Raw genomic sequence first — 54,762 nt, 5'->3', positions numbered from 1 at the left:
ATGACGGGAAGTGTCAGAGGGATGTAATTTTAATGGTTATCAAATGTCTAAATGTTTGCTGGGCAATTTTGACAACCACAGGACCTAGTAACGTTGCATGGTAAAAAAAAAAATCTGTTGTTAGTCTTTCGGCTGCTCCCGGCAAGGAAACACAGATTTACACAGAATGACCTTCCTAAGGCACTCTTGGGACAGAGTTGGATGGCGGTTTACTTGTTAGTAGGACTAATCAATTATTTATTTATTTTTTTTGGAGGGAGCATTAAGTCATGTGGCCTGGTGAGTTCAGACTGACCATATTTAAATTGTGAAAAAGTGGAGCAAGTGGAATACAGGAAGATTTCACACATGAATTGGCAACCACAGTGTTGAAATCAAAGCTAAATGTGATTACATGAAGTGTTGGAGTGTGCAACTTGGAACTGCCAATCAAACACTGAAAAGTAGTGGCCAAACATGTTGAGACAAAAAAAAAAATGTTTTTAATAATAACAAGAAGATAACAACAACGAGTACAACAATTAATATTAGTCTTTTATTCTTCAAAAAGATGTCTGCAGTACTCTGTGTCATTTGCTCCATTCATGCTTGCTTGAGTGCTTCCTGAAAATCTTGCACTGAATCTGAGGAATCTGTCACAGAAGCTTGCAACTGACTTGAAACTAGAATTTCCAAGTGTTTTGTGCTTTGGTGGATTTAAAAAATAAAAAAGTACTTTTCCGTCCATTAACTAAAACAGCTGATTCTAATTAGTACACCTCTTCAGCCAGATAGGCTTGAACTAAGTAGTAACATCATCTTTTTTGAGCACAGGGAGAAGTATAGTACCTGACATATAGTGTTTAAAAACTTCTGTCTACAGTACCTCTATGTACATTAAGGATACATATAAAAAATAACCTTAGCCCAGAAACAACACACATTGCTTCAAAACATGCTAATCCAAATCTGGTATAGGCACCTTTTAAGTAGCTCAAGATTATCATACAAGATTGAACGGTAGCCTGAAATCATGTGGAATAAGCAATGCTGAGGAAGTAAGCCTTAAAATGCCATTAGTAGTTAGACATAGTGTTACAGATGTTTTAGAAGGAAAGATATCAAGAGAGATAAGGCGTAACTAAAGTCTTTAGAGACCATGGTGGTCAAGCAGACAGGGGTTGTACAGAGCAGACCTAATGTGAAGGATTGAAGAGTGCCAGTAGGAGTATGGGGATCAGTTCTGAAAGGTGAGGTTATGCAGGGGACATTTTTTTAAATTAATACAGGGATTAGGATTTAAATTGTTGCCTATAGAAAATTCAGTTTATTATACAGGCAGCTGAATCTTGACTCATTGACATTTTTGGAGGAGCCTTTGTGGGAGACCAAATAGAAAGGAATTTCAGTAATCAGCGTTGGAGATTAACAAGCCATGTATGAAAATGGAGGTGCTTTGAAGGTTAAGGGATGGAGGGAGATGGACAATGCCAAGTAGATGGGAATAACACAACTTGACATTACTGTTACCATGAGTTTAAAAAGGTAAGTCAGTGTTAAAAATGATCACTGACTTAACTTCAGGGGGAAAAAAACAATAATGAACAAAAAACTATCAGACATCAATGCAACTTTATAACGATTATATAACAATTATACCAATGGAACTTTTACTATATAATTAACAAATGTATAACTAGTACATTCTTTTTACATTTATTTGTGTTTAAAAGGTTTTTTTTAGGCATTTTTAGTTATTTAAACACTGCGCTGTTGTGCTGCTGTAAGCATCCAGTGGCAACTCCAGCAGCAATTATAACAGCAAGACAGAGGGGGGCATCACTGACCAGTGAAATTACTTAAAACATCATATAGCTATATATATTTTTTTGTTTTGTTGTGCCAATCAAACAAGCTACACTGTATCAAAACCACAACTTATATAATACCCAATTATTACATAACATGCACAAATGCATTTTCCATAGAATCTGTGTTAGATTCTTTTTTTTTAATATTACAATGACGATGGTGATAATTGTAATAATAATAATAATAATAATTAGTTGTAGTAGTAATAGTAGTAGAAGTATTTGTATTAATACTACTAATACGTATTATTATAAGTATTATCATTATCAGTATTATCAGACCTTCAGTTAATGTGCACATTAAACATTAGAATAGGGAAAAAGATCTCTCTGTCTGTAACTATTGCATGATTTTTTATACCAGACAGGCTGGTTCAATTTCAGAAATGACTGATCTCCTGGCATCTTCACACACAATAGTGTCTAGAGGTTACATTAAGTAAAATTCCTTTTTTTTTTTTAATGGCCAAACTGGTTTAAGTTAAAAGAAAGTCGATAGTTACTCAAATAATCACAATTTACAGTAATGCCATAAAATTGTGTAAATAGGATGATTTAAAGGGCTCCTGGGTGAGAGGGAGTCTTAAAAATGCTATTACATTTAAAGAGTAGGTTTTGTCAAAGTTTGGGACCCAGTATAATAGGATTTCAAGGGGCCCAAAATTTCTAGCAGTGCCCCAGACTTTTTTTAACCATGGTGAGCATAAAAAGAGCTCAGAGTGTACAACACATAAAACCTCGAGGTAAATGGGCTGCAACAGCAGAAGACCACATCAGGTTTTACTCCTGCCGGCCAAGAACACTCCGAGGATATTGTTGGCACAGACTCACTAAAACCGCACCTCTGGAGAATGGAAAAAGATTTAAAAGTCAAATTAGGTTCGCCAGTAACCATTTGATTGTGAGCATTTATTTAAATATATACAAGTTCTGACTTTAAATTAATCATGAGACATATATGTTGTATGGGGCGGCACTGTGGTGTAGTGGTCTCGATTTCCATCTCTGTGTGCATGGAGTTTGCATGTTCTCCCTGTGCTTGGTGGGTTTCATCCAGGTACTCTAGACCAAGAGTGAGTGGGTAAGTATATACAGGAACAGTGCAAAAAGTAAATCAGTGATGTGCCAAACGAAAGTAGTAGGTGAGTATTTTCATGCATAGCACATTTATACACTTTAGTTACAAATAGCTTCACATGCCTTTACATGAAACACAAAACAATAAAATGTCTCATAAAACATAGCACAGTTGTATGTTAAATCATAACAGAATCTTCATTTACGATGTAAAACATGAATATGCCCTGTATGCCATGTCAGTACGTTGCCAGGGACCACTATTATGCTGGTTCCATCCATGCATATCGGAACTTCTATAGTCAAACTAGGGACTATGGAGGTCATCATGACCATTGTACTTATTCCCTTTTTGTATGACTAAAGTAGGACCTCTGGTCAACATTCACACACGATGGCTAATTTGGGAATGCCAATTAGCTTAATCTGCATGTCTTTGGACTGTGGGAGGAAGCCGGAGAACCCAAAGGAAACCCACAAGTGGAGAACATGCAAACACCATGCACACAGACGCGGTGTGGGAATCAATCCCAGGAACTAGAGGTACAAGGAGTAAGGGCTAAACTATGCTGGTAATAAAAATAATAATAATCAAAAGCCAGATTTTAAAATAGGTTTTAACACATTTTAATATCCTCACTGAAGCTGATAAAACAATGTCTCTTGGAGACTATAACGATATATAGGGACATGATCTTGGATAGACTTCCTTTAATTTTGTGGGACAAGCCAGTAAGACGTAAGAGGTTACAGGCGATAGCACATCTGAAATGTTCAGGAGTGTGTCTGTGTAATTCTTTATTCACAAATATCAGTTATTTAATTTTGACCAGTTCAGATGTCTAAATGTGGATATGTTGATACCTAATGTCTTATGTACAGTAACTTTTATATTAGTCCTTCAAACTGTAGTACATTTCCATAAGATCTGACTTTTTATGTTTTACACCTCATCACATATTACATAACAGCTTAAAATATAAGGAGCCCCTCACCATCGGTTTATAACTTATAATATCATTTAAAAAGATGTAAATCAAAGCAGGATATAACACTGATTATACAAGAGTGAGTTCTTCAGAGCAATCTGATTGGATGCGACACATTTTATGAATGATAATAATTGGAAGTATGTCGGATTGGTCAACCAATCAGAAAATTGTCTCCTTAGTAATTGATTCTAAATAGTTATAAATGGCCTCTGAGCCATCCATGTTCTTTTATTTACAGCTACAAAGTTGCTTCTAATACATGACTAAATCTCAAATTGCTCTCTAACGCCTGATCAAGTGCCCAACTTGGTAAGTGGGCCCTGGTGCACTAGCTTTCTATTTAATGTTATTAGAAATTAACCTCGTAACCAAGAAGTTAATTGAGCTACTATTGTAAAGCAGAATAAGTGGAAATATAAAGGAAAACTTACAAGATTTACAGAATTGTCCAACACCTGTTGATTAACAAGTTAATGGCAACTTTATGCAGCTAGTCCAGTGGCGGGAGGATATTTATTTTGACTAATACTATACTAACAACTCATTGATAAATGGTACTTGTGTAACCCTTGTACTGTTGTAACTGTTGTATACTGTAGCATATCCATATCACAGTTGAGGTCATGCTGCTGTGCAGAATCTCAGCACTCCCTCTCATTTGATTTTCCTTAATTATAACACCTGAGCATTGTAAATGAGTAATGAAAACTCATTTTCATGAGTTTTCATGAAAAAATGAAAGTATGTACAGTAAAGTAAATTGCTTCAGTCAAATAAGTATTATTTTCAATGTAAATACTATATATTTAATCATTTAAAAAAATGTGTTTATGTGTGCATTGAATGAGATGCCTGTCATTCACAGGAGACCATAGACACACATATTCACATATTCATTTACACTTAAAGGCAACCTATTGTAGGTAATCCATCAACCCGTGTTTTTTTTTAAATGTGGGGGAAAAAAAGACAGAAACCCTTAAGAAACCCATACAAACATGAGGACAACATACAAAACTTTGCACAGACAATAATCCAAGCTAATAATAGAATTGTGGACTAGAACTGTGAGATAGCAATGCTATCTTCTGCTACCCAGTGCCCAATCATTTTACATGATGAATTTAATATTATGTTGTTGTTTTTTACATGTACATGCCGATGTACCAAACTGTACCAGACTTTTATATGTCAGTGGGGTGATGTAAATCTTTTGTGCCTTTGATCCTTTTGATGTGTATCCTTTACCTGGGAATGTAAATGTGGAGCACCTTAAGATCCATATCAGCATTGATATCAGCATAAAAAACTCTGCACTGTTGCCTTGTACCTCCAGGGTCCGAGTTCCATTTCCGCCTCTGTGTGCATGGAGTTTGCATGTTTTCCCTGTGCTTGTGGGTTTCAAGACATGCAGATCAGCCTAATTGGCGTTCCTAAATTGTCTGTAGTGTGTGAATGAGCATGTCAGTGTGTTTTCGTGTGCGCACTGCAGTGAATTGGCTTCCAGGCAGTAATCGCCTCGTGCCCTAAGTCTCCTGGGACAGCCCCCAGGCCCTTTGCAACCCTGTACACAGGATAAAGTGAGTGTATATTATTCCCAAGTTATTGACACTGTCAATGTGTGAGAAGTGGAGTGTGAGTATTTCCTCATTTTCAAATCCTAGTATAACTCTAGTTACATATACACTTTTAACATTCAACCACATTCAACATTTAATTCATACAGTTGTTTGTCAATCATAGTCAAAGATCATCAAATTTTACACTTTAAAATACATAATGAAACTGTAATACAGCTTACAAGATATTGGACACATTTTTACACAGCCTTGGTTTTTAGTATACAACAAGTGGGGCATCTGAGATTAGTTAGGATTACAAATGTTAGTGCAGGGCAGAATAGTGAAACTGACCATCCAGGGGCCCCGAGTGGAGGGGGACCTAAAGGGGCCTTGACTAAAAAGTTTGCAATAGACTGGAAAGGCAAGGAGACCAGATAGATAGATCACATTTGCATCATCACCAATCAAGGAACTTGAGAAATCAAAAAACTATTCAAAGACCCTTCAAAGGTGTGCATTGCGCAAAAATTACACCCGTTTTCTGAATGTGGATCTTCTGTGATATGAGTGGCTACCGCAAAGGTCAACATCGCTATGACGATTAACAAAAACATGTTGCGCAACCCAAATGAAGCACCTTACGTCTTTTTTTTCCCAAGCCCAGTGTGATCACCTAATGAATGGCATACAGTGTGTCTTATTTTATGTACAGTATGGCATGCCATAATTCCAGTCGAACATCAGCAAATGAATAGCCTACACGAGTCTGTGGCGTTTTGCAACACCCCCTCCTCCCCTGTTTGGTTTAGGTGGTTCGAGCTTATTTTCCTTGGCAACGTGACAGCTTTTTGTCCTCGTGCACGTTCAAACAACAAGAAGAAACACTATTTGGAATAGCGATGGCGTTTGGTCGCTTGCACGTTAGCGTTTTGGAGCGTCAATCCTGCCCTTTACGGAACACTTGGGAACACGCGGCGCTTTGTCATTGAAACGCTCGTCTGATTGTTTCCTCGTCGCTCCGATACGTCAGTGCTCCAGCATCCCGATCTCTCTCTCTCTCTCTCTGAAAGCGCGTTCATTCTGCTCTCACGTACCCGCTACCTGGGAATGTTACATGAGGATACAGCTGCAGCGGGATGCTCTTGGACTGATTTGTGTGTTAATACCAGTGACCCGCCGTCTGCGTCGCTCAAAAACGCGTCTGTCGTCGGAAACTTAAGGGCTATGCGCGCGTTTGCCCTTATCGTACTCTGACCGCGAATCGTTCTCTCGTTCGTGCCCACCGTTCGTTTCGTGCGCTAAACCAAAATGGACAGGTTGCATTCTTCCATGCGCAAGCGTCTCTACAGCCTGCCCCATCAAATCGGACACAAATCGGACGAGGGCGACGCGGACGCGCGGAGGAAGAGCGTTCTCATGAAGTCGCTGGCGCCTTCAGTCTCTCCAGAGGCCGCGAGCAGCGAGCCAGACGCGCTCAGTGCGCTCAGGGGCAACGCGAACGGCGACTGCCGGAGGTTTAAAGGGAGCCTGTCGTCCGTCACCAGCCGCCACGGAGCGGACGCAGAAGCGCACGAGCAGAAGCGACTCATCGCCGAGGAAGAAGACGACGACGACGACGGCGGCGGCGGCGGAGGAGATGGGAGTCCAGGGGCAGATGGAGCGGCAGAGGAGGGTGCGCGCGGCGGCGCTGCTGGTGGCGCGGAGAGGCAGCGCTCGGCCTCCGAGGAGAACGCGACTTTCATCAAGTTGGAGGACGACGAGCAGATAGCGCCCGACGACGAGCGCCTCTACCAGGCGGGCTTCGTGCACCGTCAGCTGGGAGCCATGCTTCAGCCCGGAGTCAACAAGTTCTCTCTTCGAATGTTCGGTAGCGAGAAGGCGGTGGAGCGCGAACAGGAGCGAGTCAAATCGGCCGGGTCGTGGATCATTCACCCGTACAGCGACTTCAGGTAAGCGTTCACCACAGGAGTGTGTTCCGAATCCACCACTCAGCCACTACCCCCTGTCTGTCTGTTCGTTCCTGCATAAATCAATATCGACAGATGTGTTCCAGGTATTTGCACTTTACACGAGTTTAACTTCTGACGGTTGGCTTATTTTGTTTTATACCACATACGGTATTTTCATTTCAACTTGTGGTTTGGAAACAAAAACCTCAGTGTGATTGGTAATTCCTGCCTACATAAATGACTGACTAGTAATGTTAGACCAAATCCCTAAAGCATCAGCAGATAGTGGCAGATTTGTTCAGATATATTAACGCCTTATAAGTAATAGGCCTATGTTGACAACAAAGTTACTATTTTTTGGCACAGGATGAAATAGCTTGGATAAGAGTTAAGCATTCATGATGTTTCCATTTGGACCAAGCGGAAAATGCTCATATCCCCATTCGCTCCCATGTTTTGTGGGCATGTTCGAGTAGAGATACTCCAACCATGGCTATGACTCCTATAAACAGTGCCATCAAAATGGGTAAGCAAAACCTTAGGTGTTTTTTAGGAGCAAAGAGGCCAACAGATTATGACAGCACAATTTATTTAATGGATCTGTCCTTGTGTGTATGGGGTAATTGTAACAGTCAGGTGATTGAAATGCACCTTAGCATGGTTCCAATAGACAACCAAACCAGGCCACCCAACTTGTGATACTGTGATTTATGCGCTGTTTAAGTATTATGGTTTTATTTTTGCAGGATATTTTAATATGCTTACAATTTAGCATCACACACGTGCTGATGGAAATAGAGTTGAATTCAAATGGGTTGAATATGATCTTATTTCTCTTACATTATTATTATTACATATACAAATGGCCTAGACAATACCCAGAAAGAAATCATTTAGTTGTAGGGACCTATACTGTAGACAATGTAAGGGATCACCTGGGAGGACGCATGAAGAGATCCTTCAGGTTGCTTTTTGTGACCTGTTTTCAAAGAATCTAAGTATCTTGCTGTATTGTCCTACTGATGTGTCTAAAAGGGACATTTCTTCCAAGCTTTTTTATTTAATACTATATTAGGAATAGAACTAATAAGTAACATTTTATGGACTTGTAATTGCTTAACTTTTAGCTTTAGTTATTTAAATGATAGCTATACCCTCATCCTACATGTTCGGGGTTTACAAAAATGCAGTTCCAGTCCTCTCACTCTGCTTCTGTGTCTCCCCCACATTCCTTATCTTATGTTGAGATAGATGTGCTTTTTGCAATCAAGTTCATTTACTTATTGCATTATCTAGGAAATGCACAAAATGACCTGAGCTATATATGGACTGTTGACAGGTTAAAACAACTAGAAAATGTGTTGTGTGTGAACAGGTTGTTGGATTTCACCTATGTGATAAACATGTGGTTGACAGAGCTGATGACTGGTGCTGGCAACAAGTGATGACAGTTTCCCAAGAGGGCTCATCAGAAGTGCTGGCATGGGGATTGGCAAAGACAATTAGGATCCATAAAATTCTCAGCAGTACTAGATAAAATTGAAGAGAGTAAAAGTGCATTTTTGGCAGATGAACAAGAGAAAGCTGATTATCGCAAAGGCTTTAGAGATGGATTCATCTCTAGGATTTATAATGTGTTTTTTCTTCTATGCATAACCATATTTCAGAGTCCTTAAATTCTACATTAATGCAAAAGCTTAGTTGTTTAGTTATGTGGTTGTCCAATTGAAAGTGATTATATCATAATGCTCTATTGTAATATACTCTTATATAGCCCAGTCATTTCTTTGGTTAATTAGATCTGCGCATTATGGAATATAGTCAATTTTAAGGCTAAACATGAAATCACTGGCCTTTTGTTACCAAAGATATTTAAATATATTTAAATGTAATAATCCCAGTTAATAAAATTTTGAATCACAGTGAAAGTCACACAGACTTAAAAAAAAAAATAGAGAAAGATTTTGTTCATGTCCAATAAACATAAAATAATTTCCAGTGATGGATTCCAGTTTGGGGGCACTGTGGCTTAGGGGTTAGCACTGTCGCCTTGTACCTTCAAGATCCAGGTTTGATTCTCAGCCAGGTTAATTTTTACATCACAGCCTGCCGTGAACAGTAGTGGAAAGGCAAAGCGTACAAGGTTGTTGCCCTGGTCTCCAGATTCCCCAGATCCCAATCCAATTGAGCATCCATGGGATGTGCCTGACAAGTCAGATCCATGAAGACCCCAACTTTCAACCCATACACCCAAAAGATGCTAACCTTCTGGTGCCAGACATCATAGAACACCATCAGAGGCCCTGTGGATCCATGCCCCAAGGGGCCAGACCTGCCCTGGTCGCACAAGGGAATCCTAAAACCTATATAGTACAAATTTAACTCTTTTTTTTTTTTTACTCATTTTTTTCCCCGGAAATAGCCATACAATAAAACACTACTGTTTCCATATATTTTGTGTTTGTTTGGGTATATAAATTGTGTAGACAAGCTTGCTAGACTTTGGACCCTTAGTCACTCACTGTTAACAAGCTACATATTTACATAGCCTGTGGAGGTGATGTAAGTGTTACCAGAAAATAAACGATCATCGCTAAGAAACGTGTGTGTTTTCTATGAGACTTTAACATTAATTTAACTGATGGTTCATCAGCTGATTCATGCAGGAGCAGAGGGAGGCCTGATTCATAGTTGATTGCTTTGAAGACTGTTTTAGTAACATGGCTTTCCCTTAAATTTTTATTTGAAAAAAATGCTGCAATTAAATGTTTAATATCTTTCTTATATTATGTATCACTCATGAACTTTCTAGTGTTTCTAGATCATTCTAGTGTAGGAACAATAATAAAAATTGTTGCATCGGTGGCACAGGAGCTTAGTGGTTAGCACCTTGCCACTTCAGGGTCTGGGTTCGATTCCTGGCTCGGGTTCATGTGCATTGAGTTTGCATGTTCTTCCTGTGCTTAGTGGGTTTCTTCCCACAGTTCAAAGACATGCAGATTAGGCTAAATGGTGTTTCCAAAGTGTCTATAGTGTGTGAATGAGTCTGTATACCCCCCTCGTGTCCTAAGTCCCTTGGAGTAGGCTCCAGTACACAAGATATAAATGATAAGTAAGTGAGTCAAGTGTAGCTTTCAAAAATGGAAACATCTCTACATTTCTGGCCAGAAGATCACATATACTTGTTATGAGCATCCATATAACATTATAAACATGCTTAGTGGAATCAAATCGTAAAAACAACAACAACAACTGTAGAACTCACGGCTATGTTTAATAGTAAATTAAGAGCATTGTTACATACACAATGCAAACTCAAGGGAGTGGGAGTAAACAGCTGTGTATCCTTAAGCAAACCACTTATCAATGAGACTAATCAGAAAAAGGGCTTCAATTTGCTAGGGAGCATAAAGAATGGACTGTGGAGCATTGGAAAAAGGCTTGTGTGTCTGATGAGTCAGATTTACCTTCTTTCAGAGCACTGTTGCAAAATAGTTTTAGGTGGGTGCAAACAAAATAAAATTAAACTTTTAATAACCGCATGTAAATAGCCATAAGAAGTGCTGGAAAAGCACAGAGTGTAAGCAATCACTTGACTGCTGCTTATTAGAAGATCAGGTCGATATGGTCCTCTTAAACATTTTTTCTTTCTTCGTCCGATCGCCTTGCGAAGGGGTATTTTAGCAAAGAAATTACAATTTTTTTTTTCATATTTAGCTGGCTTCCACGTCAATCACTATTTAATACATTAACTAACAATTTTCCTCAAATCACATGCTTTTCAAAAATGTACGTGCCTACATAGACACTCGTTTGTCCGGCACCCTGTGCACATGACCATAAATTAACATAATACAGTTTAGAATTGTTTTTGGTAAATAAATTATGTTAAGAAATACAGCGGAATATTGTGACTAAATTACTTTTTTATGAATTTTATTATTAAAATAAATAATTATTATGTTAAATAATTACATATTAAAGTAGTATTCTTCTCTGCCTAACTCTACCGGCCGCCACCGGCCGCCACTGTTCCAGAGTGATAGGTGCATTAGGGGAAGAAGAGAGGAGAATGAGGTGATGCATCTATCATGCATAGTAGCAACCGTACAAGACTGTGGGTGCAGTGTTATGACCTGGGGTTGCTTCAGTTGGACAGGTCTAGGATCAGCAACGTTATGTGCCTAAAATGAGGTCAGTTGACAGCCTGAATATGCTGAATGATCAGGTTTTTCCATCAATAGATTTTTTCTTCCCTGATGGCACGGGAATATTCGAAGATGACGAAGCCAGGCTTCTTCAAGCTCAAACCGTGAAAGAGTGGTTCAGGGAGCATGAGACCTCATTTTCACACAAGGACTGGCCACCACAGAGTCCAGACTTTAACCCCAATGAGAATCTTTGGGAAGTGCTGGAGAAGGTTTTATTCAGTAATCTGATGCTCCCATAATCAATACAAGAAGTTAATGCAACATTTAATAAATGTTGTGACATTGTATAAGCTTATCAAAATGATGTCATGGCCTTAATCAAAGCAAAAGGCAGTCCAAGGAAATAGTAGAGTCTGTGACCTATTTGGAGCTGGGCATGCAAGGTTTTCTATAACAAAACATGTAATTTGAAAACTGCTACAAATCCTTATTTTTGAAGTTTTAAATGGCAAAACAAAACCGTGAATGACCATATTACATAGCCCGCAAAGAGGCAATTGTATTGCTTCTTTGTGATTATTAAAGCGAAACTATAATCTAGGCAAAAAAGCAGAGTTTTGAAGAATTTTAAAGCCAAAGAAAAAAGATGTTTACTGTCATAGCAATTTCCCCAGCAGATCTAAATTTCTATGACAAGGACCTGTCATCAACTACCGAAGTGTGGAGATGCTGATCATGCATGGTAAAGAGAACATTTTGTATTTTTAAAGTTTCTCATGATCTTTAACAAGGTTTTTAATTAAACTTGTGCACAATAAGACTTTTCTTAGTTCCAATTTGCTGCCAGTATGACTCACAACAAAAGCACAATTAAAGCACAAGTTTGCATTGTCCTTAAATTAAAACATAATAAAAAAAATAATTCATTATCGACTCAAAGAAACTGTGCACAAAAATTTTGATAGTTTATAATACACCTAACATATAGTACCATGATGCCAAAAACAAATCATGTTCATTACATCATTTTAACTTTAAAACATGTGATTGTTTGCATGTATACATTACTTTTTCTGCACAACACTATACAATATCTTACTTTTATCACAACTGTTTGACTTTTATATGTAACTCAGTAGAGTATCATAGCACTGAGAACCCTTGGATCCTCCCACTGTACTAAAGAAGCCAAAAACACAGTTTTATTTTCATTGACCCCATTTTGTGCACAGGCTCATTGTCATGGTGGAATAGGTTTAGGCTAGATACCTTATTTTTACTTAAGGGAAATTTAAATCCTGTAGCATACATGACATGCTATACAGCTGCAATCTTCCATCTTTCATCCATCAATAACATTTATGTTGTGCACATCACATGATTTCGATGGTTTACCCAAAAGTGAAAGAGATTGTGTCTGTACATTTGTTTGGATGAAAATTCTTTAGTCATAAAATTTCGCACCAAGTTCTCATTTTATTGTAAGATCTTCTCCCTAGATTTTGTCTGCGCAATTACTGTTTAAGACGTTTTTTTTAGATTCACTGTTGAGACCATTAGCACCTCTGTCAAAATGCAAGTCAGAGGTAAATGTCAGTAGTAAATCCTTCGTAATCTGCAAACCGAGAATAATCTGACATCTGTAGTGACACTATGTATAGGCGCTTTGTTCTTTTAAGCCCTTTTAAGCAGCGTTGAATAGAAATCCTACTGTAAATGTTTGAAATGCGAACGCAGTAATCATAATAGCAATCACACATAATTATCCAATTGTTTCGTATTTCTTAAAAGGTTTCTGTAATGTTTCATCATTTTATTATAGATTGACTGTCCTGGTAGAATTAGAGTTTTGTACATTTTATATAGAGTAAATTTAATATTGTTAACCTTAAAATGAATACTGTTCACTAAGTGTTGTAAAAAAATAAAATAAAATAAATAAATAATTGCAAATTTAACTTAAAAATGCTGAGCATGAATCTGCACTAGTTTATCAAGTGTATCAACCATCTGTGATCAGTGTAGTAAGTACAACACTACACCACTGGACTAGAATTTATTATACAAACGTGTACCCATATGGAACATCACACTAAGCATTAGTAAATAAAAACTTCAAATGTGTGTATGAAGTAGAATTGACAGTCTCTTCTAATGTCATGATGACATGTTTATTTTACTATTATGTGTGGAGTCCAATGAGCATGCTGGACAACAGTATAGACATTAAATCTACAGTAGTCTTGTTTGTTTTTCACTTTGTAAATTGTAAACGGAGGAAACGAAATAGCTTAAAATCTTGCAGGCCTGTGTTCTAATTAAAGCTGGGTACAGCAATTATACTGTCTTCTGTATAACACTTTTACCCGGCAGCAGATGTTTTAATGATACAAGGGCAGTCTTGCATGTGGTGTTATGTTCGACTTAAATATGTTTCATTTACATCAAATATTGATCCAGTTACAGATGCCACAATAAGATATTTAAAACACTTTCTATATTTGAAAAATGGCTATAATAAGTATTTACATTTACAGTATTTACTGGATCTAAAAAATAGTCACTGGTGCATAGTTTTCCACCAGTGGCTTGAATAAACCAGCCCCTTATTTTGTTTATTTGTTCTCTCTCTGTCCAATACAGGTTCTACTGGGACCTGATCATGCTGCTTTTGATGGTAGGAAATCTGATCATTATCCCAGTGGGCATCACATTCTTCAAAGATGAACATACGCCAGCCTGGATTGTTTTCAACGTGGTCTCTGATACCTTCTTTTTAGTGGACCTAGTCCTGAACTTCCGGACTGGCATTGTGAAGGAGGACAGCACAGAGATTATCCTGGACCCACAACAGATAAAGGTGAAGTACCTGCGCAGCTGGTTTGCCGTGGACTTCATCTCCTCCATCCCTGTGGATTACATCTTCCTCATTGTTGAGACAAGGATTGACTCAGACTTTTACAAAACGGCCAGAGCTTTGAGGATTGTTCGCTTTACTAAGATTTTGAGTTTGCTCAGGCTACTGCGACTGTCCCGGCTCATCAGATACATTCATCAGTGGGAGGAGGTATGTCTGCGCTGCTGCCTAAATAACAAAACACTGTGCTTCTGTGCACTGTGTATTAAAACCTAGGGCAAACTCAAATAAACAGAAAGTTAGAAGGCTTCTCTAGAAGGATCTCTATAAAGTCCCTCTATTTTAGAAGGGTTTGCTTAGTAGAACCTATGCAGAAAGATAAAAAAAACTAACCAAAGATGAGTTCAGGACCCTTTTTATTATTTATATTTTTTAAAAGTTTATATTAGAAATGTTATGTTCGAACACCATTGTTTGTCAAATTGCTACTATGGAAAGGCTTTATACAAACTCGATGATGCCACTAGAGGCTAAGGGAGCTAAATAATCTGTGTTCGCTGAGTAGGAAGGAGGCATACCAGCCAATCATGGGTGTCTGTGACATCATGTATGTGGAAAAGGGTAAACAAAGCTGACATCTAGGTGTATCATGCAGCTGAGCAGCAGTTTAAAAAGATGTGCTTGCCTGCCTTCACATGTTAGTCTTTTCTGAGAGTTGGCTGTGGGTGGCAGTAGGAGTAAATCTGGAAAGATCCTACTCATTTAGGTACAGCAAGTCTGAAGAAACAAGACACTGCAGTACTTGCAATATTTTGCTTTTCACCATAGAGGTCAATCAACCCTTAAAAACCAACTAAAGGAAATCTATGTAAAAGGGACTGAAGGTAATGCATCACTGTCTGTGTGGAATTCACACACTGGCATACCAAATCTTTTTCTTTACAATACAGATCTCTCACAGACAAGCTAAGATATATAATATGTATATACATTGATTTATCCACTTTTTTTCTTTTCTTTTTTTAACCATTAAACCAGTTATGCCAGCATATACCAGTTAAGATGCTTTCAGACTCACAATATCTGACCCATTGGTTCCCCAGATTTTCCATATGACCTATGATCTGGCTAGTGCAATGGTGCGAATAGTGAACCTGATTGGTATGATGCTTTTGCTGTGCCACTGGGACGGCTGTCTGCAGTTCCTGGTGCCCATGCTTCAGGACTTTCCTGCTGACTGCTGGGTCTCCAAAAACAAAATGGTGGTAAGTAAAATAACATAAACTATCATTGAATGTATTGCAATTTTCTATCTTCTTTGTGTTGCAACTTTTCAACATACAACTAGGTTAATGTCGTTATATGCAGCTCATGTTGTGTGGATAATTACATGATGTCAAATCAGCTGTACTGTATTAGATAACTGGAAAAAATTGCTGTTTACCTTGTTAAATGCATATTAATTGACTAAAACCTTAATAGTAAATAAAATTATTACATATACATAACAGTAATTTGAGCTGACCAGACTAATGAAACTAATTATTAGATTACGTATTTATGTAATTATTCATTCATGCATTTACCATCAGTTTGTTTCCTGATATAGTAAAATCACTGTGCCATCAAATTTTAATCATTATTCTTCCTAAATTTTAACCATTTGTCATAATTTTTTTTTCTTCCACAGTAATATTTCTTGCATATAGTAGGTTGTTGTAGTATATTGTTTATTGATTGATAAACTATACTATTTGTTACAGTTTAAAGGGCCAAAAATTTATTTTATGTTAATTAATGGGTAATTAATTCTTGTGCCTGTACGTAACCTTATAGAATTGTAAAGATAGTACAAAAACAAGAAAAACTAGAATTCAGTTAATTGCTAATAATTTAAGACACTAACCAAGCTAAATTTTATAAATGTGTAGTTGTGGACTACAGTCGCTTCATATTTTAAGAATAATGATTTTAAAAGTAACAAGTAAAGGATAAATATACTTTCATAAAATTTTTTTAAAAATCATTACACTTTTTAGCTTGTGCCTTTAGGTAAATAAAGGTTGGGCCATAAGTTTCCATACATACAATACCAAAATAAGTATTTTTTATAAGTAACAATTTAATAATATAATATGCTATACATGGTTACGAACATTTTCTGCATAATATGTTAATTCTGCTTATTCTCTTTTTTTCTGGTTAACATCAATACAATTAAATATCTAAACTACTTAATGTACCTGTAAGGAATTTCAGAACTGTCATTTGTTCTGTACTTAAAATCATAGTATTTTTATATCCTTTCTACTCTTCTATTATACTTCTTAAAGCTTTATAAATCTCTTTATGAATATGTTTAATTTTATGAAAGTTTATTTACATGTACCCCTGATCATAACTCTTATCTTTAATGCTTTTTTCCTTTAGTTGATTCCTACTTCACTTTTTTATTTCATAGGGTTTGCTTCTGCGATTAGTCTTTTACATGCAAAATGATGTGCATACATTATATTTTATTCTTTGTGTACCTTATCTCAACTATGTGTTCTTCTCTCTCCCACCCCCTCATCTCTCTCTCTTTTTCTTTCGCTTGCTGTTTCTCCTCCTCCTCCGACCCCCTCTTTCCCTGCAGAATGATACTTGGGGTCAGCAGTACTCCTACGCGCTGTTTAAGGCTATGAGCCACATGCTGTGTATTGGATATGGCATGTACCCACCGGTGGGCATGACAGACGTGTGGCTGACCATTCTCAGCATGATTGTGGGTGCCACATGCTATGCCATGTTTGTGGGTCATGCCACTGCCCTTATTCAATCATTAGACTCATCTCGAAGGCAATATCAGGAAAAGGTTAGTGTGAGGTATATGTGGAAAATATTGAAATCTAATATATTGTGACACAAAAACATCACAATATTATTATATGGTTTTGCAATATGTATCATGTGGTCTTCTTACATAAGCAATCTTTTCTTTTTTGCAGTTAAGAAGTATTTGCCCCCTTCCTGACTTTTCTTTGATTGAGATCATCAAACTAAGTTTAATATTACACGAACATAATACGAGTAAATACAAACTACATTTTTTAAATTATGATTTCATTTATTGAGGGGAAAAAATAGTAAGAAAGGTGCACCCCCTTGCTACATCATGATATACAGTGGTGTGAAAAACTATTTTTTTGAAAACCTGATTTCTTATTCTTTTGCATGTTTGTCACAGTTAAATGTTTCTGATCATCAAACACATTTAACTATTAGTCAAAGACAACACAAGTAAACACAAAATGCAGTTTTTAAATAACGGTTTTTATTATTTAGGGAGAAAAAAAATCCAAACCTACATGGCCCTGTGTGAAAAAGTAATTGCCCTCTGAACCTAATAACTGGTTGGGCCACCCTTAGCAGCAATAACTGCAATCAAGCGTTTGCGATAACTTGCAACTGGTCTTTTACAGCGCTCTGGAGGAATTTTGGCCCACTCATCTTTGCAGAATTGTTGTAATTCAGCTTTATTTGAGGGTTTTCTAGCATAAACCGCCTTTTTAAGGTCATGCCACAACATCTCAATAGGATTCAGGTCAGGACTTTGACTAGGCCACTCCAAAGTCTTCATTTTGTTTTTCTTCAGCCATTCAGAGGTGGATTTGCTGGTGTGTTTTGGGTCATTGTCCTGCTGCAGCACCCAAGATCGCTTCAGCTTGAGTAGACGAACAGATGGCCGGAAATTCTCCTTCAGGATTTTTTGGTAGACAGTAGAATTCATGGTTTCATCTATCACAGCAAGCCTTCCAGGTCCTGAAGCAGCAAAACAACCCCAGACCATCACACTACCACCACTATATTTTACTGGTATGATGTTCTTTTTCTGAAATGCTGTGTTACTTTTACGCCAGATGTAACGGGACACGCACCTTCCAAAAAGTTCAACTTTTGTCTCGTCGGTCCACAAAGTATTTTCCCAAAAGTCTTGGCAAACATTGAGATGTTTTTTAAGCAAATTGAGACGAGCCTTAATGTTCTTTTTGCTTAAAAGTGGTTTGCGCCTTGAAAATCTGCCATGCAGGCCATTTTTGCTCAGTCTCTTTCTTATGGTGGAGTCGTGAACACTGACCTTTATTTAGGCAAGTGAGGCCTGCAGTTCTTTAGATGTTGTCCTGGGGTCTTTTGTGGCCTCTTAGATGAGTTGTCTCTGCGCTCTTGGGGTAATTTTGGTCGGCCGGCCACTCCTGGGAAGGTTCACCACTGTTCCATGTTTTTGCCATTTGTGGATAATGGCTCTCACTGTGGTTCGCTGGAGTCCCAAAGCTTTAGAAATGGCTTTATAACCTTTACCAGACTGATAGATCTCAATTACTTTTGTTCTCATTTGTTTCTTGAATTTCTTTGGATCTTGGCATGATGTCTAGTTTTTGAGGTGCTTTGGTCTACTTCTCTGTGTCAGGTAGTTCCTATTTAAGTGATTTCTTGATTGAAACAGGTGTGGCAGTAATCAGGCCTGGGGGTGACTACAGAAATTGAACTCAGGTGTGATAAACCACAGTTAGGTTATTTTTTAACAAGGGGGGCAATCACTTTTTTTACACAGGGCCATGTAGATTTGGTTTTTTTTTTTTCTCCCTTAATCACGTAAACCTTCATTTAAAAACTGCATTTTGTGTTCAATTATGTTATCTTTGACTAATAGTTAACGGTTTTTGATGAGCAGAAACATTTAAGTGTGACAAACATGCAAAAGAATAAGAAATCAGGAAGGGGGCAAATAGTTTTTCACACCACTGTAAAGCTGAGTAAAGAAGAACATCTGGCCATCAGTTAATGACCTGAAACTCAAGCACACTTGGGTTATGCAGAAGGATAATGAGCTGAAACACACAAGCAATTTTACTGCTGTATGGCTCAAAAAAATTGTTTTAGGAGTGGCCTAGTCAAAGTCTGGACTTAAATCCGATTGAGATTACCTTGAACAGGCCGCAAATGCTTGAAAACCCTCCAGTGTGGCCAAATAAAAACAATTATGAAAAGAAGAGAGGCCAAAGTCCCTTCACAGCAATTTGAAAGACTCATTACCAGTTATCACAAATACTTGCTTGCAGTTGTTGCCAATAAGGATGGCACAACCAGGTTTAGGAGCAATTACTTTTCACATAGGAACAGGCAGGTTTGGACAGCTTTTGCCTGTAGTAAATGAAATCACTATTGTTGTCTTTGTGTAATATTTAGATCTTAAATTATCTCAATCATTTAATTTTGACAAAAATGCAAAAATACTTTTTCACAGCACTTTAAGTGTATCGGTCCTAAAACATAGCAACAAGCCAAATATATGTGCAATAAACCGGTGCAAATATCAAAAACATATAGCTAAGGTATGGCCTTATATTTATGCCTCATGCCTGAATAAAAGACTCTTTGTTCGTTACTTTGTTTAATTTTGCTACTTCTTTAATGATTTCAAAATAACAACAATGCTGATCTATATTTTTATTTGCATTTAACATGATGGCACTGGGGTTCCTTTGATTAGACCTGAGTGACACAGATAACAAAACATTGGAGAAAGTTATTTCTGATTGGCAATAATACTTAATGTTGCTGTGCATGTGCACACACACGCATACGTGCACGCACACACAGACACACACACTTATTTATAATAGATTTTATGTTGCATTCAGGGTTTCCAAAAAGTCCATATTCGATATTAGATTTAAAAACAAAGAATTGAGCTACAGAGAGACATTACAACACTATAGAGGTTTTAAATAATACATATATTAGCAGCAAAGTGGAGCTGCACAAAAAATATTTAATAATAAAATATTTTTTATTACTTTGCCGATGATATATGTTTTCTCTTTGCATATTAAATCCAATCAATGACCCAAAGGGGAAAATCATACATTATCACTGAACTTTTCATTATACTGTATAATATCATAAACACCATATTGTGTATCTAATTGAATTAAAAAAATCTAATACTACTTTTACTACTAATAATAATAATGCAAGTAACATACTGTATTATGTTTTTGTCATTAAAGCCATCATTATCTAGTTACCCATATGTTGACATAAAAGGTGTAGCTAATAAATAAATAAAAAGTGGTTCATATTATTGCAAGTGTTTTAATAAAACACTTCCTCTCCTCTGTGTTCAACTCACACTATTTTGTCTTCTACAGCAAGCACTTTTTGAGTGTTAATTGAACTGTTGCCATTTTAATAAGATGGAGACACAGGGGCTTTGACCTCAGCAAAGACTTGAGTCAATTCTGGCCCCTGGCAGTTGCTATGGCAACATACCTTGTTGACACAGGATAGCTTTATTGATGAAGCGGCAGCTTCCTTGTGGATATACCCGATAGACCATGCTGTTCTATAAAACAGGATTTGAGAAGGATCACAGCATATTATTGTGTGTGGTGAGGATTTTTTTATTTTGCATTATGCAGAACCCAAAGAAACCTCTTATATAACGATAGCCACCTTGATCGGCTTCAATTCTGGTTGCAAAGCTTAAGAAAAGGTGAAAGAGAGCTGCAAGAGTTAAAATACGGTTCAAGGTTCAAGAAATTTCTAAGGTTAAATGAAATTAAGTGTTTATTTAATTATTTATTTTATCCATGCTTTTCATTCTTTGATTAGATAGGTTTCATTAATGACACTGTTATTAGCAGCAACCTGCTGACAACAGCATTACTCCTAGTACTGATAAGGACAAATTCCAATGACACATGTTTTTTTTTTCTTTCTGATGCTGTGAGTCATACTTAGCCTACTTTATCCTGACAGTTTTGTATGTGGCTTTACTACCCCCATGTGGTCTCAAGAGTCCGGCTCAACTGCACCGTCTGACATTATTTCCTGTTGTCTCAAGTCATCCCTGCTGGCTTTGTCTTGTGTCCTTGAAGATGATCATATTAATTTTAAAATATCAGCAGCAGTACAGAACGAGGCAGCTAGGCAGCATGCAGCAGTAGTTAAAGCTGACACAACTGACATAGCAGCATGCAGCATTAGCGTGAAGTGAAGGGCACAGTGGAACCACTGCAGTCAGGAGGAGTTCATGAGAATAGAAGGAGAGAACAGTCATCGGGGGTGGATGCACCTTGTCGAAGAAGCTTATGAAACAGAAAGAGGGGGTAGGAAAGACAAGAAAAAGAAAATGTTTTTTTTTTTTGAGTCTGTAGGCAGGAAAGTGATAAAATGACTAGAAGAGAAGAGCTGAATGAGGAGGAAGATTTCCGTGCAGAGGAGGGCAGGAATATTTTATGCCTGAAAACAATCTCTCCTGTTCAAAGAATAAATAAATATGCAATTGTAAAAACAACCTCTTTGCACTAAGTGCTTTAAAAGTTTAACAAGCATGCAGACAACATAATGAAGTAAAATATGGTTGTTGGTATAAAAACATTACCATTGTGATTAAACCATATACACTTCTAGCTTGCCTCCTACATTTTCATAACCTGTTACTTTTATTAAGGATTAGTCAGCGGTCACGGTATGTAATGCAGTTTTAAACTGTGTAGCATCTTTTGCCTTTTTTATTTAAATTTATTTTATATTAATTTATGTTATAAGTGAGCTGTGTGATCGTGAAACTACCCACTGCACTACAGTGCTGTCTATTTTAAGATTAATTTGATCCAGTCAGATGCTGTTTTATTGACACTAGCATTTTGTTTGGGCTACAATCCCTACAGTATAAACAAGTGGAGCAGTACATGTCATTCCACAAGCTTCCAGCTGACATGCGCCAAAGGATCCACGACTACTACGAGCACCGTTATCAGGGCAAGATGTTTGATGAGGAGAGCATACTTGGAGAGCTAAATGAGCCACTCCGAGAGGTTAGTCTTAAATCTTTCTTAACATGCGTCTCACTAACAACCTGTTTGTAATCTTAATGACAATTAATAAACTATTTCAAATGTGTCCCTTTCCACTTTTCCTTTCCCTTTCCTTACTCTTTGTGCATGAAGGAAATAATCAGTTTCAACTGTCGAAAGCTTGTGGCCACCATGCCTTTGTTTGCAAATGCGGATCCCAACTTCGTAACGTCCATGCTTACCAAGTTACGCTTTGAAGTCTTCCAGCCAGGAGACTATATCATTCGGGAAGGCACCATAGGAAAGAAAATGTATTTCATTCAACATGGAGTCTTAACAGTTCTGACCAAGGGCAGTAAAGAGACAAAAATTTCAGATGGGTCTTACTTTGGAGGTAAGCAGACATTCATGCTATTGCTAACTAACCGGTCATAGATCACTTACAGTATATGGTGGCAAAAAGCAAAAAAAAAAAAGGGAAAGATCTTATGGCAGCAAAATCAAGTGTGAAACTGTAGATAAGTTAAATAAAAGCAGAGCTACATATTCCATGTGAAAACCTTTATAACCAGTATGTACTTTTCGAGAATGTAGATGATATTTTAGTAAGACATAGTATGAGAAATTGTGTCATATAGTGTTCACTACTATATATCCTATATATGACACTTATTATTTTGTCATTTTTAGAGTTGACAGGTTTTTAAAAAAATTATATGTCTTTCTTTTGTAGAGGTGTTGAAGCTGGGGGGTTTCAGTTATGTCTTGTCTATACTGTTATAATTAAGCACTTGTGTTTAAGCCTTTGCAGTTGCAGGTGAGAAAATGTGTGATGGTCTGAATTATATTTATTTGTCTTCGCTGCCAGTTTGTCAGAATCTAACCATTATGAAGTCAGTCAAATTCACTTGGCTGCCTGCCTATAAAAACAGCACAAGATTGTACAGTAGTATACAGCAGAAAATAATGTAAGTTGTATTTATACCTTAACAGTAAGATGCTGCTAGATTCACACCTCCTCTTTCTCTATCATTTTTCTTTCATCCCTTGCAGAAGTTATTGAGTTTAGGGATGAAAACCCCCACTTTCAATAACTACTTTAACCTGATCAGGGACTCAGGGCATACAAAGCCTATTCAAGCAATGCTGTGTGCAAGGTAGAAGAATTGGACATTTGGACACCAGTCAATCGCAGGGCACTATGCGCACATACACACTCAGTCACAAACTTAGTCACACACTCAGTCACACCTAGGGGCAACTGCATAGGTACTTACCCATGCTCAAACCCAGGACTGTGGAGCAGCAGTCTTAAATCACTAAACATATGGTATGGTGATAAAAGTCTGTTGGAATTTAATTTGTTGGATACATTTAATATATATATATATATATATATATATATATATATATATATATATATATATATTATATATATATATAGTTTATATAAATAAACTGTAATAAAAGTATTTATATATATATATATATATATATATATATATATATATATATATATATATACTTTTATTACAGTTTATTTTAAAATTGTAATATTAATGGTAATAACTATCCAATCAAAAACGTCATTGATTGTGTTACTTCAGAGAATCAAACTGGCAGTAGCAAAGAATTTTAAATCTATCGACTCCATCCCTCCCTCTCCCTCTCCCTGCTTGGCTCCACTCAGCCCTTCATGTAGCTTATGACACGTGTACACGACAGCATAACTACAGTATATAGCAAATTTCAACACAGAACAGCCAGACATGACACTTACTGTTACATCTAGTTCTGCCGGTGTTTACATAAAGCCGAGCAAGATTCAGTCAACATTCCAAGCTCAGCAAAGGAATTGTTAGCTAAAAAAAACTGGTTATTTGGTTTCTCTGCATGTTTTGCTGCTGCATCTGCTTTGGTTGGAAACATCAGCAGAGACATAATGAATGGGCTCTGAACATCCACAGAAAACCTTTGGAAGGCTGTTTAACACAAATACTGTATGTCACTAAAACACTTGCCTACACACTCCCTTGTATTTTTCTATATATAGGGCACATGTTTGAAATACAGTTTTTAAAAAAGCATGTTGTCGAGTTAGTGTGGCTAGTTATTTTAGTGACTAAAGTGAGTGACACACAACAAAATAAAAACATATAAATTGTTACAGGCACTAAACCTGTCACCATGACCCAGTGTCCCAGGGGAAATTCACCAAATTAACAGCCACTGAAGCATTCAACTGGTGCTTATTAAAATAACACAACTCACAGAGCTGACTGGCTTGCTTTAAGTCCAGAGTAAAAACCGCATGACTGTACAGCAAATTCCACTAAATGACAGGTGGCACATGTAGAGCCAGCGCAGTTTGAAAACATTAGAAGAGAAATCTTGGGACGGCCCTGCACTTCAAATGCCTTGGCAAGTGGTTTTGCTTGGTTGTGTTGCAAAACAACTTTGTCCTTCTTTTTTGTGTATTGTCTCAGTTAATGCTGAAATCGGAACCTTGCTAGCTTGTGAGTCACTCGACATCTGAAGTCCTGCTGCCAAGGTTGCCAGATCAGACTGAGAATATCTTGCCTATGCAGTGTTGCAAAACACCTCCACTCAGATAAAAACATCGAAACCTATAACATCACTTCTATAATTCATACTGTAGCCCTTTAGGTAACAAAGTGCATATCAAGCCACTGACCACGTCATGTCACAGACACAGATCAATACACTATACTGCATACATGGGATAACTGACACATACTAATAGTTAATGTTGCACTGATTGACCAACCTTTTCACAGACTGCATGGTCCTCACACGCCTGACAGGTTTTACAGCCTGCTTGACATTTATTTCATTCATTTTTTTATGACATAGCTTCCAGATTTCTATGTGGGTTTTTTACACATAATTTGAAAACTATGAAGTTGCAAACTGTTAGCAATGTATTAGACTTGTTTTATGTATGTATGTTTAACAAAATACATTTTTACACATTCAAGGAGCACGGTGTTATGATATCATATATAGTGCTTGAATGACCATATGAAATGTGGTACATAGAAAGACATTAATGTTATTCTCACCATGGACTCATTAGGGGCACAGATAAATGACCCGTGAAGACATTACTAGTATTGTTTTTAAATTAGGGGGTCCCAAGCCCGGATAAAATGGGACGGTTGCATCAGGAAGGGCATCTGGAATAAAACCTGTGCCAAGTTGTAGTGCGGACTGGGTATTCCGCTGGGGCGACCCCTTGCCGGGAGCAGCCGAAAGACCAACAACAACTGTATATATACATTCTTGTCCCATTGGATTAGCATGGCCAATTCTATTGTTTTTGATATACACCGAAGACATTTGAGGCGGCATGGTGGCTTAGTGGTAAGCACTGTGTTGCACCTCCAGAGTCGAGGGATTGATTCCCCGCCTGGTTCGATTTCCCCTTCCTCTGTGTGCATGGAGTTTGCATGTTCTCTCCGAGCTTGGTAGGTTTCCACTAGGTGCTCCAGTTTCCTTCCGCTGTCCAAAGATATGCAAATTAGTCTAATTGGCGTTCCTAAATTGCGGATAGTGTGTAAATGGATGTGTGAATGTGTGAATGTGTGCCCTGCAATGGATTGGCATTGTGTCCAGGGTGTAACCAGCCTCATGCCCTAAGTCTCCTGGGATAAGCTCCAGGTCAAGTTAAAGATTTTAAACTGGCCATGTCAATCACCAGAACTTAAACTACTTGAATATGAATTTCACGCCATGAAGCGCAGACTAAAGGCAGAAACCAGACAAAACTAATATTAAGTGTTAATTACTTTAATTATCTTTTCCTATTCTTGTCATCTAAAAAATTAGGTGCTCTTGAGTTTCTGTGTTGCAACTTGTTGAAAATATCTAGATGTTAAAATAATGAAATAAAACTTAAAATTTCTAAATGTCTTCAGTGTATAGAAAAACAAAAGAATTGGCCTTTTATTGCATATAATGCATAACAATTTTAAGTTAGCGGTGGCTGCTTTTAGCTGCAGTATTTATAATAAGCTTAAACGTGCAGACAAGCACTGTTTCAACAGTGTTATCAGCTGATCCTCTTGGGTATCAAGGCTTGTGAATGAGCACATTTCAGGAGCCTTGGGAAATTCCTCACCCGCCATCCGTTAGCCATTCAGGAAATTAATTTTCCTTGACTGTCACTCAGTGGGACTTTACAACGACTTTCAAATAATAGGGTAACAGAGAAGTGAAAGGAAAATAAAAGAGGGCTGATGTAGGATGGTGTGAAGACTTTTTTATCAGGCGTTTTACTGCATTTATTCATCTTATCTTATTATTTCTGATTGTCTTAATCTGTCCTTCAAGAAATTACCTGTTTTAATGTTTTACCTAAATATCATGTTTTAATCAGTCAATAAGATCAGTTGGTTATTTAGTTAGTTAGTTGTTGGCTGTAAATGGAATTTAAAGGAGCAATACTTGGCAGCAGTGGTAGCTGTTGCAAAATTGTTTTAGGTAGGCGCAAACAAAATTGAAATTAAACTTTTAATAATCGCCTGTAGATAGCCATAAGAAGTGCTGGAGAAGCACAGAGTGTAAGCTCGGCTGTGGTCACTTGACTGCTGCTTAATTAGAAGATCAGCTCTTTAACTTTTTTCTTTCTTTGTCCGATCGCCTTGCAAAGGAGTATAGTAGCAAAGAAATTACAAAATTTTCTCTCATATTTAGCTGTCTTCTACGTCAGTCACTTTTAAATAAATTAACTAACAATCTGCTGACCGTTAATAAGACTTGTTGAGAATGGTCCAATCACATGAGCCCAAATGTTTAAAAACAATATTGATTCGCTAAGAGCAGAAGTGGGAGAGTTTGGGGCGCACAGTGCTGCGCCCCAAGAATTATTTTTAAAAATAAAATTAGAGCTTAGCCTTAAATCACATGCTTTTCAAAAATTTACGTGTCTACATAGATACTCGTTTGTCCGGCGCCCCTTGTACACGATCACAAATTAACATAATACAGTTTGGATATATTTTTTATTGTGAATAAATTATATTAAGAAATACCGATAGACTTTTTCCTTGTCTTCGGTGAATGACTTTATTTTATCATTAAAATAAATAGTTATTATGTTAAATAATTACATGTTAATGTAGCATTCTTCTTTGGCTATCTTACAAAATTGATGCCTCACAGATAGTGAGGAAATAAATCCTATTAAAATTTCTGACTAATTCTGGCCCACCTGTTAAAAATGTATCGTAGCCGTATTTATAGTATTCTTTTCTTGAAAATCAATAATCTGTAGATTTATACGAGCAAAAAAATATCAATTCACATCAATATCAAATCTAGTTTGGTCCTCTACTATTCCTCCCCTCAGTCTCAGCTTTGTTTCTGTCTTTTTTTTTCTCGTGTCTTTCTCTCTCTACTTGTGTGTGATAGTCAGTATGTGAGCTCTGATCGAGTGTCTCTTGTCCTATTGTTGTTTATGACTGTGGCCGTGACAGATGGAGAGAGACAGGGAGAGACTGTGTGTATGTGTGTGTGTGTGTGTGTGTGTGTATGTGTGTGTATCCCTTAGGCCATTTCTGCTGCTGTATCTTATCCAAACATCCCCACTCCACATTGGCTCCAGGGTGATGAAGTGCCACAGGCCCTTTATTTATGGTCTCATATTTTGGCTCGTAAATGTTCAGCTTGTTCCAGTCATAAACATCACGACTAGTAAGATGCGGTGTACTGTGCACGTTTTTGTTTACTTTTTACATTTACTTAAATAGGCTTTATAAATTGCATATAAGTGACTTATACATGTTTTCCATGTTTTAAGCACTCAATTGCACTGTTGAAGCTGGTAGGTCTGTAATGCTCAGGCCTTTTTTCATCTTCCCTTCTATCCTAAAATTGACATACCTTGTATGCCAATTATTTTAGGAACTTAATTTAAGATACAATTTGTAACATACCTGAGCTCTGAACTTTCACCTGAAATTGTAAATGGACACATTATTCTTATTGTACACATTTTTCTATTGTATTTGTATCTTTTTAAATATGCAGCCACTGGATAAACAATTTCCTTTTGGGATTAATAAAGACCGATCTTAACTTATTTTATCTTATCTTATTATGGTGGATTATGGTATAGCAATAGCTAAATTAGTCGTTTAATTGTTATTGTTTTTAATATCTTGCGATTTTAATCCTCAAATGCAGATGTGCCATGATGTTGATGTTAATCCAGATCTTAATAATGTGTACAGAGATCTGTTTGCTGACCCGGGGCAGAAGAACAGCAAGTGTGAGAGCAGAAACATATTGTCGTTTGTACTCTCTATCTGTGGACAACTTTAATGAAGTGTTAGAAGAGTATCCAATGATGCGTCGGGCTTTTGAGACAGTAGCACTTGATCGTCTAGACCGCATTGGTGAGAACTGTCATTCATGTGAGGTTTAATTCATCTGTAGTTAGCAATGGTCGGCCCAGTTAAACACAGACTGTTGGGGGTAGAATTTGTTTGCTTGATTTGTTCATTAGCAATTGGTTAATTTGCTTAAAACAAACTTGTGCTCCTGACTTTTGCTTCATACATATGTAACTGCAAAATAAAGTAGAAAATACAAAAAAAAAAAAAAGTAACAAAGCAACATCAATGTGATATTTTGGATGCCGTTTTGGATTAGTTTCAGCCATACCTGCTAATATTGCATTAGAGAACATCATGAAACAAAAATGTATAAAATGTATAATAGATATTCACAATAACAAATTCAGACAGGATTGTAATAATAAGGACAATATTTAAAGTGGTGTAATGTAACTTTGTTCTAAGTATTCCATACTTTTTATTGCTGCTTTATCGTTATAGGAAAGCGAAACTCTGTTCTCCAGCACAAGGTGCAGCGTGATCTCAACTCAGGTGTGCTGAACTTTCAGGAGAATGAAATTATCCAACAGATTGTACAGCATGACAGGGACATGGCTCACTGTGCTCACCTAATGCAGACCCCCTCACCAGGTCTTCACCCAACCCCAGCTCCATCGTCACACACTCCAGTTATCTGGGCTCCTCTGATCCAGGCTCCACTCCAAGCAGCTGCAGCCACTACCTCGGTGGCTATTGCCCTTACACGCCACCCACATCTGCCCCATACACTTTTCCGGCCTCCGGTACCCATGTTAGGGTCACTAAAAGATCCAGCAGGTCATTTTAAAAGGTTCCCTGTGGTTTCTGGTGTTACTGCCTTGGGTAGCTCATCATCTGGAGGAAGTTCTCAGCTTGGCTCTGGAGTGGAGACCCCTATTTTGGATTCATTGAGAGCAAAGAGTTCTGCAACATCTTCCTCACCCCCTTTGCCTTCTGCCTCCAGTTCTTTGCCATCTTCTACAACAACCACTATCACCACCATCACATCCAGTATTAGTGAGGCCTCCACCTTTTCCCAAAGACCTGTCAGCAGCTGTGGATCTGGATTCGCTAGTGTGGCTCAGCTCCATCCCCAACCTCAGCTTCCGCATGCTTCCTTTTCCAGTATTACTGCTTCACTGCCTGGCTTCTTTCAACAAAGAGCAGTAGGAAGAGACCTGGCTCAATTTGCAATTCCCTCTGCTTCCACCCTAACTCCTTTGATAGCTCACTCCATTAGCCCTATACTGACACAACTGCAGTCCACTCTGCCCAAACCTCTTCAAGTTCAGCGCAGCCAGGAGGTGAGCAAATCAGTTAAGACAACCACTCATTCCCCTTCTACTGGATCCCCACTTTTCTCTGCAAATCCCTTAGAGCCAACAGTTTCAAATCCCCAGACTCAGGATCCTCAAAGTAGTGATCATCTCCTTCAGCTCTCCCATGAACCCTCTGCTCTGGCTTCACTTGCTCATTATGGCTCTGGAAATGCTTCCCCTTGTAACACCCCACCAGCTAGGAGCCCTACATTCCAGAGTCCTATGGTGCAGAGGAAGCGGACACCTATAAATAGCAATCCCTCAAGTACCTCAGGATCTCAAAGCTCTTTACTGTCCCCTCAGACCCTTTGTCCTTTACCTTCCCAGTCACAAGAGAGGGTGGGGTCTCTGGTTGATCTGCCTTCTCAGGACGTCAGTACTATTTCCATATCACTTCCTTCCCAGCGACCATTTGAGAGACCCAAACTAGTAAGGCAAGGCCCACAGGTCCCAGATCAGTCACATCTGGTATCATTGTCTGGGTTCAGCCATACTTCTTTCCCAACCCCTGTTACCAAACCCTATAGTTCAATACCTGGCCATGTTGCCCTGTCAAGACAGACTTCCAAAGTATCCCAGGCCCAGACTGGATCTTCTGGTGGTCCTGGGTCTCGAGGCAGTTCCATTCCAGGAACACCAAGCATAAACCCCAAACTCCCATCAAACTTATGAGAATGGATTATACTCATCTATTGTACAGACCATGTTTTTATTGATTAACAGTATATACAAGAAAATAACTTTTATGATTAAGAAGATGTTTGTCTACCTGTATTTGTAACATTGCAATGACTACTTCTCAAATTATAATGCCAAATGAAAGAATAGATAAGTGTCTGATGATTGAATGAGAGATTATGTCATTGTGGGTTTGTGACTGGGTGGTGAATAAGTATAATATTTGACATTGTCTTCCAAGTTCCTTTAGCAATTTTGCAATACTAATGATGATAATATTATGTAGGGATATGCAACAAAAAGCAGTTTCCAAAAAAAAATTAAGAAAAAAAAGAAAAAAAGACAGAAACAAAACAAACTAAAAAACAAAACAAAACACTTAAGCAGTACAATAATAACAGGGTTATGGGTGATCCTCAGATAAAATATGCTGGGGAAGAGATGCAAATATACTTCTTGCTAAATATATATATACATATATATAATTTGTCATTGTGAAATAACAGTTGCTAAAGATTTCACTTATCAGGTTTGAGATACAAACACATATACACATCCACATAGTCATGTTCATTAGCACACATGCACTGACCATTTCACTAGACCTTCCCCTAGCTATACTTCCTTGTTAACCAAGGCACACTGCTCAGTGTCTATGGCCTTTCCTTTTTAAACAGCACTGCCTTAGAGCTTGAACGACCAGGGAACGATCCCCTCACTTCCACTGCAAAAGAGATAAGATAAAGAATGTATTGCAATCATTTTCTATGTGCTTTGTATGTGTACATGTGTGGTACTTAAGCAATAAAACTGTATGCTTGATTTTGTACCTGTACAGAGATTTGTACATTGCAGCTTTCTTCTTAGCAAATAAAATGTAAAGAATCAAATAAAATATAAAGAATGATTTCATATTAATAAGATGTTGTGATATAAGCCCATTTAATGCCAAAGCTTGAACTGCAACTGTAAGCCTGCATTGTGATTGCTTTATGGTACTGTAAATGCATTACACTGTAATGGACTGGGTAATCCTGTCCTTGGTGCATTTCCATCATGCATCCAGTGTTCCCAGGATAGGATTGAAATCCACCACAACTTGGACCAGGATAAAGCATTGACTGAAGATGAATAAGTGATGAATGAGCATATTCCGCATTTTGCATGCCGTTATTTCAGTAACAATAGTATTTAATATCTATTTGTAAAGAAAACATAACTTTGGCCCAATCAGAAATTTTTGCAAAAACATTTTTTGACATACTGATAAGAAATGACTTAGAATTTCCAGATGTTCCTTTAAAGCGTTGTTTCTTGTTCCTGATTATGCAGAAGTGTTGTAATGCCCACTGTACTGAACATGATCTGAAACCTGCAAGACTTGAAATATTTAATCTGGGAGCAACAAAATTTCAGTCCATAACTATTACTCTTTTAACTTATTACCCAGTAAGTTTCATTTTTGTATGTTAAACAAATCTTCATTTTGAGTTCTATATATACAGAATCATACCTATTTGTAAGCATTTGTTTGTTTGTCTGTGAGAAAGGTCAGCATTTGAAGACTCACAGTTAACAGCTGTTTTTTAAAAATATTTTGCATTTGTTAAGCATGTGGACATTGTAGTATTGATACTTTTTACACTACCTCAAGTCTTGGCATTTTCATCAATATATGTACACGGGAAAATGAAATCTAACAATGAAACACAGTCCTAGACACTTATCTAGCTTTTTTAGTATTAGCCTATTTATCAGTACTAATAACAAGTACTCTGTGTAGATAATTAAGTTATGTGATTAATTATGTGTGAGAGTCTGTATGCATGTATGTGGGATTATACATGGAATATGGATTTATTATTTTTATGACAAATGTATAGTAGCATGAGGTACTTTTGCCACATTGTTTTATTGTTTTCTGTTTGCCATCTCTTTAGACATTTAAGTGTTATTCTTTTGGAATGACTATCAAGAAGGTCAAGTGAAAAAGGTCATTTGCATCAGATTGTGTCACTTTGAGTTTTCCTTGCCAGCATCAGTTTACGTATGTAAATACCTTGATAATAAAAATACACTAAGGTGGAAATTTTTGTATTTATCTGTTTATCAGTTTAACAAAAATAACCATAATCATTATTTAATCATACTCCTAAATTCATCATAACCTTTTTTGTATTGGGGGGAGGAGGACACACCACAAATACTTTTTTGTGCCATGACCATTTTCCATTGTCTTTATACTTGATCACTTTAAGTGAGACATGGACATTCTTCCATACTGTATGTTACTATAGGATTTTGGCATAGTTTGCATCGGTAGATATAGAGAGCATGTATGAAGGTCATGTCATTAAGAAGTAATATTCTCTTTTAGATTTTGGGGCTTTATTGAGGCATTTGGATCTGTTGTAGAGCATTATGCTTCTGACGTTGCTTCACTAGAGGATAGAGATAACATTGTCCACTTTATATACACCGACACCCTAGTGCTGGATCAAGTTATACCTCCCACTCCTACACCTCTGCTGAGCTGATGTACTTGAAAATTTTGCTTACACTCCACATACTGCGCTGAGGAATGAGATACAAGCTTGGAAACAATAAAAGTTATCATGGATTCATTAAAAAAATTTCTAATGTAACACACACAAAATACTGGTTTATTTGCTTACCCTATTCTTATTCTTTGTGAGAATTTTACTGATACCAACTTCCTTCCTCTGGGTGTTGGGGGGGGACAGCAGTTCTGTGCAGGCAAAGCTAAGCCTTACTTTATTTGCATACAAATTGGCCATCTGATCCATGTCATCCTGACACTGCAGTTTGTGAACAAGCACACTTTCCTTCTGCTAATTATGGCAATGATAAAGCACATCCGTTTTATGATAAAGATCATCAAATGTAACAACATAGTGATGTCCATGAAGCACTAAGGAGATTCATTTATCAGTGATTTTTAGAGGCTCTTGTGGATGTTAGAGAAATTGCATGCAATGTACCTGGTTACATTCAAAGTGATGTGAATATTAATGGAAAATCAGAGTGCTGACTCATTCTGCACCTGAACTGTAACTTGTACGCACGTAGATGTAAAAACTCATTGATAATTTTATCCCCACCGTAATTTAGTTGTCAATAATCAATAATCTAGATAAAAAAAATAAAGATAATAAAAAAATGGATATAATATATACATGTATATCGGAGTGCGGCATTGTATTTGGTGTCTAATTATACACTGCCATCTAGTGTTCAACCTGTGTATTGACGCCCGCAACCCCGGACATTAGCTTCATAAAAATATACAAAATTGTCTTTAAGAAATTTACTTGAACTCTGAATGCTGGTTTAGACTGTAAGATTTCATATTTGAAGTAAAACTGCAGAAGAATGACTAAAACAGTATCTAGGATGACTTATTATTAATATTGCAAAATAATTCTAGGTTTAATACTGAGCATGGATCATATTGACAACCAAAGCAAACATCCATAAAAATAATATAGTATGCAATGTACAACTTTGAATGTCAACACTATTTTTTTTATTCTCCACTAGAGGTGATACAGTGTCGTGTGCAATCATATCTTTCCAAATACCAGTCAGATTCTGAGTGCCAAAAACACAATTCACAAGATACCAGATGATTATGATTTTAATGTTTGTGTCAGTAGTCAGTGTGCAAAGTGAACAGCTATGAGTATGAATTGAAAGGGGGGAGTGACATTATCACAATGTACTTGTTTAACATATATAGATAACTGGCTCACACATAGCACTGTCGAACTTATACAACAGGCAATACATAGCATACAGTACCAACAAACTGCAAGGATAGGCACTGTAAGGCTGGTGATGGCAATTCTCTGTTCAATTGGTCAAAGTGCTTTGAGATTTCTCCTTGGTAGAGCTGAGGAGTAAGCATATGGAGTGTAAACAGCATCCTAGAATTTTTTGCAGTATGGGGTTTTATTTGTGGTATCAACCAATTAATTAGCTAAAATCTAAATACAAGGAAACTCATGGAAGTAGGTCATTATGGGGAATGGCATAGTTCTTAATCATGGTGCTCAAGGCACCAGAACAACACGCATGGTGTTGGTATAGCCAGAGCCAGGACGCCAACCAGTGACAACAATCACTACATCACCAGATTTGTAGAACTTCCGGGCTTTACCTGAAAAACAAAATGGGTCAATGTAGAATAAATACTCAGATTTTAAGACCAGTATATCTGGTTAAAAAAACAGTAACAACAAACCGATTCCAAATGTCTTTACTCCTTAGCTACTTTCACACCTAAACATGACAATCCCCAATGTGACAACAATTAATAGTTTTTTTAAAGAGATACTGCATCTAATGATGACCTGTGTCCTTACCAAACTCTAGGGCAAAGCTGACACGCAGGTCCACATCCTCGGCCCACACATCATTGGCAGGCTTGTTGTAAAGGATGGGGTAGATTCCACGGTACAGATGGCACTGACGGGCTGTCTGCTCGTTACGGGTCACAGCCATGATAAGGGCGCGAGGCCTGTACCTAGACAGCAAATGAGCAGACCTAAGGGGGGAGAGAAAGAAAACCATGAGAAATTTTAAGCCAAAGGTTACCTGAAACAGCTACAGAAAAACTGTCTAGATTTAAAAAACTTTTCTGTTAAAAAAAAAAACTGAAAAGTCTACGTAAGCAACAGTATAATACTACCACCAACTGAGCTTTAAATTAAAGGTATTTCTGTTTCATTAGTAAATATTTTGATTGTTTTATATTAGCATACATCCTACAGTATGTCCTTCATCAAGGAACCTTCTGTATATAATGGGCTGTACTGGTTAGACCACAACAGCTGACTAAGAAGTTTAAATTAGCCTGCAAAATGTCAGGGTTCAGGCCTGCAAAGGTCAGGCTAAGCATGAGGGAGCACATTTCACATTGGCACACCACAAGAGATGTGTATGTATGTCTGTGTACAGTATGTGGTATAAAAATGCTATATAAAATGCTTAGGGTATAAATTTGAATGTGCATGGGTGTTATGTCTCTTTATTGTACCTTCCAGATTTGGTGAGAACGATAATGGCACTGGCACAGCACTTAAAGGAAGCTTCCACAGCTCCTATGGCCACAGATTCACAAGGGTCACGGGTCAGGTGTGTGATACGACGCAACTCCTCAAATACCTGCCTGTGGAACATGGCTGCCTCAGCCTCACGAGCAATCTAAATCCAGACACACAAGTAATAAGGAAAATAATACGAAGATCCAAATAATGTAGTGCTTTAGGTCTAGTTTCTAAATTAGCTTCCATTGTTATTTAAACATGTGTATGATAAGAACAATTTCACAATGCAAAACATCAAAGCTTAATATCAGTGTTGTTGTTGTCAAGTTCAAACATACAGTAGTAAAGTGATAGTAAAAATCCTGTTAGTAATCTGTTAGTAATCACTTTGAATAAGCACGGCTTTTCATTGGATTAAGCCAAACAGAAATAACCAATCATAGTTGCTTGCTTAACTTCTTCATTCCAGTTAACAGGACAGACTTTTAGGGGGAGAAACTATAATAGACATGTTTCTCCACTAGAACCATTTAAAAAAAGTTACCTAGACTGTTTTTAGACATGTTGCATTACTAGAAGTAAATTTATTTACCAAATTCCTCAAAATGCAATCAAATGCCAGGCCAGAGGGACAACAACACACTTACCAGGTGCTGGGTTAACACAGACTCAACGGGGTATTCGCCCTTGGCTGTCTCTCCACTCAGCATGATGCAGTCAGCACCATCCAGAACAGCATTGGCTACATCACTGCTCTCAGCACGAGTAGGACGGGGCTTCTTAATCATGCTCTCCAGCATCTGCCATTTTGAGGAACAAAGAAACCAGTCAGAAAAATGCAAAGTTCAATTGCTATAACTTTATTATATACTTATAACTAATAAAAAATATATAGACAGTCATGTTTTAATTTCTTGACCTGTGTAGCACAAATGATAGGTTTGCCAATCCTGCTACTGCGTGCAATCATCATTTTCTGAGCCAGGAAGACCTTCTCTGTGGGGATCTCGATACCCATATCTCCACGGGCAACCATGATACCATCACTGGCCTCCAGAATCTCATCAAACCTGGGCAAATATTGGAAAAATAAAAAAAATCATAAAAGCCACATAATCAAAACTAGTACTCAGCATTAACAATACATGATCTTATCAAACGAAGAAACTGAACAAAAAATGTTTTGCCTAGTTTTTCTAGACTAAGAAATCTCTGGCTTACAGTGACATTAAATCCTGCTACACACTCACTTGCACACCCCCTCATGATTCTCCAGCTTGCTGATGATCTTGATGTTTTTGCCCTTCTCACCCAAAACCTTCCTGACAGCATGAACGTCAGCAGCCTTGCGGATGAAGGAGGCAAACACCATGTCCACCCCTTGCTCCACACCAAACTGCAGGTCTTGGATGTCCTTCTCAGACACAGCAGGTAGGTCTATTTTAGCACCAGGCAGGTTCACTCCTTTCTTGCTACCCAACATTCCACCATTTTCAATTTCACACACCAAGTAGTCACCACCTGTATAAAAGTAATGAAATCTTAAGACTTTTCAAAAAGTATAAACACACAGAAAGTGAAATTCTTGAAAGTATTAAGTCATTTTTAGCAGCCTTGGTTTAGGTGTAAATTGTATCAGTTGCAAAAACTGACCAATTTCCAGAACTTTTAGGGAGATAAGGCCATCATCAACGTAGATCTTGCTTCCCTGCTCAACCACCTTAGTGATATTCTTATAATCTAGCCACAGGGTTTTCTCATCACAGTTGTCCTTGCAACTGTCATCCAGGGTCAGTTTGATTTTCTCACCCTTGTTTAGTTTCACCTCCTCTGTGCCACTCTGAGAAAGGACAAATCAAGTATTGTATAAGAAATTTCAATCTGTAAGGTATACAACTTTTCAATCAACTCTTCTGTTTTTCTCTAATAAAAACTGTGTATCAAAGAGCTGTATTGTTTTTCGACTGTGACACTTACAAGCACATTTGACAGGAAACAATAAGTATTAAGAGAATATTTAAAACACACTCACTCCTTTGATGAGGCCAGTCCTAATTTCAGGACCTTTTGTGTCCAGTGCAATGGCCACAGGTCTATACTCAAGACTTCCAGAAACAAAGCTTTCAGTGGCTTCACGGACATTCTTGATGGTATCAGCATGGTACTAAAAATTTAGAAGTAGGTTCATTTCACTAAAGTGTTCATCTTATTTTTTTTAACAAACTTGAACACACACTTTGATTAATGTCAGTCCCCCAACAACACATCTACTATAAAGGGTCTTTTTTTCAGTGTCTCAAAACACTGCAGTGAAAAACTTTATAACAGAAATCATTGGGATGCATTTATGTGGTAATTATCAATAGATAAATAATTCATATAAAAACCTTTGTCAATGTTTAAATACTGATTTTACAGATTTCTTTTTACATACATTAACGATGAACAATTATTTACTGTAAGCCTAAACATTGGCTAATTGTCAATTCCAACAACTGATTGTTTTATATCCTAATGAATGTTTTTTCTCATTTGTTAGTCATTTCAATCATTAGCCTAAAAATTAGAAAGTCTTCATTTTTTGTCATTAAACCTAAGTTAATTGAACAAAATATTTTGATGATTTACAACAGAATTTCTATATAAACTATTCTTTTTGCATGTGATTATTAATATAAATATTAAAGTATTCATCACAAGGGTAGGTCATAAAATTGAGTAGGCTATATAATAACAGCTGTGGTGTGTATATTTACCGCATACTGTATATACTACATGTACTATATGTACTGCATAGATGTGAGAATGGTTGCACTTGCTATGTTTTTTTTTTTGATAATTCACTGCTTTTTTACTCTTCCATCTAAAATTAAACGCCTGTGAGTAGTGTTGAACATATTCGAAAGATGCCGTGAGTATAGTGAACTGCAACTGAATCTGAGTAGGCAATATTGGAGACATACTACATATGCTGTATGTCTGCACAGATCAAATTTCCCATTTTATAATTAGGTGACCAGATGACCACCACATTACAAAGACTTACATAACTCTTTGTGAACCAGAAGGGGTCTAAAGTCCCTCTCATGACTAAATAACTGCACTTAAATATCTGAAACATTACCCTAAAGTAAGTGTTGTTTCTAAGATTTAAGAAGGTGAAGATCTTCTCCCTTTCTATAAAATGTCAATAGATATGATCAACAAATGATCCATACAGTATGTCTTAACAATGAATCTGCTGTGATATTGAATAACATATTATGACTATAATTCATCTTACACCAAACTCCAAGCAACAGAGTAGATAAATGTTAACAAATAAAGTTGGCATTGGGAGAAATATTTGTACAAAAATAAGTGTCAAATACATTCAGTGGACAAGGAAGAGTTTTTTAGTATCTATGACTTTTTAGTGACTGTGACTTGTATCTACGGATAATAAACTGTGCTGCTGACCTTTAACTGACCTATAGCTGAAATATCAAAGGTATCATATGAAGGTCTAATGGCACATGATGGTATCCTTGAGAAAGTTTAATGAAAAGGCCAACCCAACTTCCAATTCATTTCTACAGAGGTTTTACATTAAGTATATTTTTATATACTGTAATATAAAATATAATGTAATAAACATGTATATATAAATCCTGTAGTAAGGAGCTGCCAATAATTCAATGAGAGCACCAACCTCATGAGTTCCATGTGAAAAGTTCAAGCGTGCAACATTCATACCAGCCTTGATCATCTCCTTCAGCTTCTCCACTGAGCGAGAAGCTGGCCCTAAAATAAAAAATGTTTATCAAACATAACATATGAATTCAGGGTAAAAGAGGACAAATACACAATGAATGTAATTAAATTCATATTAATTTAAGATGAATGCAGACATTTCTGTGTTTTGCTGACCGATTGTGCAGATTATGCCAGTGTTGCGGGATACCGTGGGCTCGGAGTCAATGTCCAGCAGGCACAAATGCTCCAGGAAAGTGTCTGCCATAGCAGCAGGAAGCTGCTGGGAGTGAATGGGCGAAGAGCTCATATCCTTAGCCTTAGACATTATTGGAGCAGTGTCTGCTGAAACGTCCTGCAATATGGGAAAGCATGAAACACAAGTAAAGAACAAACTATAAAAACTTGCTCCAGCATTGTTAATAAATATATTATTTTAACTTCTCAGAGTTTAAGGATTTTTAGGGATTTAATATTAATATGCAAATATTTTATATACAGAGACATAAGTAACAAACTATAGTCACTGTAAGCTTTTTCATAAATATAACCTTTAAAAAAGTAAAGTGTATCTGTCTGGAAAGTGTGTCTGTCTGCAAGTAACAGACTGCTCCCAGCTAGACTATTAGGCTAAACACATTATATTAAGTTATGCAATAAGATGATAAAAATATAGAATGTAAAATAGTGAAAGCCTTTTGGGCAGGGTAAGAGTATATAAAGTAGCTTTATCATATAAACACGTAATTGTGCAAGCTTTACAGTAAAAATAGCTCAATAAGTTAAGAACTAGAGTTGTAGAAAATCCAACAGCATCTGGTGTGCTAAAAATATCTTACAACAGTGTGATCATATTGCTTCTGTAGCTCTTTAAACATTGGTCTTCCAGACGCAGAAAACTGTCACTGTCACCAAAGGTTAAGTAACTAAGCCGGTGGCAACATAAATGAACAATGTGGGCATATAAATGGGGTGTGTTTTAATGCATAACTTCAGTTAAATTCACTAGAATGACTGAATGTTACATTCCCCAGTGCGTCAAAAGTTAATAATATTCAGGTAAATAAAAAATATCACGGGTCATGATATTTACTGCAATTAGTGTTACAGTATTTAGCAGTGACAGCTGTCATAAAAGTAAAGGATAGTCAATAAGCTGAACCTGGCAATAATAATAATATTAATAATTGTTATTATTATGATTAATAATGTTGTTGTTATTATTACTATTATTATCATCGTTGTTATTATTCTTATTATTAAATCAATAGAAAAAAAACTAAGTCAATAAATCCCCCGTTTAAATAAATGCTCTCTGACCTACCGTCGCCGCTGACCGGTCACAGGCGGTTGTGCGCTGTTCCCCCAGCGCGCGCTCCTAATTTAACCCCGTTACTAACCGGCACTACTTCCTGCAGGGACGACATTGTATCCTTGCGAAAGCCCTCACCGTCCCCGCCATAAATTATGTCCATGAAATATGTGAACGCTTTCGCAAGGATACAATGTCGTCCCTGCAGGAAGTAGTACCTAAAATTGTCCCCACCTTTAGTTTAATCTTATGCCTTTAAATAAAATATAATTTCCATCCGATCTACAAAGGATTAAATACTTTGGTTCCACTGCATAAAAAATCTAAATACATTTTGGATTAAAATCTAGTGTTAAATAAAATAAAAATAATTTTAAAAATAGTAACAAAATGATGGTCTTTTGGGACAGAGTTTAGATGCTTGCTCTGGAGGAGAAGGCACAGTCTTTCTTGCAGGTGTCCCAGAGAACTGTTTCCCTGTTTCCCCTTCATTGCGCATGGGTGAATTCATGTTTTCATGCTTTATTATCGCAAGTTAGTTTTGTGTTATTATTTTCTTTACATTTTATTCATATTTTTAACGAACCTCGTGACTTAAGTGTTCTTGTTTTTCTTAAGTTGGCATTAAACCTGTTGGCCAAACAAGAAAATGATTTTTTTTTACTTTTGAAGTCCCCGTCTGTGTGGGTTCAACCTATAGTTACTGTAGTTAATTCAACTAAATTACATTTATAGAGCGCTTAATAAACTATAAAACTGTTTGTGGGAATTTCAGTCCTAAACTATTGAGTGACAGAAGTCACAAGCCATCAGAGAACAATTGTCTGCATCAGCTGAGTCCAAAACAGTCCCCATGGTCAAGATGTTAGCATTATTTTTATTATATTTGGATGGCTTATTAAACCTCATGCAATATTTCATCCTTATCTAGCAATCTGCAGTGAAAAGAGAGACAAAAGTTTGATTTGGTATACACTGCCCGGCCAAAAACTAAGTCTCACACTCTTATATTTTATTTGACCGCCTTTTGCTTTGATTATGGCACACATTTTCTGTGGCATCATTTTGATAAGCTTTTACAATTTCACAACATTTCCATTCAGATGGGAGAGCTGAACTGCTGCATATGGCCTTCTTCAGCACGTTTCAAAGATTCTCAATAGGGTTAAGATATGGACTTTGTGGTGTTAAATCCATGTGTAAAAATTATGTTTAATGCTTCCTGAACTTACATCAATGTAAGTCTATAATAACATTCGAATAGCACATTCAGCTGAAGGACTGCAAAATTATTGGGGCTGGTCCTACAGAGAGATTTTTTCCCCATCAGGGTGTAGTGGTCCTCTCCTGGAGTGCAGGGGTGAAGGGGAAATGAACACTGGGACAGCTTTTGCTACTGTACATTACAGGCCTGTCAAAGTCTTAAATAAGGAAAGACTGAATGGGAGGGTGGACACCATGGTGAAATGTACCTGTTTACTGTTAAGTATAAAATGAATTTTAAAAAATTATTATTGCTAGATGTGTCTGCCAGGCCTCAATATGCATACCAGCCAGGACAACCTGTGTGCCCAACTGGGAAAGTTATTGAGGACTGTATAATTGGAGGCTGTACTCTGTGGTGGAGAGTAATCTGTATTTTAAACCAGATGTTAATCGATCGAATAATCACAACCATGCACTTTTACTGCTCAATGTTTATGTTTAGCCTAATTTCTAAATAATATTCATTTATTTGTTCATTTACTTAATAAGCCTTCTTGATTTTATGGTACATTATGCTCTCTTGCGCGCTCTCTCTCTCTCTCACAAATGCAAAAAAAACATCAATAAAAAAAACTCGATAATGAGTCACAGTTGGAAGGCATTGTTAGTTCCCTGCTGCTTCACCTGCCCCTCTCTGTCTGCAGACAATGCTCAACCATGCTCCCATTGTCACCCCACAACCTGACTCAGACAAGGGAGTGGTCCAGCCTGGATCTAATGCCTTCTTTTTGGTTAGCTCAATGAGTGGGCTGGTGAAAAATAAAAAATTAGGTAAAAATGTATAGTACCCTGCCTCACCCTATTTTTGGTCTTATGTCTCGAGCAGGCCACAATTACTGCAATCTTATTCATTTTGGGACACACCTACATACAGTATGACACAAGTGGAAATGTATTTTACAAACCCACCTAACCTCAGGTTAGGCCTTTTAGTGTTGCATGTGCTGCCTCCAATAGATAATTATATATTTACATCAAACTGGATTAAATTGATTCACACTAGTGTTTAACAAACATCTAAAACGGTGATTTGCTAATTAATTCACATTGATGATGGACCTGAGATAAACGGCATGAGCCATTGTTATTTATATAAAGAGCATAAATACAAGATAACAGGATGGAAGAGTAGTAAAACTAGAGAATGAAAGAGGAAATAATAAAAAGAAATTAACAGAACATGAGACAAAAGAACAAAAAAACAGAACAGAGAAGACAAACTTGAGAAGAAAAAAATAGCAGAGAACATCCAGAAGAGAAAAAAAAGAAAGGTAGAGAAAATGCAAGAGATGAAACATAAGGAGAGAATAGATGAAAAGTTAACAAAAGGGACGAAGAACTGAGATAAGGACTAAAAAGAAGATAACAGAAAAGATTAGAACTGGACAAAATTGAGCAGAACATTAAAAAGCACAGCAGGCAAAAAAGAGAAGAGATAAGGCAAGAAGAGTAGAAAAAAACTGATCCAAAAGAGAATTTAAATATGAACAAAAATATTGGAAATTAAAATAAAAAGAACAGAAATGACAAAAGCAGTATGCAAGAGAAAATAAGAAAATAGAATAGAAAATGACAAAATAAAAGATCATAAAAGAGAAGAAAACTTAAGAGAACAATGGAAAAGAAAACTGAATAGAAGGGAAACAGGACAACAAAGAAAACATAAGAAAATGTCTAAGTGATTTAAAAAAAATGATGAAAATGATAAGAAAAACCTAACTAACTTTATAGAAAATCACTTTATTGCCCATGTTAAACTTTTTTTTTTGGAAAAGAACAACAGGAAATAGCCCTATTTTCAAATCCATCAAGATCTTTTTTTTTTTTTTTTTATAAAATCTAGACTTTAACTAGACTTCACCAATTAAAAACACAAACACAATCTTGGCCTAATGCACTTTCTATAATATTTTTTAGACAAATCAATATTGACATCTTTGCTTGGCCAATTACAAAAGTAATACTTGACAGGTAATCATACAGAATGTAAGGATTTTAGTGTTAGTACAATATCATTACTGCTAATAATTCGAGAAAGACACTGTATTTATATCTGGCTTAAACTGTATGCCTAATATTCAGTTATATAGTTAGTAACATATTTTTTCTATTTTCTTAACGAAGATGAAAAAAAATACAAAGGTCGAAAAAGTTATCAGGATCTCTGATGAGGGTCAAACAATGACAAACAAAGGTTAAAAATTATTAAAATATGAGCATGTTTTAACAGTCATGGCTATTACAGTAGAGGACTTGATTGTGAAAACTTTGCAAATATAAGTAAAAGTTCAATTACAGGATTATTAGTAAATATGCATGATTATTAGTAAATATCTCATAGAAATATGTCCACTAAAAAGGGATGTCCTGTAAAACATATCATTGCACATTAAAGAAAACAATGAGTTTCAAATTCTTGACCTAGAAGTTTTTTCCATTTAAAAAGTAGACAAACATGCAAAGCACTAATATTTACCATAAAGCGGTGTCCCATCCGCAGGATCTGTAGCCACACATTTTAGAATAGATTCTTAACTGATATCTCACATGGCCTGAAATTTTTTCAAATAAAAGGTTTTAATTATTAACTCTCCACTGCAAATGTTAATAAAAGTATTAATTATTATGTCATAATCATTGTTAATTATTATTACCATAATTAGTAAGTCATAATGGTTAATAATGTTTGGTAGAAACAAATGCGCCATATAGAGGATATGTAACAACACGGTTTAGGATTTTGTACGAATGTACAAATAAAAATTACATTACCAATTAAGTAATGATTAATAAAACGAAGTGGTGGGCTTTCTGCAAGACGAAGAGATTTTGAATCAATAGGTCATATAAGTGGAATTTTTTTTTTTTACATTCCTGTTTTAAAAAATATTACTAAAAATGCAAAAGCATATGCTACTAATCATGCTGACAACAATTGTAAAAAGAACCTGTAACTTAACTGACCTGCAAATTTATCGTCGTCATCGTCTATTCCGTTGTATTGAGTATACAGGGTCGCAGTGGGGCTGGAGTCTAGAGCATGAGGCAGTGTACACCCTGGGTGGAGTGCCAATCCTGGCAGGGCAGACACACATGCACACACTCACACGCTGATTCACACACTACGGGCAGTTTGGGAACGCCTGATAGCGTAATCTATATGTCTTTGGACTGTGGGAGAAAACCAGGAATACCAGCAGGGAACCCACCATGCACGAGGAAAACACAGGACCAAAGCGGCAGTGCTGACCACTGAGGCATTCGTGCAGCCTCCTACAAATTCAGTGATTTGAATTACCATAGTGTAGTTAGATTTTAAACTTTAATCCTCATGCAAGCCTAAAAGTGCTTATCTGGTGGTTTGGGTGAGGTACTGATGCTGGTGTTGTCAGCTAACAGCCGCCACTGATTGGTGCTTTTTGAGCCGAAAATCTAATAAAGGGATATCCAACTTTAAAGCAAATTCTCTTGCGGTCTTGTTTGTTAGTACGTATCAAATCCAAATTCTACGTATCAAATCCCGCTGCTGTGAGCGCGCGCCCTGTCGGTGGTCTCCTGACCGTTCGCTGGTACTGTGCGCATGCGCAGATGCCAAGCGTTGTCAGGGAGAAAGCGGCCAGCACAGCGAGAAATAAACAGCGAGAAATGCGAGACAGGGCCGGACTAGCAGCCGACACAGACAGACAGGGGAGCGCACAATGAAACCTTTTTTATCATTGCCAACTGGTTGCCATTTCTATCGTGGTCTTTTTTTTTTAAACATTTCGTCTAATTAATGACACATATGATAACCTAGAGAAAATTTTCATTGTCATCTTCTCAAAAGGTAAGATGCATAATTCACCTTCATGCTGCTGAAATAAATTGGTCCTAAATTGTCTTTATCTGTCTCATTGTCACTAAGGAGACATGGTGAGATTTGGGCGTCTGCGTTGTCCCCGGCGCTGTACATGGATTTAGAATTCAATCAACAGGGCAATATGACTGAATTAGCTTAAAATGTTTAATAGACTCAAAGGAACTCTTATATTTGAATGTTTCTCTATTGTGTGGAAAACCTTTGTGTGGAATGATTATTTAGTGCTTAACTGTGGGTCAAACGGCTAAGCTGCATCCCTTTCGTCTCAAACACAAAAGCATTTATAACGAGAAATGAGATTCTAACTTATTTTGCGATTTTATTTTCCCGAGCTCTTGTTTTTTTATGTTCTTTGTTTTTGTTCTAAACATTCAACTCCTTGTCCTTTTTCTTTTCATCTGGTCTAAATGAATGAAATAAAATAAATTAGTTGAGCGATACACACACACACACCCTATTTTCCTGGCTGATTTTGCAGATTGTTTTAGGATGGTTTGAGGTTAGTCAGTCGTTGTGGCTGACAAAGCATCGTCTTCATCCTGGATGTAATGCATGATCTCATCACAGAGTCTAAACCAGATCTCTATATACTCTGCTTGGAAAAGTTCTTATCATCAGTGGAATGGAAAGAAAGAGCAACAAAAAGTCACTGAAGCTAAATCTATGATCAGCATGGTAAGAAGCCTCTTGCAAACCCTTAACATATACAGCCTACATAATGCCACTCCTTTATTTATTTGAAAACATGTCGATAATTGTATGTCGTAGAAAATAAATTGTATGTGTATGATATTTGAAGCTTTCCGACTTTCACACTCACCTAGTTGAGTAGGTTATCAAATTTGTTAATGTGCATGTCTCTTAAAGAAGTGACAGTGATAGGGGAAATAGCAAATCCCTGAGATTACACAGCTCACCCTGGTTAACATGTCTGTCTTCCAGAGTGTCAGTGCGCAGTGCTGGAGTGATGCGGAATCAGATGGGGACAGTGAATGTGAAAACATAATTTATGGAGCACAGGTATCTATATTAAAATGCACAATAGACTGCATTTTTTTCTTGTTTGCTTAACGCAGCTAAGTTTGTTCAAAATGAAATTAGATTTTGATAGACCTTTGTGTGGGTAATGGCATTTAGACTAATGCAGAAGTGGAGTTAAATTGGGATGTAGACATCATCTAGCTTCTGCTTTACTTGTTACCCAATGCTCTATTATAATCAAACCCACCGAATGCAGAATACCAAACATAAATGGAAGATATAATGCAGGATACAGACCTTCCATAGTCTTTGAATGAGTCTAAACCCACTTGACAGTGTAATTTAAGGTTCACATATTGTACTTTTTAAAATTTATTTAAGTAAGATTTACAGGTCTTCAAAATTTCTGTTAGTTTTCCAGTTGAAATACAATTTAGATCCTGCATCATGGCCTGAAAGGCCTTTGTCTTTCAAAAAATTTTTGACCTACTTGAATAATTTGGAACCTCTCAAACATTTATGAGGCATTACCCATTTGGAGGCTATTCACGTTTCTAGTGAACAAAAGTAGCAGAAAAAAATCCAGGGGTAACAGAAAGTACTTTTTCAACATAGAGTTGAAGTAGGCTAGCACTTAAGAAATAGCTAGACTTGATATATGGTATGTAGCTTAAAATGTTTCACTACAGTTTTCTGGTACATGTCAAATTATCCTGAAACTTTATAATAGCTTTTCTTATGGTTTTAAAAATAGTTACATGTTCAAATTCTAATCCTAAAGCTGTATCATGGACAGTGGGAATATGTCCACACTTGGGGTATTCTTAAAACCAGTTCAGAACTGTCTCTGTTGTAAAAGCAGTCCTTTGTGAAATGTCTCAGAGACACATTGCTGTGATTTTTTCAAAGGTCTCATTCAAAATGAACATGTCTGCTTTCTCTGGGTTCTTTAGGTAAATAAAATGGTAACCGCTGGGCAAAGCTGAGCCCCAAGGACATTTTTTTCCTTGGGGATATTGTAAACATTGCAAATAACAAAAAGAGCAGTTCTGAAGAGTAGGTTCTTAAAAAGAAATGTGTGTGTGTGTATATATATATATATATATATATAGTGGAACCTTGGATTACAAGCATAATTCGTTCTGGAAGTGGGCTCGTATTCCAAAACACTCATAAACCAAATTGAATTTTACCATGAGAAATAATGGAAACTTTAATTATTCGTTCCACAGCCCAAAAAAATAAATACATAAAAATAATTAAAAATTTTAAGTAAAAATAAAACAAATTAACCTGGACTTTACCTTTAAAAAAAAGTACAAATAAATCTAGACAGATAAGTGTTTCCGTGTGTGTGTGCATGTGTGTGTGTGTGTGTGTGTGTGTGTGAAGCTAAAGAGCCCTTCCCCCTTCTCGTCTTACACACCCATCCTCCACTCTTTCCTCCACTCACACCCACGCACAACGGAAACACTGTTTTATCGGAAAAATAAACAAAAAAATTATAATCTAATGATACTCGATTGATCAACACAATAACGGAATCACTGCTGTAAAGTAAAAATAAAACAAATTAACCTGCACTTTACCTTTATTATAAGGATTTTAACCTCTCTAATGAGACTTGCTTTTGCTTTACACGCGCACTGTACACACACGCATACAGACACAAAATAAAAGATGTTTTATACACACACACTTGGTTACAGTGTTATAGTATACAGTACACACGTGCACAGATGTTGATTATACCAGTAAGAGACGTGCACTAAGACCCAGCAGGGGAGTCGATTACCCACAATTCCACAGCGCAGGAGAGAGAGAGAAAAAAACTGTTAGCTGAGTTGTCATCACATGATGCTCGGCGTCAAAACAAGAAGCCCATAAGTGATTCATGATACTCGGTACTTGTAAACCAAGACTTGTTCATTTTCCAAGTCAAATTTTATTAAAAAACTTTGCCCGCCTTGTGGAACACTCGCAAACCGTGTTACGCAATCCAAGGTTTCACTCAAATGAAAATGAAGGAGGGGAGGACATGATTGAACTTTCTGCTGTACATCACTCAGGTAGCTATTTCACAGGGTAATTATGCTGCTGATCTCTATTGCCACCCGCAATTGGACACGGATGTTGGAGCTGTGAAGGATATCTACTCTGATAGTGCTGTTGGTGTAAGGTTGGTGTAAGATAAGATTAATTTTTATGCGTTTACTAAAAAAGGCTACTGTAATATGAGCAGACCCTAAAGACTTAGATTTACAATTTTCTTTTCAGGGAGTATGAGGCAATTGATGACGTAGACATCGACTTGCACATCAACATCAGTTTTTTAGATGTGAGTTAACCTAACTTTATCTAATATACCATTTGCCCTGCAATATATCAGCCACTGTGTATTATTTTCCCTTATTTATCAAAAAAATTTTATTGTGTAAAATTTGTTTTATCCATCTTATCCATCCATCTCACCTGCAAAGCTGTGTGATGTTAAAAGTAGGAACTGCAAATGTTAAAAGGTTAAGTGCAAATTGTCTGTACCAAGCCTGTTCACAGATGTATGTCTCCTGATTAATTAATGTCATATACCACATTAAAACAGTAAACAGTAAACGAAAAAAAAAACATATAAACGTTTGTTTATTTTAAATAGTTTTAATTTAATAGTTAATAATAGTAAATTTTTTGGCTTTATAAAGGGTGCCATTAATTCTGAAGGACATTTTATATCTATGTATTATTTAACAGGAGGAGGTGGCCTCGGCATGGAAAGTCAATAGGACAGAACCTATTGTTCTACGCCTTCGATTTTCATTGTCTCAATACCTTGATGGGCCAGGTAGGAACATGTGGTTTGTCTCTGCACTGTGTGTATAGGTAACCTACATGTCTTTTCAGTTTGCACAATATTCTGTGCACAACTGAACAGTTAATTTTTTTTAGAACCGACAGTGGAAGTGTTCCAGCCTTCCTGTAAAGAGAGTTTCAGTGTTGGCGTACAGCTCAAGAGGTGTCTGGCTCTCTTAAATTTGACATTATTATTAAGTAGCTTATTATACTAATAGTATAGTATATGTGATAGTAATCATTGACGATTACATTAATGGATTCTTTTCTTTCCTTTTCCAGAATTCTTAGCACATTTATATCAAATCAATGGAAACACCTAAGCAATGAATTTTTGAAAACGCAGCAGAAGAAGAGACATAGCTGGTTCAAAGCTGGAGGAACAATCAAGAAGTTTCGTGCTGGCCTCAGCATCTTTACGCCAATAGCCAAGTACAAACAAATAAGCCGATTCACACTTATTTGGCCTCATTATTCATGTTAACGTTGTCTGTTTTTACCCCTGCAGCACCCGCCAGCCCATAAACATAATATACCACAAGCGTAATAAAAATATTTAGCTTTAAATGTAATAAGATACAAATTTAATCAATTTTCCACAAACATAATAATATTAACTGCTGTTACATTAGTGGGATTGTTGCATTAAAAGCTGCTGATGTTCGCTTGTGGGCAATTTAATTTAATGAGAGAGCCTTTTGAATGTATGTAGTTGAAATATATTTGAGCAAACCCTAACCTATAAATTAATATAATGACTATGTATATACTTTACAAAAGTTACAGAAATTTAATTTTCATTAGCATTCTATAAATTCGATTATGTAACATTAGGACAATACAAATTCCTTTAATGGGTGTTTGGTCCATTTTTGGTCCAGGTGCCCCAATGTACCGCTAATCCAGGGCCCTGGTGAGAAAGGGAGAACATCAGGGCCTGAACCAAGAGTAAGTCGCCTCATGAGCCGCTCAGTCTCCTGTACCATGAAGATGCCAAAAGGAGACTTGCTCACATATGCACCCAATGGGCAGGTAAGATATTCAAGTCTACATTCTTCTAATGCGAATATAGAAATTTTTTGAGACTTTTCTGTTTTGTTTATGTTTTCAGTTAATAAACGACACCATCTGCACTTTTGCGCCGCATGTCTGCGACTGCCATTTATTGACAATTTATTATGTTACATTCATTACTTTGTCACATTTTTCATTATTGTATATTTGCAATATGTCGCAGTGACCTTAGTCACTAGTTAATGCAAAAATTTGCTAAAATTTAGAACTTGAGTTATTGAGTATAAGCTTTATGTTATTTTGGCATGGTTCTCAAAGTGGGGTTATATGATCACAGGTATCCATGATACAGAAGCAGGGTGTTTGTGATTTTTTAATTTTGTTACCAAAATTTTTACATTTTATAACCATTTTCATAACATGTTTTAAAAAATGTCGACTGGGATCTAATAAAAAAAAATGTGTTTAGGAATTCACAAACTCTCTATCTCCAATAAATAACCAAAATAATAATGTGCACATTTAAATAACGTGAGAAGTTTGTTTGTAAAATTATTGTACTGAGAGGCTCCATGTGTCTATAAATACACACATAAAAGGTCCTGTGACCGTAAAAACTTTGAGGAGGACTTGTCTACGGTATATGGTTATAGAAATATGAGCAACTCTTTGGTTGTCTCTGTAGAATGTTGCAGTCCCTGGCTCCAGATCCACAGTTCAGATCACCACTAAGCAGCTAATTGAGCTGTTCTTCTCTTCACAAGCTCTCCTACACTGCAAGAGTATTCCCACTCTGGAATATGGGTTTCTTGTACAGGTAAATTCTTGGTTGTTGTTGTTGTTGTTGTTTTGTGTGTATAGGGATGTATATTTGTGTGTGTGTGTGTGTTTGTGTTTTCTAGATTATGAAGTACTCAGAACAGAGAATTCCCACCCTGAATGAGTACTGTGTGGTCTGTGACGAGCAGCATGTCTTTCAGAATGGCTCCATGCTCAAGGTATCAAGACATAACTACAAATGGGTAGTTTACCCGTATTTACTATAGTTTATTATTTATATTTCAAATAATTGTGTTTTTTTTTATCATATTTAACATTGGAGAATGCATGTATATATGTCTACTAAGAATGGGAATCACCAGGGACCAGTTGATATAATATCACTATACATAGGTGCTGATTTAATTTGTATTGCGATTCTTTAAGTACCACAATTTTTTAAATATCCCAATTCAATATTAGGATTTTATTACAATTCTAAACAAGCTTACCAAAAAATGTGCTCCTAACACACACTGGATGCTGTGCTGCCAGTCAACATATGAATAGTTTAGGGTACTCCCTAAATGGTTGGGGTTGCCTTACAGCATGGTCCTCTAGAGGGGGAACATAGAGGACACCCAACATTTTACCACCACAAATGCAAGTATATAAATGAAAACCTAAAAAAAAAAACGATTTTAGTGTCAAGGTGATAATACATGAATGGAACACGAAATAATTGCAGTACATAAGTGATTCAATTTTCCCCATCTCTAATGTTTACTGAAATTTATGTTTTTCCAGCCAGCAGTGTGTACAAGAGAGCTGTGTGTGTTCTCCTTCTACACTCTGGGAGTTATGTCAGGGGCTGTTGAAGATGTGGCAACAGGAGCTGAGGTAATGTGTACCTATCACATGCATATGTATTGAGAAAGCCAATGCATTTGTCATGCCTTGCTGAAACTTCATCAGTCTGATCATAGTGCCTGTGTGATCACTTTCATGCAGGTGGTTGATTTGCTTGTGGCAATGTGCAGAGCTGCCCTGGAGTCATCTCGTAAAAGCATTATATTCGATCCCTATCCATCAGTGGTTGACCCTTTTGATCCCAAGGCTTTGGCCTTTAACCCTAAGGTACAAGAGTTTATCTCACGTAATGCAATAACGACAGCTGTCATCAGCATTTGATCACACAATATGTAATTACAAATTTATTACACTTTCTTTTTGCATTTCTGTTTTTCTTTCCTTTTTTTGACAGAAACGAAGCTATGATAGGTTGCAAAAAGCATTGGACAGCATCATGTCGATACGAGAAATAACACAAGTATGGAAGGAGCTGTACATCACAAAATTACATTTCATTCCAAAAGAATCCCTACATTTGACATGTGACTATGGTACCTGATATTGTGTGGTCTGAAAAAAAATGAAAAACATTGTCATATTCTTATAGGGCTCATATGTAGAGATAAAGAAACAAATGGACAAATTGGATCCACTTGCACATCCTCTGTTACAGTGGTAAGAATCAGATTCAGTTCAATTTGCCAGGATTGTTCCACAAACAAGAAAATTATTTTTGGGGGTGTACAGATAACAGACATCAGTCCAGAACTTGACTTTTTCACATATGTGCAAGAAGTACAACAATAGAAGGAATAATACATGCTAATAAGTAATCATTTAGAATAACAGTCTAAAGTTAAAAGGTTATGGTCTATAAAAGTAAAACACACCACATTAAAGCCACATTTACATTTAATAATGAACTTTTTGCTCTATTCATCTCTTGCAGGATTATATCCAGCAATCGATCTCATATTGTCAAGTTGCCATTAGGCAGGGTAAGGGCCGTTCTTGTCAGTGTTATATTCATACTTTGCAACTATTATATGAACAAAGCACACAAATTAGTTGATTCCAAAATATTTAATGACCTCATGTTCTGTTTCTGTTAACAGCAACTCAAGTTCATGCACACTACCCACCAGTTTTTGTTGCTCAGTAGCCCTCCAGCCAAAGAGGCTCGATTCCGCACAGCTCGGAAACTATATGGCAGCACTTTTGCCTTTCAGTAGGTGTAATGTAGGGCATGTTAGTTTGATCTCCAGTCAGGTCCAGTATTCTTGTCATCCTTGCTTATAATGATGGGTGAGATTTGAAGAAGAAACAATACTCCTTTACAACAGTTCCATAAAACATTTAATTAAAAATAAGTAATAAGTATCTTCTTGAACTGATGGGAATTTATTCTAAGAAAAAAAAATCATATTCAACCAATTAAGGTGGGCAATAATTCTGGAGATGACTGTAAATTTGATATAATACAACAATAATTCAATATAATGCTTGTTTTTTCTACCAATGTGTATTAGTGGTTCCCATATAGAAAATTGGCACTCTATCTTACGGAATGGACTTGTTAATGCCTCCTACACAAAGCTGCAGGTATACTGTTACTGATTTAAGCAATCTAATAGAAATATTGGAAAGTTAAACCATCACCTAATGACTTATTAGAATACAAACTGTAAGGTCGTTTATGTACACATCCATGTTTCCTCTAACACAAGCTGCATGGGGCAGCCTATGGGAAGGGCATCTACCTCAGTCCCATCTCCAGCATCTCATTCGGATACTCGGGTAGGAGAGACTTTGTGACATACTGTATGTGACATATTATAGGGTTAGGTCAGAACAAGAAACTTTAAGTAAGTATAACTAAAAATAATTTTTCCTAGGGATGGGTAAAGGACAGCACCACATGCCCACAAAGGAGGAGCTAGTACATCATTTTAACAGAGTGAACACGATCTCACAGGTGTGTGCTCATTTGTATAGCTGGGAGTTTTACACATTTTTCTTGGACTTATTTGTGCTATTTTTAGCTTAGTTATTTGTGTAGAGCCGACTTTTACACTGTACACCATACAGTTTTAGCCTGATTTTACAGTCAGAGCCATGGCACATCTTGAAAGAATAATTTGGTTGTGAGTTCAGGTTGAGCTATTAACAGTCTTGCAACACATTCTGTTATAATACTAACTAGCAGATATTATAGTGCCTATGTGACCCATGTGATCCAAAATTTAATAACAAAGTTCTGGCAATATTAGAAATTTTAGCAGAAATGTTCTTTAAATACAGGTTTATTTTTAGAGCATCTTCATCATAATATGACACGGAGACCACATTGTCACACAGTCTGTTTTAGGATTAAACCTAGATTTTGTGATCGCTTCA

The 54,762-nt window shown here is 36.9% G+C and overlaps 3 protein-coding genes across 10 annotated transcripts in view; 2 read left to right on the top strand and 1 right to left on the bottom strand.

Moving 5' to 3' along the window:
- The first annotated feature begins 6,603 nt into the window (after positions 1–6,603).
- On the top strand, positions 6,604–32,703 carry hcn4l (hyperpolarization activated cyclic nucleotide-gated potassium channel 4l). The gene is made up of 8 exons (XM_053484776.1): positions 6,604–7,430; positions 14,225–14,648; positions 15,542–15,703; positions 17,074–17,292; positions 22,154–22,300; positions 22,433–22,673; positions 28,534–28,698; positions 29,140–32,703. The coding sequence occupies exons 1-8, from the start codon at positions 6,790–6,792 to the stop codon at positions 30,666–30,668; spliced, it is 3,528 nt and encodes a 1,175-aa protein (XP_053340751.1). The 5' UTR covers positions 6,604–6,789; the 3' UTR covers positions 30,669–32,703.
- A 1,611-nt stretch (positions 32,704–34,314) lies between these two features.
- On the bottom strand, positions 34,315–44,562 carry pkmb (pyruvate kinase M1/2b). 3 transcript variants are annotated; one of them, XM_053484785.1, is made up of 11 exons: positions 44,530–44,562; positions 39,653–39,830; positions 39,435–39,526; positions 37,776–37,907; positions 37,397–37,583; positions 36,994–37,264; positions 36,663–36,813; positions 36,391–36,543; positions 35,734–35,900; positions 35,060–35,241; positions 34,315–34,854 (listed from the first exon to the last, which is right to left on the bottom strand). In XM_053484785.1, exons 1-11 carry the CDS (start codon positions 44,545–44,547, stop codon positions 34,748–34,750), a joined length of 1,638 nt encoding a protein of 545 aa, XP_053340760.1. In that variant the 5' UTR covers positions 44,548–44,562; the 3' UTR covers positions 34,315–34,747. The 3 variants fall into 3 exon arrangements, with proteins under 3 accessions (XP_053340760.1, XP_053340768.1, XP_053340776.1); XM_053484793.1 differs by lacking the exon at positions 44,530–44,562 and adding an exon at positions 40,800–40,867; XM_053484801.1 differs by lacking the exon at positions 44,530–44,562 and adding an exon at positions 40,796–40,833.
- Positions 44,563–45,673: 1,111 nt separating this feature from the next.
- The window catches only part of parp6b (poly (ADP-ribose) polymerase family, member 6b), a 10,773-nt gene continuing 1,684 nt past the window's right edge, over positions 45,674–54,762 (top strand). Inside the window, exons 1-20 of one of the 6 annotated variants that reach the window (XM_053510645.1) lie at positions 45,674–45,879; positions 46,480–46,587; positions 46,855–46,932; positions 48,963–49,078; positions 49,171–49,231; positions 49,642–49,732; positions 49,837–49,903; positions 50,023–50,172; positions 50,622–50,772; positions 51,440–51,571; positions 51,657–51,752; positions 52,321–52,413; positions 52,525–52,650; positions 52,778–52,843; positions 52,973–53,040; positions 53,315–53,363; positions 53,481–53,593; positions 53,895–53,967; positions 54,093–54,162; positions 54,261–54,340. In XM_053510645.1, the coding sequence (XP_053366620.1) occupies positions 46,576–46,587; positions 46,855–46,932; positions 48,963–49,078; positions 49,171–49,231; positions 49,642–49,732; positions 49,837–49,903; positions 50,023–50,172; positions 50,622–50,772; positions 51,440–51,571; positions 51,657–51,752; positions 52,321–52,413; positions 52,525–52,650; positions 52,778–52,843; positions 52,973–53,040; positions 53,315–53,363; positions 53,481–53,593; positions 53,895–53,967; positions 54,093–54,162; positions 54,261–54,340 (1,692 nt within the window). In that variant the 5' untranslated portion in view covers positions 45,674–45,879; positions 46,480–46,575. Of the gene's footprint in view, positions 45,880–46,390; positions 46,588–46,854; positions 46,933–48,962; positions 49,079–49,170; positions 49,232–49,641; positions 49,733–49,836; positions 49,904–50,022; positions 50,173–50,621; positions 50,773–51,439; positions 51,572–51,656; positions 51,753–52,320; positions 52,414–52,524; positions 52,651–52,777; positions 52,844–52,972; positions 53,041–53,314; positions 53,364–53,480; positions 53,594–53,894; positions 53,968–54,092; positions 54,163–54,260; positions 54,341–54,762 lie in introns of all 6 variants that reach the window. The other 5 variants (XM_053510644.1, XM_053510643.1, XM_053510642.1 and 2 more) reach the window with 5 other exon arrangements.

The sequence above is a fragment of the Clarias gariepinus genome, chromosome 2 (genome assembly GCF_024256425.1).
Source record: "Clarias gariepinus isolate MV-2021 ecotype Netherlands chromosome 2, CGAR_prim_01v2, whole genome shotgun sequence".
Taxonomy (NCBI): domain Eukaryota; kingdom Metazoa; phylum Chordata; class Actinopteri; order Siluriformes; family Clariidae; genus Clarias; species Clarias gariepinus.
The sequence above is the reverse complement of the archived record's forward strand: the minus strand, read 5'-3'. Positions and strand labels throughout refer to the sequence as shown.

What these genes read in the sequence shown, in the direction of transcription:
- pkmb (XM_053484785.1), bottom strand. An exon ending in TGGCATAATCTGCACAATCG is followed by an intron (nt 39,527 to 39,652) that starts GTCAGCAAAACA and finishes TTTTTATTTTAG; the next exon opens with GGCCAGCTTCTCGCTCAGTG. An exon ending in GTTCTCACCAAATCTGGAAG is followed by an intron (nt 35,242 to 35,733) that starts GTACAATAAAGA and finishes CTCCCCCCTTAG; the next exon opens with GTCTGCTCATTTGCTGTCTA.
- hcn4l (XM_053484776.1), top strand. Translation starts at nt 6,790, where the DNA reads ATGGACAGGTTGCATTCTTCCATGCGCAAGCGTCTCTACAGCCTGCCC. An exon ending in CACCCGTACAGCGACTTCAG is followed by an intron (nt 7,431 to 14,224) that starts GTAAGCGTTCAC and finishes TGTCCAATACAG; the next exon opens with GTTCTACTGGGACCTGATCA. An exon ending in GAAGGCAATATCAGGAAAAG is followed by an intron (nt 17,293 to 22,153) that starts GTTAGTGTGAGG and finishes CAATCCCTACAG; the next exon opens with TATAAACAAGTGGAGCAGTA.